The sequence below is a fragment of the Topomyia yanbarensis genome, chromosome 1 (genome assembly GCF_030247195.1).
Source record: "Topomyia yanbarensis strain Yona2022 chromosome 1, ASM3024719v1, whole genome shotgun sequence".
In the NCBI taxonomy this organism is placed as follows: Eukaryota; Metazoa; Arthropoda; class Insecta; order Diptera; family Culicidae; genus Topomyia; species Topomyia yanbarensis.
In genome coordinates, this window is record NC_080670.1 from 61,392,818 (window position 1) to 61,453,915 (window position 61,098).

Genomic DNA, 61,098 nt, shown 5'->3' on the forward strand with positions numbered 1-61,098 from the left:
TAACGATAATGTATCGTCAGATTCATCGTCATCGTCGATAATTCATCGGTGGTTATCGCGATACATTTTGCGTTACTTTCCCGTTTATTGGAGTTGAAGTTGATGCGGTTAACTTTCAATTGTTTAGAAATAAATAACTATTAAAGGACATGTTGTTGGTAGTTGAAAATCAATAGTATTGGACATTTTCTATGCACAGGGCTCGACGATGTGTCAAAATGGAATTTTTTGTCAATTTTTCGGGAGTGTTTTATATTGAAGGAAAGTTATTGGCAGTTGACAATCAATAGTTTTGGATATTTTCAATACACAGGGGGTTCGACGATGTGTCAAAATGGATTTTTTTCAACTTTTAGGGAAAGTTTATTATATTGAAGAATTATTAATAAGTGAAAATCAATAGTTTTGGGCATGTACCGTCGGTGCGTCAAAATAGAATTTTTTTCAACTTTTCGCAAACTTTTTATATTGAAAGGCAGGTTGTTGGCAGTTGAAAATCGATAGTTTTGGACATTTTCAATTCACAGGAGAATCCACCAGTGCACAGTGTTTCCAAAATGGCAAAAATGTGAAAGAAATTCTTCGAACCACGAAAAACATTTTTAGCTATAGTGTCTTCAGCTAAGTGTATTTATATTTTTTTGCATTTAAAAAGTATTAGTTGGGTGATTAATCCCTCTAAAGCTGAGAAGCAAGTTTTTGTTTGGTCATTTATGAAAATAAAAAAAACTTTTTTTGGCAAAGTTGTTGAGAATATCTTTAGTATTAACTTCGCTGAAGAGACTATGTGTCTATCTGTCGATTTAATTATACGTTTGTGAAGATTTCTTTGATATACCCCACAAAATTGCTTATTTCAAAATACTTTTCCTGGTAATTTTGTAGAATTTCAAAATGTTCCAAGATTTCGTTCAGCATAAGAAAATACAGAATTTTTGTAATGTTAGTTTATTTGTATCTCTTACAACTTAGAAGTTATCGAATGATTTAGTGTCCAAAAAGCAATGTTTTGGTATGGAAGCCACAAATTTCCGCAGGCATAGCTTCACCAAGACGAATCTGTAAAGCAAACACTATCAAAACCGTTTTGTGGTCTCTAGTCTACGTTCAAGTCAAATTCGAGTAAATTCCTTCTTTAGCATATGTTTCTTATCTGAGAGATGCAAAATATACAAAAATAATACTACTGTACTGTAAGACCTCCTAAGGGAAATTTTTACTAAATAATCAGAACGGGTTATGAGGCTTTGTCGAGGGACGAAAGAAGATTATTTTAACTAGTGCGGTTTATTAAAAAGAAAGAAAAAAATATATTAGTCTTGGTGTTTGCGTTTCGACATCGTCTCTTCAGAACCAGAAAAAATATGTGCCGATTTTGTCAATGTCAATTCACTAAGGGGCTAATAAAAACGGGTCTTCACTGTATTCAAAAACGACTGAAACTCTATTATGAGGCCGTTCATAAATTACACTACATATTTGAGGGTAAAAGAAGGAAGCATGAAGCATCTTATTACATAGTGGAGAGAAGAAACGGAGGAGGGGCTAAAAGCTTCCCAACTAGAAAAAATATACATTGGAAATATGTATTCTCCTTTCTAAAATTCAAAATCTTCTAGTTTAAATTAAAATTTTAAAAAAATCTGTTAATCACCACACCACTTAAATGTGTAGTATAATTTGTGAATGGCATAATAATAGTGGTTTAGTAGTTTTTTCAATATATGTCTTTGCGTGATAAAAATTACTAATTACACAATAGCTCAAAATTTGTTTTCTTCATGGTCAAAACAATTTTGATCACCTTTTTGCAGCACTGTGCACCTGGGACTCTTCTGTGCACCAACTTACTCGAAAAGTTAGAAAAATTCCATTTTGACACATCGTCGGACCCTTCTGCGTATTGAAAATGTCCAACTGCCAACAACTTTCCCTTCAGTATGACACACTTTCCCGAAAAGTTGAAAAAAAATTCTCCGCTGTGCATAGAAAATGTCCAAAACTATTGATTTTCAACTGCCAACAACATGTCCTTCAATAGGTATTTATTTCTAAACAACTGAAAGTTAACCGCATCAACTTCAACTCCAATAAACGGGAAAGTAACGCAAAATGTATCGCGATAACCGATGAACCGACAATGACGATGAATAGGACGATAGAATTATCGACGATGACGATGAAGGCGACGATACATTATCGTTAACGGAGTTTTCGATGACGATACATTATCATTAACGAGTAACGCCGATAACTTATCGCGAAAAATGTATCGTATTAACAACCCTGGTCTCGATTTAGTCAATGTCCTCATCTTGTCAGCCTAAAATACACTATGGGGTTGATAAAAACGGGTCTTCACTGTATTTATTATTCAAAGTGTCCCACATTAATAGGTACATCAAATTGTTTAAGGATATTTTTATCAGTTGCATCGAATTGGTGCAATTTTTGATAGTTTTCAAGGGGCTATTATATCGAATTCTTCCAAAATTTGACAAACCTGTTCCCATTCGTACGATAGTTTATATTGGAAGGGTATCGTAAAATAATTGGTATTCTTAAGAGTTTATATGTTGCAGATTGAGAAAATACAGAAATTTTCAGCTTTTCTCCTACACAATTTTACAAAAGCTTATTGAACAACTTTCCCTAGTAAGGTTGTGAAAATTATAAAGTATTTGAAAATTTTTAATAGTTTTATTTTTTAATAAACGTACAGTGACCGTCGCTCCACAACGCAGTTAATTCTTTTATGGCTTGCGGTGAGCACGGTCTCTCGAACTACTCAACTAAAAATTATGTAATTGTACTGAATGAGACCAGCTGGTGCTCTAAGACGATTTCGTTAGATCTTCAGAGCACCGTGCACCCAGTGTACTAACGTAAGTGACGGAGGGTTACCGAAAAGTTTCGTGAAAAAGAAAATTTCAGTAAATGATGATGATTTTCCCCAACGGGTTTCCAAAATTTTTTATTTGTTCTTTGGCATTAGGATTAGCGATAATAATTCAAATCAAAGATACTACTGGAAAGTCACTTTTAGAAAAAGTCGATATCGAAGTTCACTTTGAACTATGCACACATGCACTTCAGAGGTTGCGTGATATCAAGAGCTGCAATTCCAGTTCTTAGTTCTCAGTGGCGTTGGAAATTTGAGTAAACGCTATTGAGAGTATGAACTTCAAATGGATTAAAAAAATCGATTTTTTTGGCTCAGCACAACAAATATAAGCCCATTAGGAAAATTCAGTTTTCCCTACACAATGCATTGATTGAAGAATTTAGATATGTTAATAATAGAGCATTAGCAATAATTCGTTTGAATATCTATTTTATGGGCCATTTTTCCGCTTTTCCATTGATTTGGTTAAGCCTTTGAGATTTCTAGCCCTGATGTTGTCCTATGCTGATTTGAGCGATTCTTTGAGTCCTGCCACTATACTATTTAGTATGCGTTATCAAAAATTCGCGAAGCGAATTCAAAATATTTTGATTGATATAATATCCGAAGAACGTGATAAGAGTTATAAGAAATGTCTCAGTACACTGTTAGGTGGATTAAAAGCGTTTTTTTTAAATAATATTAAGAGGATCGTATCCCGTCGGGGTATTATTAGGCAATCCATGAGACGTTTCTGATCAACTGATTATATCTTGTTTATTTCTTCTAACGAACAAAAACAAAAACTCGTTGACAAAACCCACCGCAGAATTGTCAAACAAACGTCTTGTGAATTGCGTAATTGCCACTATGGACCCATCCTGTACGGGGAACAAACATACGAGGACTAGTTCATGAAAACAGTGTAAGAGGCGGTACAGAACCAGCTGAATCAAAGTGATTTAAAACAACCTTTTTAAATTAACTGATTTGACCTGGATTACGGATGGCAAGAAAAGCAACTCTACTACAACATTTGCCAAACTCCAATATTAATTTCGATTCTTGTATATTGGTGCCATGTATAATAACAATGTAATGACGTTTTCAAACTTATACTGAACGTAACTAACCATGGAATCCTGGTGTTTATATATGAGAAAGGCACCCGTGTATTTTATTGTTATCATTTAGGTATTTACAAAGCAGTAAGCATCGTGGATTCTTCACTCACGAATGGACCTACTATAAAGCCTTTTGCTATATTTTCATTTTATGAACAACATTTTCTCAAATTTTCATAGCGAAATACTGAAAATTGAGTGAGTGACAGTGAATAATTCTTTGAATGTCGTAGAGTGGGGAATGCGTACACTCTGTTTCAACAACAACTATTGGCAGTGACTGGAGGACGGCGGCTGCTGGTAAATGAATTTTTGATGCCTTCACTAGAGCAATTCGAGGTGACAACGAGAATAAAGGTTCTGAAACTATTATGTTGCTACATCTCGTTCATTCAAAATAGTCAAGATGATAGGATAGATGCGGATATTTTAGCCTTTAATATCCAAGAGACATTAGTTGTAAATTAATATAAACTAATTTCAAACAATGATAAAATGACAAATAAACGTATTTTACAAGAAAAAAAAATATAAAAAAATTCCTGAAAAAAATATTTGTTTTGTGGTGAACATCATAACTCAAATTATATTAGGCCAATCGTAATGGAATTTTACACAATATTTGTGTACATAATTCTACAGACATCTATAAGGTGAATGACCGATCGAGATTAAAGTTTAAATAAACAATGCAATACAAAAATACAACCGAGGGGTGGGCGTAGCGCAGTTGGTAAATCGATTTCCTTGTACGCAGCGCACCTGGGTTCGAGTCCCGACCCCGCACATATGGTTAGAAATTTTTCATAACCGATTTTTCTAACCCGACGAAGCGAATGACCTTTAGGTTAAAATCTCTATAATCGGAATAAAAAAAATACAATCTACAAGTACAGTGACACAATCTCATTTTCGTACATCGCTATGCGAAATGCTTATATGCATTTTACAATTAAAAAGCTAGTTTACGAGACATTTTATTTATGTAGAAATAGTGTACTAGATAGCATAGGGAAGATAGCATAATTATCTTTGTACTACAAATGCTCGTTTTTTAATAATAATCATAATTCTACAGATAGTCAAATATACATATTAATGCATATTAGAGTGGGACATGGTTATATGAAAAAAAATAAAATTTCGCTCCGAGTAACTTTTTGGGTCCCATTTAGGTCCCAGAACAACTCTGCAAATTTTTAGTTCGATCGGTGAAACTATATTTTTGCGCCCACGGTTTAAAGTTTACATGGGATTTCGTATGGGGAAAACGTCTTTTGCAAACCAATTCCAAGAGTCACCCATTACCTCCTAAAAATAAATACGCAACGCAACATAGTATGAAATAAGGATTTGTGCCCTCCTGTACAAAGACTGGTTTTTACCAACAAATTTTCACCCTAGTGAGAAATTTTGGTTTTTACCAAATTTTCCTCCTTAGGGTGAAATATAGCATAGTGCTTCCGCATAGGCCTGCTAAGCCAAGACAAGTTTCGGCTTCACTTGTGTCTCATCGGCATAAACAGAACTTCTGCTCGAACGGGACATCACGTTTGATCAGTCGTTTGATTGAAACACATAGTGTGTTTTAGTTTTAAGGGATTTGCGTCAAGCCGGCGCTAATCTATTCCGACAATGTGTTAGTGTCGGTTTCTGATGAGGCGAAGCCGAAACGCAACATAGTATGAAGCAAAAATATAGTTTCAGGGATCAAACTAAGAATTTGCACAGGTGTTCTAGGACCCAAATGGTACCCAAAAAGTTGCTCGGAGCTGGAATCTATTTTTTGTCCCACCCTAATATACACTCAATCTCATATTCGTACAGTACACATATTTTTTTAAAAATCAATCGAAATCTCTCTAATATATTCAATGTGGTAGCTTTTGTTTGTAATTACAGTTTTCAATCGTATTGGAATTCTGACCACTAGTTTTTGTGTGTATTCAACTTAAATTTTATCCCATTCTTCTATATAGTAGCTTCTAAAGTCATTCTTATTATAATCCGAATAGTTTCGCACTTTTTATCCAAATACTCCCATTCATTTATCCAATCAGTTAACAAAAGGGGTCCGCAGTGGAGAATCCATAACACTTAAACAATTATAAATTTACTCTAAACGTTTTTTGCATGCCTTATGCTTTAGGTTCTTCTCCTGATCGAATTTCCAATATCCACCATTTCTTAGTAAAAGTACCATTTTACGGAAGTTTTGCTTTAAAATTTATTTTAAGATATTCATATTAATGTGGTTTTCGTTTGAGGCGAAACTGAGTCAGTTCCTAACCCCAACTGCTGTCAAAATGTATGAACTGACAGCGGTTGGGGTTAGAACCTGACTCAGTTTCAGGTTCAAGCGAAATCGCCATAAAATTCACATTCTGATCCATCATTCCATCAATGAAGACCACATTTCTAGCACTTCTAGTGGACATATAATACCCCATACAATAACTCCACTGTCCCTGCGCTTAGCTGCTGTTACGTTCAGGTTTGATTTCGATTTTCTCCACTCGAAACAACAGCCATTTGAGTCAAAGGTGTTGAATTTGGACTCGTAGACAAAGTTTACAGTCTTTTCAATATTCCGATAAAATGTTTCAATGTTGTTTAGTAAATAAAAAATCAATTCTTTGTTCTTCTCATTGATGAACGGCTTCTTGATCAGAACACAGGCATTGGAATTGTCCGTTCTCCATACATTACGAACCGTACCAGAGCAGACTTATACTTAAATGCTACACACCAAAAAATATGAATTTTATTGTTGACGTAATTGCAAGCATGACAGAATTTAGCAAACCGTAATTCACGAAATGACGAAATATAACTGTGCTACGCTTAATTTTACATGAAACATATACATTACATGCGCAATGACATAAAATTACACTTACTGCCATTCAGAACAAAGGTGATTTACGAAATTCAACGTCATGTAAAATTAAAATCAAACGTAAAAATATGTCATTTTTGATGCTCACATATGTCAGGGTCAGCAGATGTAAATTTACATAATTTTTTTAGGTGCCCTGTCAAAAAAAAATGCGGACGAACATGGTCAGGCGATTTAAAAAGTTTGACGTTTGACTCAACATTCATTATCTACTCACATATACTTACCAGTATACTAGGTAATCACCACCAAATTATAGGAAGAATCAATGGTGAAATTGGTATTGCACTTCAAAACTTATCACAATCTGACGTTCATTAAGACTTTAGGTCAGAGATCTTGTTCTACTATACATGCACACGATTCCACAATTTCCCACATTCGTTGGCTAAATGAAGTGCACTAGGCAAAAAAGTACAAGTGAAAACACACCAATTGTTCGAAAAACAATTTTAAGCTTAAACCTAACATGAACCGCCATGTTTGAAAAACGCGAAAAACAACCAAGTCCATTTCCAGAAAATTTGTCTAAGTATTGAAATTACCTTTAAATCGCATTCGAATGGAATTTACGCACTGACCCAGTACACGTGCTTAATAGATTCCAAGCTACCACACGGAGTGTCGGGCTCCACCCTGACAAGGTAATACCGACTAAACTCAATTGGGCTCCGCCATTGTTCTCCCCAGGGACTACCTCTCGGTATTACTTCTGGGGGGATGGCTGTACTTGATGTACTCACTCACTCCCGCTTACGCGTTCATACATCCTGTATCAGACTTACTTGGGTGCTCGCTCTGTCGCACCCTGATTCACTCTCTAACACTCCATGCGAGGCTTACTTGTGTACTCACCTTTTTCGTACCTTGTGAGGCTTACTTTTGTGCTCACCCTTAACATACCGTGTGAGGCTGACTTGGATGCTCACGCTTTCGCTCCTCTGCCACGCCACGAGGCATCGATAGCTAAGTCCCAACATACTACGCTACGACCCTCCCATCTTGGCATGAGGCAGTCCACATATACGCCTATACACTCACTCTTCTGCCTTGCTTCAGGGTGGCTGGGTTTACCCCTTACGTGGTTGCCAGTCGCTGCGCCAAACCTGCCTCAGCATGAACAGACCATTCACTCACTTTTTCGCGCTCGGCCCTTTCCGCTCCAACTAACCAATCACTAGTTAGTCGTGCCCGTCGTCTGTTGCTCGGTGCGCCAGATTCTCTGTAGCCTGCAGGTAATCTGGGTGGTTGCAGTCGAAACTGCGTTCCACTTCTCCACCGCTTGAAATATCCGCTGAATAAGGGTATCAGGGGTTGTGTCCCAGCCACAGACGTCAAGCATTGCTCTCCTTTCGACGTCGAAGCGAGGGCATACGAACAGTATGTGCTCGGCAGTTTCGTCAACACCTGGGCAGTCAGGGCAGACGGGGACCTCCGCGTGCCCGAACCTGTGGAGGAACTGTCGAAAGCAGCCATGGCCTGACAAGAATTGTGTCAGATGGAAGTGAACTTCCCCATGGGGTCCATCCACCCAGCTCGATATGTTAGGTATCAGCCGGTGGGTCCACCTACCTTTCGAGAAGTTATCCCACTCACGCTGCCATCTGGCGACCGAAGTCACCCTGGTGCGCGGGCTCCTCTAGTGCCACGCAGCTCAAAGCACTCCTCATCTTCCCGGATGACCAGCCCGACTGGCATCATTCTCGCTATCACGCAGGATGCATCGTGTGATACCGTGCAGTAGGCAGATATCACTCTGAGGCACATCACGCGGTGCTCTCCAGTTTCTGTAGGTAACGCCTACCAGTAGCCGACGTCTACTGGCGCACACCTTTGAGCTGTTGGACATCATCCTCGATAATGCCGCAACAGCAGTCGAAGCTCTCTTGCACGTATAGTCGACATGGCTGCCGAAGGTCAGCTTATCGTCTATGATGACTCCGAGAGACTTCAGACTCCGCTGTGAAGTGATCGCGACATCTACCACATGGATAACTGCATATTGTGCCGACTTGCGGTTGTTGACGATAACCACCTCCGTCTTATGCTGAGCGAGCTCCAGGCCTCTCGCGCTCATCCATTGCGCCAACGTGTTGATCGCGTGTTCTGCGGTTAGTTCTACCTCGGGGATTGAGTCCCTGTAGACCTCCAAGGACACTAGAGGTGTACGAATATGAAATTGTGTCACTGTAACTATAAGAGCTTTTAATTTTTGCCTTTCTCATATAGAAAGGTTATGCAATTGCTACAAAAACCAACTTTCAATCCGAGGCCCGGAGGGCCGAGTGTCACATACCATTCGACTCAGTTCGTCGAGATCGAAAAATGTCTTATGTGCATGTATGTATGTATGTGTGTGTATGTGCGGATATATTAACAAAATGTCCACATCGGTTATTTGGAGATGGCTGAATCGATTTTTACAAACTTAGATTCAAACGAAAGGTATAATAGGTAGGTAGGTATAATATTGAATTTTCTGAACCGATTTACATAAACTTAGTTTTGCATGAATGGTACATTGTTCCCATCGGCTGCTATTGAATTTTGTATGAATCTGACTTCTATTTCTTGAATTACAGAATGATGTGTACGATGACGCAGAAAATCCCGACTTTAATGGATACTGCAATGAATGTATAAAGGTAAAAATATTTCAAAAATGTGACAACTGCTTGGATTTGTAGTTCTGAGTCACTAACAGTCTGGCGGAAGTATCCAAATTTTGAATAACAAGTACATCGGTTTCTCAGAGAAGGCTGAACCGACTGGATCGAACATAATATTAAATAAAACCTTCTAGAACTCCGTAATCTGTTATTAAATTTCTTTCCGATCTGACTTCTGGTTAATATAATACCATTTCATATATAGACCAAGCTTTCTAGTTGTATTTTGCCATGATCGTAACTTTCGTAAAGTAACGAATGCAGTAGTCTTAATTATATATCGAAACTATAAATATACAATAATCTAAAAAACCATTTTATATATGGACTTGGATGCGTTTTGCAACGGTTTTTTTTTGAGGGGTAGTGTATTCATTCATAAATAGGTTTTGTAGTATGTACCTATTAGCAGAATCAAAGTAGGATAGGCTGAGTGGAAATGGAACCAATGAATAAATAATAAACTTTCGTTGCACTTTCCATCGATTCGCGTAAATTCGTTGCTAAGAAAGTTTTCGTCTTTGCGCAACGAACGCACAGATTGCTATCATGAAAGCTACGCATGCAACCGCTAACAAATTAGATATACCTACCCACACATTCGCCTCAAACATTGAACCCAACCGAATGGTGTTCAGTTGTACAATGCTCGAATCAAACAGTTGTGTGTACTCACACACATGTCCATACCCCAATGGAAGATACGTACAAAGCAAAATGAATCAACGCTGATAATGATGGCTAGAGCGAAAGAGATAACTAGTACCACGAAGCTATGTTAACAGTGTTTGCACATGGAGCTTGACTGTACAAGCGATTTTATGTACGAATTAAGTACGATTCACACGATACATCAGGCTTCCGTCATCGGTACGGAATGTCAAGATTAGTTACATGCAGTTAAATGAAGGCATTAACACAATAAGCATTTTGCGCTAGGTACATATATCTGTCGTGCCAGACTTGGGAAGCGCTACCTTCTGTGTGCAAATGCCTACGACTATGCTATACATTATTTAAATTTTTAATGCCATGGTATCAAAATTCTTTGGGTTTATCTATTGAAATCTGTTTTTAGAAACATTTCGGGATGTACAAAAAAATTGAAAATTTATCCTAAGATGACTGAATTATAAGTGTTTAAAACATGACTACTTTTCGTTACATACCATTTTTGTTGAATGCAAAGTACACCCCCATATCGAAAACAAAAACGTAATCCTGCGCAAAAAAAAATAAAAGTTTTGTTTAGCATATTTAGGATCTCTAAGATAAGAAAAATATGCGCAAGAAAGAATTTACTCGAACTCAATTTGTTCCGTCTGCTAGAGCCCATCAAACTACCAATTATCAATTTTCATATGAGATCGGGTCAAAAAGCTGAAAAAATCGGGTGCTGATAAAATCGGATCTTCACTGTATATACATTGTTAAGTTTATAATGAACAAAACCAACCATGAAATCCTGTTCAAGGTTCATGTTCACCGCTAGGTGGATTAAAACAGGGTTTTTTTTATATTTGGATTGTTTGTTTGAGTTCTTTGAAGCCACAATTTTGATTTTCGCTGAAAAATGTATTATTGCAAAAATAATAGTAAATAAAATTTATTGGGAAATTATGTAAAGTGTAAAGAAGAAATATGCAAAATTTTAATACGATTGGTCCAGTAGACTTTGAAGTATGATCTGCACCGCATTTTTACGAGGTGCCTCCGAAGATTTACCGCCACTCTCCCAATTTTCAATATTTTGAAATATATAAAATATAACAAACTGTCGTTCAAATGTGGCATTATTGTATAGAAATGAACCGAATAGACCAACACTCTATATCGCCAAAATAATTCAATTATTTTCCCACTAAAATCACCTTACACACAACCGACCACCCCTGCCCCATTAACGGACCAATTGAAACTAATTTCCCTCTTCATTAAGCATACATAGTGTCATTCAACAAACTAATAACTGAATCAACAATGACATCGGTCTAAGTCTGTATACAGGCAGAATGTTTATAACACGAGATTTAAGGTCTGATACAGTTTGTTGTGGCGAGAATATGATCCTGACGGATTCATTCAGTGGAACCCTGCCCTACAAAATATTTGGACCTGAGCCATCAACTGGCAGGCTGACGAATAGTCAAGTTTTGTCCACATAATTTCTTATCGGTATTTACAGCTTTTATTGTGCTGGCTGACTTTCAGCGAAAATAAAGGGGCAAACGAGACCAGGGAGGCCTGGGACAGAAACGTGTTATCGCATACTAAGTTAGAGGGATTAATATTCAAGCCGCCACGTCCACATCCTCACACAGGAAACGTGCACATCGTCCAATGGCTGCTAATATTGTAGACGTGCCAAATAGTCGCCAGTGGCACTTGACAATCTCTCTTTCTTTTGTTCACCTGATAAGCAACGGATGTCTCAGGTGGAAGAAATGAGAAGAAGTCGCATGCTGTATACAAACAAATTACAGCTGATAGTAAAGTACACTACTTTAAAAGAATATACATAGGCAATGGTTTGAAGTTGTATAACTGTTTTATAATATGGTTGTGCAAATCAACCGTGAAACACATATAGGTCTAATATAATTCCAGTACGGTTGTATAACTTCCTAACCAGAAATTCGGATAATACCTAAAAAGCACACTTTAAACACAGAGAACAGACATTCATGATCGAACAAATATGTTAATTTAAATTAAACTTTTGAATAAGTATACGTTAAAACACTAGCGCCGCCACACCAAGTTATCCCAACTATCCGTTAAATCCATTCCGGAACCGGTTCGAAATCATGAATGGATTCCGTATGGAATCTGGCTCAAAGGAAACTACTGATTCCGACTCATTCGGTTGATACATTTGATCTAGAATCCATATACTGAATCCACTCAGAAGTCCGAACCGGTTCCGAAATGGTTTGACTGGGTAGAGATATAACCGCTAGCAATTCAGTCGAACTCAGCCACTAAAAACATTACAGTAGCGCACCTGGTCGGGATATCCCAAGTACCTTCAAAAACGTTAGAGACTTTTACACAAGTTGACTGCTGAAGGTGGACATCTGTTCTCTGTGCTTTAAAGTTCATGTAACGTTCCTAGCGAACTTTCGAGCTGCTTAAGCTTTAATGGAACTTGAAAGCTGCTTGAGCCACTATTAGAACATAAAACATATAGCAAAATTCTTAGAACGAGAAACTTGCGCACCTTATGCGAACTTTTGGTTGCTTGGGTTTGTATGTAGATAAATTCAGTAAAAGGGGTCATCACATCAAATTGCATCATGAAAAAACGCTGGGACACACTTAATTTAAATTACTGGGTACAGTAAAATTTTGCTGGGGTTTTGAACAGCAAACCGTTCGGTAATCAATTCAGTAAAACAATTTGGTACCGAACTCTGCACAATCCGTTCTATCCAAACGTCAAAAAACACTGGTCAGTCAGCAGTTTCCTCTGAAAATGGCGACTTGACAGATGATTTGCTGTACCTGTTTTGTAAATTTTTGACAGGGTTCGGTAACGTTGGTACAATTTTGCCGAACAACCAGTCAGTATTTTACTGGATAATGTTTATGTACCGAAAAAACAGAAGAGCTGATAAATTCAGTGAAAAATATTGCGGGTTTCAGTAAATTATTCAAAAAATTACTGAAAATCGCTAAAAAATGAAAACTATTCCGTAAATATTGAAAACAATTTGCTGACAGCTCCTTAAAAATATCACTTTACTAAGCAAGTCGTCAAAATAAATTACTGAACAAGTTTGGGCTGGGTTAGTGTGTTTCTACACCCTTAGGTATTTTATCTTGAAAATTTGGGTAAAAGTAGTTTAGAGTGTATTTTTTTATCGTTGCAAGTCTTTCGAGTATCTGAAGTTCGTTCTTTCCTTGGAGCCATCAATTTTTATGTCAAGCTCGTTCTAAATATGCGAGCACTTCGATACCCTCTGGATGAATTGCTGAAGTCAGAAGCCAACTTCAGTTGGACGACGGAGTTTCAGACTGCTTCTATTAAATTCAAGCAGATTCGCTGAGTCGGGTGTCACGGTAAAGATAGACACGTCTACCTTTATCAGGACACATGTTAGTGAACTCGGGTGATTCGTAGTTATTCTGCCTAAGCTCGACCCTCATTAACAGAAGACAAAGATTAAGCCTGTTCTAATTGTAGAAAGTGCGATATCTTTTCCTCGTATCTGTGTCTCGACGAGTTGCGAAGAAACGAGGCGAAAAGTGTATACCTATGAATTTCATGAACTTTGCTTTGTCATCATCAGTCCTAAAGTTACGCCCGTAAATAGAAGACGCAAAAAGTGTACGCTCTTTTGTTTTGCCATCGTTACACGCGGCATCCGAAAAGTCCCGGACCCGGTCGAAGTGTTACTTGTTCCGTCGGAGAATTGTCCACCTTGTATCCAGTCCGGGATCGTTGATTTACGCCCAATAGATTATGGGCCCAGACCGATGGTGAAAATCGAGTGTAGTGAATTTTACGTTTGGCAAAATTGTTGGCTCGAGTGCGATTTAAGCGAGGCCATTTTGTTCACAATTTTTAGGCTCACTGCTGCTAGGTAGTAGCGTAGCTCGAATTGCTGTCGGTGTATTGGTGTGATAGCATGTTCGTGAGCCCGGCCTGTGTGCGGTTGCACAAATAACGGTTTTTTTTTCTCGAGCTTCGAACGAAGCTGCAGCGAGGTGTGTGCGCGTATTCATTCGGTTGATTGTGTGGTTAGACGAGAGCTGTCGGCCAGTTTTCTCGCAGCCCGTTTCAAGAATAGGGAACGATGTCTGAGAAATATTTGTTTACCCGTTTGAATAATCAAAATTATTCGATATGGAAGACGCGAATGGAAATGCTTTTGAAGCGAGAAGACCGTTGGTATGTTGTTGCAAATGCGAAACCCGAGCCAGTCACGGACCTGTGGCAGAAAGATGATTCGAAGTGTCACGCGATAATAGTGTTATATGTGGAGGACAGTCAGCTTAATTTGGTAAAGGATGCTAAATCCGCAAAAGAAGTGTGGGATTGTTTGAAGCTATATCACGAAAAAACTACTGTGACGTCGCGTGTGTCTTTACTTAAGAAGATTTGCAGCTTAAATTTGGCTGACGGTGAAGATTTGGAGAAACATCTGTTTGATTTGGAGGAGCTCTTTAATCGTTTGGCGTGTGCGGGGCAAGCGCTCGAAGAATCACTGCAGATTGCCATGATATTGCGTAGTCTACCGGATTCGTACGGCGGTCTCGTTACAGCTTTAGAATCGCGACCAGAAGCAGATCTGACGATGACGCTCGTTAAGCAAAAGTTATTGGATGAATTTCAAAGGCGAAACGAGCGGGGTTCGGTATCGGGCGAAAAAGTTTTGAAGTTCCAGCAAAAAGAGCAGAAGAAACGACTGTGTTTTCACTGTCAGAAGCCTGGACATTTTCGGAAGGATTGCCGGCAGTGGTTGCAGCAGCAGACGAAAAGTTCGGGGGAATCAGTTAGTGCAAAAGCAGAAACACAAAAAGTGAAGAAAAGTGATGTGAAGGCCAAATTAACGGCTGAAAAAGACGTTCCAATATGTTTCACCATCGGAAATGGCCGTCGAAAGGGTTGTTGGTATATCGATAGTGGCTGTTCGAGCCACATGACCAACGATCGGGCGTTTTTTACCGATTTGGATGAAAGCAAACAGGTGCAAGTCGTACTTGCAGATGGCTCTGTGTCGAAGTCGCACGGAACCGGAGAAGGATTCGTGGAATGCGTCGTCGAAGGCGGTAAAGTGCTAGAGGTGAAATTGGTGGAAGTGCTTTTTATACCGGCGCTAGACAGTGGTTTGATTTCAGTACGAAAGCTGACGCAGAAAGGATTTCAAGTGAACTTTGTCGGGTCAGCATGTTCGGTAGTGAGCGCCACCGGTAAAATTGTCGCATTGGGAGACCTGAACGGAAATTTGTTTGTGCTGAAAACTGTGGAATATGCGAAGATTGGCAAGGAGTTGCATCATCTGCCGAACTGCCAACATATGTGGCACCGACGATTCGGGCACCGAGATCCGGCCGTACTGGAAAAGCTAAAAGCAGGTAACCTCAGTATCGGCTTCAAGATAGATGATTGCGGTTTGCGGCAGGTTTGCGAAGACTGCCTGAAAGGTAAGCTCCCACGCACTTGTTTCCCTAAAACTTCCGATAGCAGAGCCAGTAGAATACTCGACCTTGTTCATACCGACGTATGTGGACCTGTGGCTAACGTGACCCCAGGCGGCTGCAAGTATTTAATGACGCTCATCGATGATTTCAGTCGCTATACTGTTGTATGTTTGCTGCGACAAAAATCCGATGTAGCAGACTGCATTAAGCGATATGTAGCTCACGTTAAGACGCGTTTTGGAAGAGCCCCATGTGTCATCCGATCCGACGGGGGTGGAGAATACGTCAACCGCGTGTTGAAGGTGTTTTATGAGAAGGAAGGAATTCTACCTCAGTACACTACTGCATACAGCCCCCAGCAGAATGGTGTAGCTGAGCGGAAAAATCGTACGTTGCAGGAGATGGCAACGTGTATGTTGCTTGACGCAGGACTCGGGAAGCAATACTGGGGCGAAGCGGTTATGACCGCCGCTTACGTTCAAAACCGACTTCCTTCTCGTGTGGTTGACAAGACATCATTCGAGAAATGGTTCGGAAAGGCGCCGAAGTTGGGCCACTTTAGAGTGTTTGGCTGTCCGGCCTACGTACATATCCCAGACGTTAAGCGAACGAAATTTGCCAACAAAGCGCAAAAATTAACTTTCGTGGGATATTGTGAGGATCGTAAGGCATTTAGATTCTTAGATCCTGAAACGAATAATATCACGATCAGTCGTGATGCGCGCTTCATTGAGTAGCATGGTAATCCCCACATGATAAAGCGACAAGTTCACGAATTAGGAGAAATGAAGGCTGATCTAGAATGGCCAGAAGTTGATGCGGCTCAGGAGGAGATAGGTGCTCAGGAGGAACAGTGCGTTCAGGAAGAGCATAGCGCTACGGAGCAGACCGATCACGATTCAGATGAGGAATACTACGGCTGCGAGGAGCAAGACCTTGTTGGTGGAGCCGCGGGACCAGAAAGTTCGACTGCCGGTGAAAAACGGTCGACTAGAGGTATCTTTCTACGTAGGCTACAGGATTACATAGTTGATGTGGCTCTAGTGGTTGAAGGTGATCCAGCTGACTACGATGAAGCCATCCAAGGACCAGAGCAGGATTTATGGCATGCTGCGATGAAGGAGGAGTATGATACCTTGATGCAGAACGATACATGGACACTCGTTGAAATGCCAACTGGCCGAAAACCAATCGGCAGCAAGTGGGTATTCAAGAAAAAGGAGGACAGTGCAGGGAATATTACTAGGTACAAGGCTCGCTTAGTGGCGCAGGGCTACTCACAACAGTTTGGAGTGGATTACGATTCTGTTTTCGCGCCAGTTGCTACTCAGACTACATTGAAGGTTTTGCTAACTGTTGCTGGCCATCAGCAGATGGTGGTTCGTCATCTTGACGTTAAAAGTGCATATTTACACGGGCGTTTAAAGGAGGAGCTGTATATGCAGCAACCGAAAGGTTTCCAGCAAAGCGGTAAAGAGAACCTAGTGTGCAAACTTCAACGCAGTCTTTACGGACTGAAACAAGGTGCGCGAGTGTGGAATGAAACGATTTGTGGAATTCTTCAGGTGATGGGCTTCAGGCAATCACCAGCAGATCCCTGCTTATTTACAAAACGTACTCCAGAGAGTTTGATCTATATTCTAATATATGTGGACGATATTCTCGTTGCCTGTGTGTCGGAAGAAGCCATAACGAAAGTAGAGTATGAGCTGAAGAAAAAATTAACGCTGTCGTCGCTAGGGAACGTTAGTTGCTTCCTGGGAATTCGAATCACGAAAGATATAAATGGCTCCTATTCGATGGATCAACAAGGTTACATTTCAAAGATTGCAAACAGATTCAACCTTGATCACGCTAAAGGATCAAAAATTCGGCTAGATACAGGCTACTATCGCAGCAGGGACGGTAGCAAGCTGATGCCCGATAACAAGCAATACCAATGTTTAATTGGTGCGCTGCTTTACGTGGCTGTCAACACGCGACCGGATGTGTCTGCCAGTATTTCGATTCTCAGCCGAAGAGTGAGCGCTCCAACGGAAGTAGATTGGGTAAAACTGAAAAGGGTGGTTAGATATCTTGTTACTACAAAAGGCTATGTGCTGAAACTAATCAGTAAAAGAGAAGAGCGACTCAAACTAGTCGGCTACAGCGACGCCGATTGGAGTAGCGATACGGATGATCGCAAGTCTAACACCGGATACTTATTCCAGCTTGGACAAGCGACAATTGGATGGGTCAGTCGCAAGCAGACGTGCGTGTCTCTATCAAGTATGGAAGCCGAATACATAGCATTATCCGAAGCTTGCAGAGAAGTGCTGTGGCTGCGGATGCTACTTGAAGATTTCGAGAAGCAGAAGGGACCGACTACTGTGCTGGAGGATAACATCAGTTGTATTGATTTCATCGATATCGATCGTTCGTCCAGACGATCTAAACACATTGACACTCGTTTGCATTTTGCTAAAGATTTGTCAGAGAAAGGAATTGTGGTTATTGAGTACTGTCCGTCGGTATCTATGATCGCCGATATACTTACGAAACCATTGGGGTGTTTAAAACAGAAACAGTTTTCGGAAATGTTGGGTTTAACCGAGTTCAATAGTCGCTGACGATATCGAGGAGGAGTGTAGAAAGTGCGATATCTTTTCCTCGTATCTGTGTCTCGACGAGTTGCGAAGAAACGAGGCGAAAAGTGTATACCTATGAATTTCATGAACTTTGCTTTGTCATCATCAGTCTTAAAGTTACGCCCGTAAATAGAAGACGCAAAAAGTGTACGCTCTTTTGTTTTGCCATCGTTACACGCGGAATCCGAAAGGTCCCGGACCCGGTCGAAGTGTTACTTGTTCCGTCGGAGAATTGTCCACCTTGTATCCAGTCCGGGATCGTTGATTTACGCCCAATACTAATGACCCTGCCACTTCTAGTTTTCCGATCTGTTTACTTCACATCCATGCTCTCACTTGAGTACTATGGCTCTAATTTTCATAACTTTCCCTACCCAGTAATCTCTAGCTAATTGAATGTCGTTAAAATGTAAAAAAGAAAATGTGACTAACATAGTCGAAATAAAAAAGGAAAAAAGGTGTTCCCACTGTGCATCAGCTGGTAAATCACCAGCACACATGCTACCGTGAATACCAGCACACCAGCAGTTCTTTGTTGCCTAGGAGCTTTTCCCGTGTTAGAGGGGCACCCATGCGACTCAACCTGTACAATGGCATTTTTGCTTGACTCCGAAACTGAGTCAGGTTCTAACCCTAACTGCTATCAGTTCATACATTTTGACAGCAGATAAGGTTCAGGAATCAGAATATATGTGCTCAAATAGCACTTTACCGTATGTAGTCGGGGATTTGTGCCTTGCCGTGTTTTTTCATCATTTCCTGAAGGAAAGGAGAAGTAGGAGGGAGGAAGTAGAATTGTAAGGGTGGGAAAAAGAAAAAAAAACAAAACAACAAAAAGAAACAACAGGTAAGTTAAACTCACAAGTAGTTTAACTCGCGTGCGAGTAAGCCCAAAACTCTTCACCACAAATGATAAGAAACTTTAGTATGTCTCTAAGTTTCAGTCGTCTAAACATGGTGTCGTCTGTAAGGGTGACGTTCGAAATTTCTAAATCGCAATTGCGCTACTGCTGGACAGTTGCATATCAGATGATATGAGGTTCCGTAGTCAATTTCACAAAGATCACATGAAAAAGACTCAGTGCGCTGAATAGTTGCCATGTGATAATTGAGTTTGTAGTGGCTGGTTAAAGACCTGGTAAGCATGCCGCAGTGGAACTTAGAAAAAGGAGGAGATTTTCCGAATTCAATGGGCACGGTTATTCTAAAAACACCTTTGTTTGACGACACATTTATATTTTTCTACAACAATTGCTGTGCTCAGACGAAGCCCAGGACCGTATTTTTTTCCCTTATTCAACTTGTCGAAATTTGCGGGGCGGGCTCAGGACCAACGAAGTTAGTTGCTGAAACTGCTCTGGCCAATTCGTCAGCCCATTAATTTCCAGTAACACCGGAATATCCGGACACCCAGACAAGGTGTATAGTGTTGACAATGCTTAGTTGATCGCTTTGGGTTCGGTACGCGATCACTAGCTTGGATCATGCAGCGCTGCAAGATTTCAAAATCTGTTACCTATTTCTGCTTGAATTTACCAAAACCAACAATCAGTTTCACCGCCTCCCTCGTTCATTAACTTTCCAACTGACTGAAATTTCATGCAGAATCGAATGCTTGAATGCAGAGGAAATATAAATTCCTCCACCAACCAAAGCATTCGTTTGTTATTATGTGGACGGTTTGAAGGCAGAAGTTGGTATCTTTTACACTTTAGACCATTAGTGAAATGCGTATTCTATATCTGGTGCACTTTTGGTCAATATTCCCTCTCAGAGCTACCACGGAAACAAAATTCAGTTTTCTTCTGAAACCGAGCATGTCCGAATCTGAATGCACTGCGTCGGGAGAACGAATGACGAGGGAAACGAACTAAAAATTTCATTCATCGCAGCGGGCTTGAATTGAATTTCGTTTCCTTTCAAGTTCACGCAGGAATGTCAATTTTTAAAGCTCTGGGACCGTGATTTGTCGGAACTAAGGGCCTTAATTGTAGCCTAACTATCGGAGCAGAAGTTTATAACTTTGCCGGACAAGCTCTGTTGAAGGGCCGATTGTACCCCGCGAAGGGCCGCTGGTGTAATCGCGAAGATTTCTGCTTGCTACAGTACAATATCTACAACGTTGGTATCTAGTGAGCGGGATTCTTCCAATCTCATTTCACGACAGTAGACACCAGCACCAGAACGGCCCTTCATCAGAGAATCGTCAGTTCTACAGATCACGTGCAAAGAATGCAGTTACTAAGCATTGCATTTTTCCAACCCGAGATACATGCAGATATCCCATGACCGCGCGTCAATTCCAGAATTGACTGGAAGGACACATGTCAAAAGTACCTTCAGTATCTAGGAATACACCCAAGCTAGATTGCTTGAGCGAAAAGACCTTTTCAATGTTGTAAACAACACCGTGAAGCAGAACGGTCGTGAATTTCCCACACTGATATGCATGTTACATTTTATGCAGTGGATATTCAACTAAACTAACGCTCCTGATGTGATGATCGATTATCCGCTCCAAAGCTTTCAGAAGAAAAGAACTGGTAGGCCTAAAACTCTTGGCCTCTGCATACCCACTGAGACGTCCAAAAATTTGTTTCAAAATCATTCAACACGGGTCCAACGATGGACGTTTGTTGAACGGTTATTTGGACGTTGTCCAAATTGGTCCAACGAACGTCCTTCATTGGACGATTTTGAAACCAACCGTTCTTAGAGGGTAGCTTGAGGGCCCTCCTTTGCATATAAATTTAGCAATTATTTCTCGTCATGCTTTCGGGATATAGCCGGTAGCATGACTGGAAAGCATTATCTTTTTCAAGACATGTTTGAGAATATTTTGTCCCTTTTGTATTCCATTTTTTCCGGGTGATTTGGAGCATAGACCATAGCTATCAACTGCCCACTTGACCGATTCAGTGGTAACCAGGCATTGTAATTCGCTCACGCGAAAACAAGCTTATCCGATATCCAACTTTTCCGAGATAAGATGAGTCGCAAAATTCTCCGTCTCCACAAATAGCGTGAGAATAATGTACCGGACAAAATATATTTGATTGTTTCCTTCTCACCGGAAATTTCGCAATTTCGTGGAAAACAATAAAAGCGTAATAAAATACACTTAATTTCAAAGAAAAGCGGCAAAGAAGTACAACAGACATGTTTTTTCTTGTTTTGGAATAGTGACAACAAGGCAGCGATCGCAACAAGGATACCGTGATCATTCGTAACCGAACGCTCTTTCGATACAGTTGAGTTTGTTGTTGTAACATTACCTTGAGTTAGGCGATATCGGTGAAGGTGTTCATAACAGCAAGGGCTGGAGTACATTAAGTACCGCAAATATTAAAAAAAATACGTGCCAAGTTCATTGTACTTTAATTACAGGCAAGATTTTAAGTACAGCGCCTTCGTACTTTTAATGCACAAAATATTTTAATTACCGCCAATATGTATTTTAAATACTTTAAATACTCACACATCGACATTAATTACATTAAGTACCTTATTAAGTACAACATAAATAGTTTTAAATACTTTCATTATTTACCTTAATTATATTCAAAATACGTGGGTATTTTCAATACGATGCACTCAAACATTCTAGTGCTTGCCCCTCGGCTGGAGTATAAACATTAGGTCTGTTCCAGTACCAGAAGAAACTGGAAGTACTCCGGAGAAAATCGTTCCTGTACTCTCTTCTTCTCTTTTTTCTACTTCTGGTAGCAAACCGGAGTAAAAAGGAGCAAAGATTTTTTGCTCCTGTTTACTCCGGAGTGACTTCCGTGTACTGGAACAAACCTATTATAAACGTTAAATTGTGTCAGGTTGTGCAGTGTAGTGAGTTTCTAAACAGTTTTCTTACCTGAAAGACGGCTTTGTTTAGACGAGCTATACTAGCTCTCTACCCCAGTTAAGCTCAGCCGAAAATGAACTGGAATTCCGGCTAGTTCCAGTTCGCATTCCGGCTCCATTACACAACCGATTCTACTTAGAATCGGTTGTGTCACTGGAGCCGGAATACGAACTGGAATCAGCCAGAATTCCAGTTCAGTTCCGGCTGAACTTTACTGGGACTATGTGAAGGTCACTCGGGTGACGGATAAAAGAAACGAAGGATCAATTCACCTACCAGCTCGTCAGGAACCAACTGGTGAAGTGTTCCGTTTTTTACTTTTCTTATCGATATTTTTTTTTTTATTCTTTTTATCGTTTTTTTTAAATAAGTTAAAAAGTGCGGTCGAGCATGTTGCTCCCGCAACAAAATGGAACAAATAGAAGGATCACCCTCCGAAGACGAATCTTATGGGGAAGAGGAACGTGTATCTGATTCGGAGACAGATGATGTTATAGTCGATCCACTTCCCTCACTTTTCCCCAATGTCTCACACAACCCCCCCCCCCCCCGAGTCAAGGTTTACCAGGATGGATTCGCTAGTCCTTGGGTGGTATACTTTCGGCCCAAAAATAAACCGTTAAACAACATAACTGTTGCACGGGACTTGACAAAACGTTACTCGGCCGTAACCGAGATTAAAAAGGTTCAGTCAGATAAACTGCGCATAGTCGTTACTGACTTGAAACAGGCCAATGGTATCGTTAGCAATATCCTCTTTACGCTGGAGTATCGCGTCTACATTCCTTCTCGTGATATGGAGATCGACGGTGTGGTAAGTGATGCAGGTCTAACTGTCGATGATCTGATGAATGATGGGGTTGGCCGCTTTAAGGACCCTAACCTTCAATCAGTTAAGATTTTGGAGTGCAAGCAATTGCACTCAAAATCCATCGAAGATGAAAATTACTATCCATCAGACTCGTTTCGCGTAACCTTCGCCGGATCTGCATTTCCGAGCTACGTTGAAGTGGGAGGAGCTCGTCTACCTGTGCGTCTGTTTGTACAGCGGGTCATGAATTGTTCCAATTGCAAGCAGATAGGTCACACGGCCACCTACTGTAGCAATAAGTAACGGTGCGGTAAATGTGGGGAACGCCATGCGGATGATATTTGCAGTAGGCCCGCTGAGAAGTGTGTTTACTGTGGGGAGAATCCGCATGAACTTTTGACATGCCCAACGTACAAACTTCGCGCGGATAAACTGAAGCGATCCGCCAAAGATCGCTTCAGACGCTCTTACGCAGAAATGCTTAAAAGAGCTGTTCCACTTATCTCCGAAAACCCATTCGTTCTCTTGCCAACTGACGACAACGCCTCTAACGACCCTTGCGAGGGGCATTCTTTGGCTCTACTTGGAAACTCTAGGAAAAGACCTAATCAAAACTCACCTGAACTTCCTCGTAAGGATCCTAGGTTGTCCCAAACAAGGGTAGGTACAAAATAAAAATAATTCATCAACTGGAAGAGCTGCCACAAATCCCAATATAATACCTTTTGGGAAATTGAGATACAACCAGGAGTTCCCAGCACTCCCCGGGGCACCAAAAATCCCAAGTGCTCCCATTTTACAGTCAGAAACTCCATCTAAAACGGGATTCCTTAAATTCTCTGACATTGTGAACTGGATATTCACAGCTTTTAACATTACCGATCCTCTGGAAAGCTTGCTGGTTGCTATTCTACCAACAGTAAGAACATTTTTAAAACAGTTGACTGAACAATGGCCCCTCCGTGCAGCGATCGTATCCTGTGGATCAATGGACATCTGGGACGGTGGATATATTCTATTATACCGAAGGTATCAACGAATGCTTGGTTTAAGGGTATGGATGTGAACCGGGACTTTATTCGTACGATGTCAAGGCTCATGTCCAACTATTACACGTTTGATGCGTATCTCCGTCGTATAGGGCTTGCTGACAGTAATCATTGTGTTTGTGAGAACGGCTATCACGAAATCGAGAATGTTGTTTGGCTGTACGCAGAGTACCGTGTTGCCAGGTCCCAACTAATAGATTCCCTTCGGGCCCGAGGTAGATCACCCTATGTGCCAGTCCGGAACGTCCTGGCAAGCCGTAACCACCCCTACATTTTTCTTATCTACACCTTTTTGAAAACTATTGATGTCCAAGTTTAATGTATTTTCCCCTCTCATCCACAGTAGAACCTCGCAAACCTCTCCTTGTATTATCAATATCACTCAAAAAAAAGTAAACGTTATGCCTATTGATTTTACACATAGATTTTTGCAATTAACGGAGGCATATAGACACTATTTGCTGGTACATAAACCCAATGTGTGTATTTATAAGAAATATTAATCTTACATGCACATTTCATAACTATTAGGTACATAAACCCCATTCTATAACAATATGCACATATAACTTATGTGTGTGCATACATAGTTTATACAGTTGACACATAGAAGGTATGTGTGCGCGAGATAACAATAGCATTTCTTCTTCATATGAATTTTAAGCGGTTTGAAGCAAATAGAATTAACGTTTGGATTTTTTTCAGTGATGGCATTGCTTCTACGATGCATACCTTTCTTGATAACCGTCCATCCAGAACATCAAAACACGTCACAAGAACATCATGACAGCATCGGAGTGCCAATAATCATTCGAAATATCGACCCTCCTCTCGCCCCTGCGATTACAGGATAAAGTGTGCATATCCCCGAAGACTCCATATCAAGAAGACTGGCAACTCTGTCCAGAATCCGGAGACAGTAACAGCAACGCCACTTGCGGGTAAAGGTGGTACTTTCCATAGTGATGCGCACACACATATACATTTTTACATAAAGCTTCCTCCCTTCTTCCAATAGAGGCGCTGTAACCTCTGTCGCTTCTCGTTTGTATGGGGGAAGGAAAGAGATATCAGTCTTCTTGATATGGAGTCTTCGATATCCCCCACAATCATCAACCAGCCAACGAGAATGTCAAATTCACAAAATTTTACAATATGTATCCCACTTCCTACCTTTATCCTTTACTAACATAAGAGCCGCCCCTAAATACGGCTTTCTCTTCCCCCACTTACACGTGCGATGTATAAACACTCATAGTAATAGACTCGCGGATGTAAAAACCGCAAAACTGGCAACTAGAAAAACAAGCATGTTAAACTGGCATCACCCAAAAATGTGCAAGCTCGAACGTGCTCGACTGTATTCGATCATCTGTTTTTATGAAAATATTTTTTCGAGTGGCTCAATATATGAATCAAAAGAGAAGTTATATGTTTGATACTGAGCAACAAGAAATTGAGAAAAGAATGAAAAAAATCCAATTTCTTCAGAAACACAAAGTTGATGAAAAAGAGCATAAGTAAAATACGTTTTGTGTAGTTATATTGAACAAAATAAATATCTTTCTAAATAAAATTGTGAAATACTAATACGAACACGAAAAATGAAGCCTACTGTGAATAACAAAATATATTTTTTTAAATAAAATCGCAATACTTGTTCTACTTGTTTGCATTGAATGACGTCATGCTCGTTTGGCTCCGGATTTTGACAGTTCGTTTGGCTCGATAAAAGTACCTTCGCTGGTCTATTACTATGAGTGTCTATAGTGCGATGTACCTTAAAAAATGAATTATCAGCCTCGTTAAGCTACCGTATTTGGGCCTAAATAAACTTAGTTATATAAAAAAATCGGCTGGACCGGACCAAATTATCACGGTTAAACAGCAATAAATAATACCTTTTGCAAATATATCAATGACTAGCACACGAGACATGCGAAACCGTTTACCCCATATTCTCCTTTTGGGGTGGAGTAACCAAAAAACGGGGACCAAAGTGCTGGATCGAGGGGAGATGTTGGGTACATTTGACAACCACAGCCTACCCCTGTGTAGGGTACGCTTAATGGCGATTTCGCTTGAACCTGAAACTGAGTCTGGTTCTAACCTCAACCGCTGTCAGTTCATACATTTTGACAGCAGTTGGGGTTAGGAACTGACTCAGTTTCGCCGTTTTTTTTTGTGTTTCGAATTCATCTCGTCAGTAACTAGCACCATCTGGGTGTCTAGTTAGACGATGTATCCAGACTAGTACCCAAATTAGCACTAGTTAGACACAAAAAATTCCAAACAGTTCACACGACATATGTGAACGCCTAAAGCCACATGTCCCGAGTGATGTCCCGGGAAGCAAATATAGCTCTGGTTTGCTGACGAGAAAGCGAAGACGAACTCTTGTCTTTTGTTTCAAGAAACCAAAAGCCTGGTATTATGCAATAAAAATTGGACTAAACCGTTTTTTTTAATTTTTTTTTGCTTTTTTGTATCCTGCTGACTAATTGATGACAGTTGACTGTATGCGGCTAGCGATCGTGGCAGTGCAGCCAATTTCTTTTTCATATTTATGTGTGTTGCTATAAAACACAATGACCGTTGTATTAGCAAACATTTGCCAAAACTTATCCGGTACTAATTAATTCAACATTCTGTCATAATACAACATGTTTCTAGCAAATTTAGCCAGAATAAAATTATTTCAGAGTAGGTAAAATTAAAAGCCTTAGTATAAACACAGACATAACACTATGAGGGAATTCCCTCAAAAAACATTGATCCGACAATTTTTCCAGAACGCTAGCTCCACCTTTTATTCAGGGTCCCAAACACTCATTTACTGGTGGGTTACCCCTCAGGTTTGGAAGCAATTTTTCACTAGTGGTCTATCCCCCATATACTTGTTCATATGTCAGTGGCGCCATAATTTCAAATGTGGCCACAGTCCCAACACCAAATATATTTAAAATGACCGTTAAAGCGGGCGTTTTTAAGTGTTATATCTGTTAGTCTGTGGTATAAAGGTACGCAAAGAGTGTGCAGAAAGGGAAGCTGAAAAAAGTCTACCTATCGAGCAAAATTAGAATCCAACTTTGGTGCAGAGGTATCATAGATGGATTCCAAATATGCTCGATAGGTAGGCTTTTTTGACTTCACTCTATGCGCTACTATTCTCGATAGACTGTGGGTATAAACGCCAAATATTTCATAACCGAAAAAATTAAATCACCTGTTTTGTCATTTTCTTTGAGTATGTTGACTATTTCACTAGCGGGATTGAATAAATTAGAATACGGATAGTGTTGTGACATAACTAACATTCATAAATCCATTCGATTCACCCATCCGTCGTCTTGCCATGTGAACGACTCGTTACAGATCAGTCTGCATATACACATTATTTATTTAACAGGTTAACATAAAAACGTAGAATCACTGGATTACTCGACATCTCTATACTTTGTTTTCTTTTTCTACATAGGTCAGTGACATTCCAACTATACACGAGAATAGTCAATGTTATACTCCAAATAGAATTCGAAGAGATTTTGATTGATATGAATGCTATTGACAGATCGGAAGGAAACTAATATATAAACGGCAAGAAATCATTGATATGTCGAGTTTTTATTCAAATATTCAACGTTATTTAATGAATTGAATTTTCAATATCCATAATTGATGAATTTAAATTATTTTATTATGCAACTTGCTCTGATCATGATGCCAACACTGCGAAATGAGCCCTGTGATAACGAAAACAGTATCCCATTAGTCAAATTCGAAGACTTCAAATTGGCTCCACATTGGTTCCAGAAATCGCTTACTAATTGTCTTCTCTTGTCTTACCTATTGCGCACTTCCCACCAACCTGGACTCCGCACTTTCAAAGTGCGAGTGAGATCAAATTGCTAATGAAAACTGCGAGCTATCAAAACACATGTATTTCATGTGATAGAGATGGTATACATTCATAGACAGACCAGTCGAACTAACCAGAAGAATTTAATAGAAGAATAAGAGATTATAACTACTAGAGGGAGCAAAGCGCTACTGTCTCCATGTATTCACGGACTGAAACATGGGGTCTCGCTCTAGCATATTAAGCCGTATGAATAAAAACTAGCATTTGCTCAAGACAAGTTTGCTCTGCTCGATTATTAGCAAAGTAAACTCTCGAAGCATTTACTCAACTTGGTATGAATAAAAGCTAACTTTACTCAACCTGGACTGAAGCAAGTTCGAAATTCGAACATAGCTTTTACTCAGTCATTCATCTGTCAAAACCGCCGAAGAAAATACAATCGTGGTGCAGTTGAAAATATATTTACGTGAACTCTAACTGTTTTAACCTTTAACATATATTTTAAGGTCGGTATTACTAATAATAACGTCTAACCTATGCAGAGTTTTCTGTGGTGACACAATCGGTCGTAGTGTAGTGATAGCCGTTCTAATATTTCGCTGTCGAAATTTTAACTTTCCGACGCTCTAGTAGTAGTGATTATTTCTACAAACCACGGCTGGGGTGTATAAAACTACTTGATCTAGTAGTAACCGTTCTTTTTGCCAGTGAATCCGCTATATTTTGCCTTACGGTGGTTCTATCCGTATTGATTCTTTCACATCGAGAAGATGGATACAACTTGAGACGATACAACTGCTCTGCATGTTAATGTTGCATAAGGAAAATATAACCATCGAGGGCCCAAGACAGTTCTGTAGAAAAAGTAACAAGAATGATAGGACAGGATTGTAAACTAGGAAATGTCGAAGAACAAAGAAAAGGTATGTACCACTATAAAGATATCAACGGAGGAAATTGCTTTGATTTTTTTTCTGTTTTAAATTGCACCCCAAGTGTTGGAATAACCTGCACACTAAGCCAAATTTCGAAGGATGAAGACGTCCCCGCAAACCGCTAATCGTACTCAGTCTTATCGTCAGTGAAACAACGAGAAAATGATGTAACAGTAATCCCTCTATGAACATACAATAACTATTAATAACTTCGACGCCGAGTACATCGGAATTCAGTCCATCTGTAGACCATATCGCCGATAAGAAATGAACAATGTGCTGGTCCAAACCAGAATTATAATGCACCCGAACAAGACACCGATTGATAGTAACCGACATTTCTTGTGACATTCTGGATGATCAATATAAATATGTACTGGTAACCTTTGCTATTTTTTTCCAATTTGTAGACCTAGACTAATAATCTCATTTCAGGATCCTGCATATGTGCGTTCATATGTCATATGTCTGATTTTTCTACAATCAATGAATTTACTCGGAACGGATTAAACAAGCCACTACTGCTACTCCCCTCTTCACCTATTGGAAGCGGGTCGTGAGGACATGATAAAAATCAAATGCAGGAAAATCAGTAATCATATGAACTTTCAGCTTTAGGAGGTTACCCAAAAACATCGTGGGACCGATACGTGCTCTACAAAGTTAGTAACTCGTCGCGAGATACCTACCGCAATTGTTTACACAGCTTCTGTATAATCATAATCATGTATATCCAAATGATACTGTGGAAATTGATTGCATGTATTTGCTTTTTGCGGATTAGTTGTTATGTACCACCGCGATACGCATAACAGTCCCATTTGCACTGGATTTTTTATGCATATGGAACTGTTATGCGTATCACTGTAGTATATCAAAACCAAACGTGTATACTTGAATTCGCAAAACAAGTGCGATAAAATTCTGATGAGTTTCAATATGTTTAGAAGACTATCAAGAAACGATAAAATTCTAATGGGATGTGACGTGTTAGGTGAAAACGAAAATTTGAAATGTAACAGTATCAATATAGTTGAACTAATAGGTTATGCACTTATTTTCAGTGCTAACCGCTATGGAATATTTCAAAATCAATTAATTCAACTACAAAAGTTTTGATTTTCAATTGGGCTCAATCAATAATTGAAACAATTTCCTTTTTATCGTGAACCTATATTAATTGTACTATACCAACTATATGGAATGATAACTAAACTGGTGCATGTGCAATTCTGCACCTAGAGTGAGTCAATTAAAAAAAAACAAGTTTAGAGCTATTTAATGTGGAAACTGGCCTAAAATATTTTTACTGAGATATATCAATAACTTATAGATGTTTTCATCAAGGTTGTCAAACCCAACAATATTATTAAAGGCTACCTTTAATGAATTGTCATTTTGAAATTAAAAGGCACATTAAAACGTTTTTGTTTAAGTAGTTTTTTGGCTATTTAGAATGTATGGACGACTTGTAGACAGCTGAAATAAATGTAATAAGAAAATTACCAATTTTTAAACTAACCATTTTTTGTTCTGACTGTAGATATTTTAATATACCGCATTTTTAGGATCGAACTCAAATCGACGGGGTACAAGGCGGCCGTCTTACCAACTAAGCTATGTCGTCCCAATGAAGACACCGATATTGAAATGTGTCAATCCCACACGCAGAAAAATAATTTACATGTGTAATCAAATTATTGATTAAATTTATTAAAAAATAGTGATCGGGAGAAAACATAATTATTTATCGAGTTCAACAAAATTCATTGTGTCAACAAGTATTGTCGTTCCCTCCTTTTATAATTATTGAAATTAAAACAATGAATAACAAATATTTTAAGACCAATGTTATTGTCGTTTGAAGCAATAAACAGTGAATAATTTAATTCAATAATACATATTTTAAATTCAAATATACTACATTTTTGTACATGGTGAATGGGCAATTGGGAGTCTAGCGGTCTAATTATGCTGCGCTGGATCGTCGGTGCTTTTGGTGCAAGGCTGTAAGTAATGTGCCGTCTGATCTCAGAGCTGGCACCTATTATTTTTTTGTCAATGATGCATACAAAGAGTTATCTGTGTAATAGTACTACCGCATTGTGTTTTATACAGCCGGATCAGGTACAGGCCAGACTCGATTACCGGCAGTACTCAGAACAATTGCACTCCGGATAATCGAATCAAAAAACAGTTTTTTTGTGCAATCCGCTTGTTGTACATTTGAAAAATACTATTTAAGGTACATTAGTCAATGTTTGGCTTATGGAACTTCTTTTTGGTCAACCGTTTCACAGTGGTTTTTTGCCCAAAACCTGCGATGAATTATTCACGCGAAAACGGTAAAGTGTACGACAATAATATCTTCTAAGGTGTTTCAGACCTTCGTTTTGGTGAAATAGTTGCAGTGATGAAATGAAAAGATATTGCAATTTTTTTTAAGAAAAGCAAGGTAAAGTCTTAAGAAATGTTGAGATTGTTTTTGCGAATATCTTTACTTTAGACTGAAAATCTATTCGCAGTGGTGACTCGTGAACATTTTCTTCACCTGTGCACTGTTCAAAATTGCTCCCAGTATTAAACATTCAGATTACGGTCTACGAAACAAGATAGTATATATTTTTTTCAAAATCCAAACATTTTTTATTTGTTCGTTTAATTAATATGTCTATTAGCTTGTACTACAAAAAGATCGATCACGTTTATTTGGTAAGGCACGTTTGCGTTAGCTCAAAGGTGCCATTTTTTTTCTTTGTTTTACATTTTGAATTTCTTAAAACTAGGGGGTTACACATTTCAACATTATTTTGTTTTTATATAATGGAACTAAAAAAAAATTACAGCTAACTTATACATATACAAGAGGGGGTAATATAATATTCGTAATAGTAGGGGACAGGTCATTTTGTGTGTTCTTTGTATAGTAATGCACTTTATGATTTTTAGAAGGGAGATTGTTGGGACAATTAATTATTAACTAAGTGGAACATTTTTTTTTTCGAGTGTTGTCCTACTGGAGCTGTAGAGCTAGTTTCTCGGAAGGGCTCCCCGTCAGAATCACATACTACAATTTGCAGACGAGACAGGCAATGTCCCCTACTAAAACACTGCATTAGGCCAATTGTTGTGGGCCGTGACTCTAAATGTGATACTCATTGTACGGTTCAGGTATGTGCGGGCGTAGGGATTCGCAATCGCGTGTATCATCACGAAGAGCTGGAGCATTTGTAGTTAACGTGTTCGATCGCGTGTGCGTTTGTATGTCGCGTGTGTTAACGTGTATGTAACTTCGCGTGTATGAACTCTATTTTATAACCGTGTGCCTTTCGCATATTCGCGTGTGTTCTTGGATAATCGCCCGCGGACTGTGAGTCTAATACTTTATTTTTTGGTGTACTGCTAAGATGCTAAAAGAGTGTGAGATCTTCCATATCACTAAAGTGCCCAGTGATGTCGCCATGGAACGTGTTGTCTAGTGGATATGCGCTTTATTTTTTGTGGTCCTACTGAATGTATGGACCTAAGTTATTAGGACAGAGAGTAATGGTTTCCGGACGTGACCGATTCATGAGCGCGCGAAAACGGACGTTTGTAGGTAAGAAACAGCGTTTGAAACTTCGTAAGTGCTAAAACGATTTCCTTATTACCGGGGTGTTATTAAGTTTGCGCGATCGTGAACATAGGTGTGCGTTGTTAATCGCGAAGGGCTTAAGCGTTCGTACGTTAACGTGTTTGTCACGTGTGCTCGCGTTCATGTGACTTCGCGTGTACAAGACTGGATGTTGTTACCGTGTGGCATTTCCTATATACGCGTGCGTTCTTGGATGGTCACGCGGACCTTCATTCTGATAGTTAGTTTTTGGTGAACAATTCACATTCTGACAGGGAGTAAGTTACCCCATAACACTAGAGTCCTCGGTCATGTCGCCATGTAATGTGGATATGAGAGCTATCTTTTTTTAATTGATCCAATTGAAGGCATGGACCTAGTCTGCTGATATCAAGGATGGAAACATCCGGAAGTGACCGATTCATGATCGTGCGAGTGCGGGAGTTTTTAGGTTCACGCTTGAGACCGCGTTTGAAAATTTATAGCAGCTGAACCATACACTTTATCATTGGGATGCCATCATGTTTACTAGATCGCGGGTGTAGATGCCGGGGATGATCGCGAAGGGCTCAAGCATTCATATATTAACGTGTTTGTCACGTGTATGTGACTTCGCGAGTATAACTTCGATTTTATAATGACGTAGTGTGTATTTTTGTTTGATCGCGCGCGGACCGTGAATCTGATGCTTAATGTTTAGTGTATGGTACAGATGGTAGTCCGTTCCCTATAGGAAAACTCGAGTTGCAGGTCATGTCACCATGGAACGTGTTATTTAGTGAATATGAGCGTCACTTTTTTGATTGGTTCAACTGAAGGCATTAGTCCAGACTGGTAAAACTTTCGGACGTGACCGTTTCATGATCGCGCGAGGGGTGGGTTAATGTTTGAAACCGCGTTTGGAAGTTTAAAGATATCACGTTTACTTAACTACCGGGGTGTTTTCATGTAATCGAAATCGCGGGCGTAAGTATATGTGGATTATTGCAATTGCATGGTCGCGTTTGTGGCCAGGTTTGTGTTATCGCGAATGCCACGAGCGTTTGTATCTATTTGAGTATAGATAGCGTATAGTAGAGATATACTAATAAAAGGAATCATAACATGCCGAATAAAGAAAAAAGATGCAAAGAGCTTGACTAGAAGTGTATAAATTGAACAATGCTATTTTGGTATACATAAATAATGGAAAAGCAAACTAATAGATGTACAAATAAAAACAGATTAATGAGGTAGAATAGAAAAACATATGTAACATATAATCAAACTCGTATATTTATCATTAACGCAGCAAATGTTGTATATTTATCATTAACGACAATTGCATGCTGTTAGACTCTCATCATGCTATGCTGGCCGGGAATGGATGATTCGCGTGCGTCGGAAAATTTATTTTACCCTAATTTATCCAACCCGATTTTTCCGAATGAATAGAACCAAATGCTCAGATTGCTCACCAGAAGTATTAGCCACTATTCTATCATACACGCCAGTTCTGCATCCATTCCCTGACCCAACTGTCACGAATACTCAGACGAATACATACATAGATAGACATACGACTAGCACATAACAGTTGTACACTAGTACGAAAAACTACGATTATCACAAAGCTACAACTAATAGGTTTCTACTTATTCTACTTTATTAAATGAATTTAATTATTAAATTAAGTTAATTAGTATATGCATGATGACGAAGTCGACCGATAAATGGACACACAATGACTCCCTCCGTGAGCCCCGTCCACGAATACCACCAATAGAACAATATTTGCAAACATGGCACACAGCAAAAGTCAATCTACGTCGATCCGCCAGTCGGCCACGACACCGCGCATAGACCAGTGGTTTAGCGTTGGTATGCGCAGGTGCAGAGTATGAAGAAACATATAACATAAAAAGGCGCATAAGCCCTCTCTGTCTCCTCGATGCACCACTATCGAGGCGTAATGCAATATCCATCTTAAAGCAATTGATGCTTGATGATGATTGCAATACCCTCAAACCCCTAAACCTTGGGGAGGGAATTATTAACTAAGTGGAACATTTTACAAGCTTAGTAACTAGAAATAACTAGAGGAAGTGGTTAAATTTTATTAAGATTAGGAGGGATTAATTAGGGCTATTTTAATTAGTGGAAGAATGGGGGAGTGAAGTCCTACATCTGTGTATCAGAGACATGGGAGAGAGGGTGGACACAGCTGACAAGGGGGAGGGGTGGGGGGTAGGTATAAACTTTCAGTTTCCGGCATCGGGAATCAACAGTAAGGATTACAGATTCGGACGGATGCATCATGTATTGAGACACCGGGCGGTCTTCCTCGAGCCGGCAGGGGTTCCTCCAGACGATTTCGCAGTACGGATCAGATGCGGATCCGCAACACACCGTTGCGCGTGTGATGTTGTGCTGCAGGTCTCGTGTTTGCTGGGTCCTTCGACAGAGATGTTTTGTGTCGTCTTGGAGTCGCATCAGACCATCGTTGGGGTACGGTAGGCGGAAGAGGGCACTTCTCGGAATGATAAGAGAAATGATAGCGGCAGTTAAATTTGGATATTGATGGTTTTTAGGAACGTGTATACGAGGGACATGTAGAGGAGATCGTGGCTTGCCAGTACATCTCGAACAGGGACATTGAGTCATCTTCCTCGGGCCCGAAGCTTGGTCATCAAATACATACATACGATCAATTTATTGCGCACTTGGATACGCTTTTAGCTGTTGTCATGACGGTACCAGTTCAAAAGGAAAATTGCTATGTTATCGTACTAAACGTCCTGTAACTCTGGAACTACAAGTCAGATTGGAATGCAATTCAATAATTTGTGATGTCGGTTAAATAATTCATTGAGAAATCGGGTTATTAGCTCAAGAAGTTGCAAGTTCTCCAGGTGCATCAAGAACCATCATAGATGACCAATTGTTTAAAGTAACTTTGGTTGACCATCAGCCATCCAGACCATGCAAATCCAAGCACTTTGATTAAGTTTTGCATCATACTGATATCGTAGGAGATATAAGAATTTACTGGGTGATAGCACTTTTTAACCCGTAACTCCATAACAGGAACTCCAATAAAATAATGGTTATGCTCTCTCACTGACAACAAGCAGAAGGCCGAAGATTCTTCACATTTCCTTCGACCATGCACATATGAACCTGTCTAGCTCTAGCTTTTCAATCTAAATTTATAGTTAATTCGCATTGGAATACTTATCCGTTTTTCAAGTTTTATATCGTTACTCTTAGTCAACGTAGCTCCGAAACTTTCAATAACAGTCTATAGAGCTTCCAGTATTAAAGGATTTCAAGTCGTGAAGCCCAGTAGATGTTGTTTGATCTGTTGCATGATATGGTTCGCGTTTTGAGAAATTTCAGTTCTTGGTGCCACAATCCGGAATCACCGGAGAACCGTTCCAGTGTTCCCATGGTCTCAAAACGATTTGTTTGGGTTCTAAGATAAAGTTATTTGCGGCTTGCACTGACTTTGTTAGTTCTAGGGTCAATTTTCAATGCCTAACGAGCATTCATTGTATGTCTCTTTAGAACGGTTCACATACCCACCGTAAAATTTTGCCAGATCTCAAATTGTTTCAGAATGTGTTTTAACCAACCTTACAAGTTGTGGAACAATTTAAGCTTAGCTTTATACAGAGTGTTTTACTTAAATACACAATCCGGAACAATACCGGTGTATTTGGGCCAAGGCAAAACCAGATTCGTGAATATGAACCAGAAAAATATGTAGTTATTTTGACTTCAAAATATTCCAAATGAGAAATCTTTCAAGAGTTAAAACCAAAAACGAATAAAAATACCAAATCGTTCACCTTTAACAAATAAAAAAAAATGTATATTTATTCTAGCATGCCACCGAGCATGCTCAGAACAATCAATCTTTTGCTTAGCATTCTCTGAGCATTTACTCAAGATTTATCACTTTATTCATACGGAATCAGATGTTCGAAAAGCAAACGCTCAAATTGAGAAAGCAACTGTCAAAGCAAAGTTTTATTCATACCAACCTGAGCAAACACTCAACGCAGCTGCTCGACTGCTCGAATCTTAAAAAGCTGAGCAAATGCTAGTTTTTATTCATACAGCTTGTTGTTGTATCCCATTACTTTGATATGTATGTACCCGGGGCAATATGTGTCAAACTAATGGGCCTAGCATATGTAAGAGCGAGATAATAAATTATCAGTGTTAGCAGCGACATGCGACCTCTAGTAGTTAGAAGAATAATAAGTGCGCAGTGCAGTAAGAATCCAGTTTTAGTGTCACGAGCAATATCGATTACATGTCGTTTTCGATTGAGAACCTAGAAACTAACCCAGGTTAGTTGCTTCAAACATACGTTTTGAGTGGAACTGAGTTGGTTTCTCGCCGCTGGGTGGTGCGAGCGAACCCGAAATATTTTTCAGGTTAGAGCCTAACCCGGTTTTCAGTTCAGTGGCGCATAACCTAGGTTCGAAACTGGCTTCAAACAAACGGTTTGACAGCAGTTAGGTCCGAAACTGAGTTAGTTTCTGCTCAAGCGAAAACGACATGAATAAAGTTCTCCGTGCATTTCTGACTTAATCTTTCACATACAGAGGGCTATTAGCAAATACCACATTATGGCAACTCTGGAAACACATGTCAAACATACGTGCGGGTCCTTTTAGCAAAAGACGAAGACAACACCGAGGCTGTAGGCCCAGGCAGAAATTTTCAATTTTATCGCTTCTAATATTTTTCTGCCTTATTGTAGTAAACTTTACACATTCGCCAGCGTTGTCTGCCTTCATCGTCAGGTAAGTAGTCATTCATAAATTTCCGTTGATACTATTTTTCGATACTTATTACCAATTATGTAACTTTTCTACTTCGGGGAAGTTTAAGAACCTACAAGTTTTTTTCCAATTCCAGCAATGGGCAACACCGTGTCAGCAGCTGAGTTCATGGCATCCAATATTGTACATGCCGAAGCGGGAGCACTCCCTAAAGGACATCCTCCTATCAGTAGCAGCGAGAGTAAATTAGCAGAAAATGCAATTCCCCCACCAGAGTGTCCAATGCATCAGAAACAACAGGCACCTAAGGAAAAGTCGGTGCTCGTGTCAGAGTGTCCCGTCAAGCATGATAACTCCGATATAAATCCACTAAATATGGTACTTTCTAATATCGTCCAACTAACATATCAATTTGTAATGGAATGATATATTTTCAGATGCCACCGATGAATCAAAACCCAGCCCCAGACCAACCTTTTCCTCTGCCTAAAGATCGTCAGGTATCGACTATCCCAAAGGTTACAGAAGATGGTCGTCAGGAATTCTGGGTTTACCCCAGTCAACAAATGTTCTGGAACGCCATGCTTCGCAAAGGCTGGCGCTGGCAAAAAGATGATATCCAACCGAAGGACATGGATGACATCATTAAAATTCACAATGCCAACAATGAACAGGCGTGGAAGGAGGTACTGAAATGGGAAGCGCTACATGCGCGTGAATGTGGTAATCCCAAACTGAAGAGTTTCGGTGGAAAAGCGACAGAGTACAGCCCTCGGGCGCGGATTCGACACTGGATGGGTTATGAACTGCCCTTCGACAGACATGACTGGATTGTCGATCGATGCGGAAAGGATGTCCGCTATATTATTGACTACTATGACGGCGGAATGGTTGACGATAAATACAAATTCGCCCTGCTCGATGTGAGACCTGCCATGGATTCTGCCGGAAATATCTGGGACCGGATGACGGTTGCTTATATGCGGTGGAAGTATGCATTCGAAGGTAAGATCAAGGAATTATCCAGTTAAAAACGCGCCGCAGTTGTAGAGGCATAATGTATCTCGGTACCAAATATTGACCGGTTATCCGCACACAAGTGGCATAATTACTCGACAAATTGAACCTAAATAAAAATGTTCAACATTTACTTTCGCAGTTGAAGTACAACAAATAAATAGATTCTTTTAGCCGTAGTTTATCACGAACACCAGTATCACATTGAAGCATTCAAAATAATGTTTGTGTGTCTTATGCAGAGAGTTTTTCGTGAACTTTAGAATGAACCGAATTTTTATTCTATTTTGCGTCTTTCGTTTGATAGTTAATGTTTTGAAATAGAGCTTAAATGCGTTCTTTCAATAGATGAACTAGCAACACAGTTATTTATTGCTGTTTATTAAGTTTGGCAATTTACACAAAGAGGCCTAAATATACTTACCAATTACATCTAGCTCATCATACTGCTTTCCGTCGCCTAAAGTTTATCCATAATTGTAAATCTTACAAACTAGTCCTCTTGCTTAAAACCCCTAGGATCCTGCGCTCACGTTGCTACACAATTTAAAAAATATATATATTTTAGGGTTGAGAATATCCGCACTGTATTCTTAAGCTTAGTTTTTCTTCCATTGTTTTCGTACCATCTGTCATCTTGCTTCTATTCATTAGTCGAATGAAGAACTACGTGGGGGCGTATAATTTCCTCAATGTCCATCGGCATATCATCCTTGCCCACGTCGTCATCAACGACTACGCCACCCACGACTGCCGCATGGTGTACATCAGCGTCCACAACAGTTGTCACCAGTTGATCACTACCGCTGCTATTCTGTTGGACAAAGTCTACAATCTCTGCCGTGGACAAATGGTCTAGCGACGAGCTGTGACTAACCGCGGTGCTCGAGACAGCGTCGAGATTCCCTATCGCGTTACTGGTACCAACGGAAGATGAAGCACCGCCACCAGTTACAGTCGCCGTAGCTGAATTGCCTAGTGCCGGACCAACTACCGAGTGCGTATTGATACTGTTGCTGCTGCTGCCGCCTGAAAAATGTAATTACAAATATATTACGAATAACACATTTTCAAAAAAGTACTGTAATAAGCTTACCGACTGCAGCTGTAAGTGTGATTTGTTGCAGTTCTGTGCCTGCATGTAAACTTTCCTCGCCATCGGAACACATGAGGACGCCGTCGCTGCCGTTGGTTGGCTTGCCCGATATCATTCGATCGCGCAACGATGGTTCATGATTGTGCGGGTTACCGACTTCTTTTACCTTTTGGTAATCCTCGGTAATGTGCAAGATTGCCTGGCATCCTTTGCGCCCATTCCAGGCACATTTCCACGATGCAATACCGTTACGAATCTTCTGCTGTGTGCGGAAGCGATACCCATTGAAAATCAGGAACGTCTGGTAGCCATCTTTTGTTACGAGCTGATAGTGATGGCGTTTCTGGCTTTCAACATCGACCAACCAACCGTCGCCAACAAGGATGTCGTTGGAAATTTTCCTCTTGCTAGGTTGATCCTTTGTTTTGCGCTTCTTGCTTGCACCACCGGTTGTGGCGCTTGTGCCAGATGTTCCGGGAGTCTTCGTTGGCTGAGAAACAACTGTTTGTTGTTGTTGCTGTTGTTGCATCTGAGGCTGCTGCTGCGTTTGTTGTTGCGGTGGTGTGGGCATTGGCGGTTTAGTATCTTGCGGTGGATTATCCGTTACCGACACTGGAAGTCCATGGTTGTGCTGTCCAATTTCAGCTACGACCTGCAGAATAAATAGGAATACATACAATTAAATTTACGAAACGTTTGTCATTAGATGCTTCACTACGAACCTGAACGTTTTCGTCAACTTGGATCATTGCCGGGCACTGAATGTCACTACCGGATGCAACGCAAATCCAGATGCCAAGTTGATCGGGTGAAGCAGTGAAGAGTTGCTTCTTAAATTCGATAATGTTACCATTGAGCGGTGGTCCGCCCTCTATACTGATACGATGTTCGAGTGTCATCTGTTGATCGTCAATAGTGGCCAGGTCCTGGGAAGCCCCGTTACTGCCGTTACTGTTGGATACCTCTTCCTCCGGTTGCATATTGACCACATTGTAGATTGCGGTCTGCTCGACCGCTTTTCGCTTCTCGCGGAGAAGTGCGTCGTTTTCCTTGCATTTCTCTTTGTAATCGTAAAACTCCTCCACGGATGTGACGCACTTGGCGCATATGTACGAGTTGTAGTCGTCGTCGAACGTTATCTAGGTAATTAAAACATGAATACGATACAGTCAAGTACTTGTCACGAAGAAACAATATCATTTCCCACACAAAAAAACGGAACGGTTATTTTTGTTACGAGACTACTCTTTAACTATATATATTGACTTAATCGATTCTTGGAATATGTTACGTATAATAGTTTTTATATTTTGGCGAACAGTCCGCTCTAGACGGATCTCTTGAATGTCATTTTACCGCAAGGGGCCCGGCGGGCACAATTACATTTAGATATGGTGGATTCGGTGGCTGATAATAGCCTATTATCAAACTATTGTTCATTTCTGTCTGGCTTAACATTCGTTCGATTTGCAATAACACCAGATAGCTCTAAGCGATTCTGCAACTTTTCTCCGGAAAACGTTCTTCAGAATATGATGTCGAAGTTTTATCCCTAGAACGCACCAATTTCCAGAAATCACAGAACGAAGTCCCAAAGATTTTCTTCCTTGACAAACATATTATTCCAAGAGCACCTGCAATAGAATAAAAATCAAATTGACCACGTTTTAATGAACGAAAAAGTGTTTCCCAACTTCACAAACGTTCATATCTACCGCAGCGCGAACTTTGTTTCGGACTGCTAGCTGCTAGCGGACTGGATATACTCAAAACTATCGACGGAACACAACAGTCGCCAATAGGGTCGCCGCCCCTTCGGGTTTGACGCGGAGGCTCCGATTTTTGGGAGCGATCTCCAGGCCTCTGGGATCTATTTCAATTTTTCCGGGTCTGGTGAGATGTTGTACAATTTTCTGTTTATAGCAATGAATTTGTTTTTGCGCAATATATTTAAAAAGCATAATTAGTGCATAAGTTTTATTCCCGACAGACCCTTTGTTTCAAGGCTGCCAAGATGCATCTACCAAGTATTTCGGATCTACTACGAAAAACAAGGAAAATAAATACAAAATATACGTAGTTCATCCACGTAGTTACAACTACAACTATTCCACTATTGAATGATATTACACCAAATGGTTTCAAATAGTTTAAAAAGCTGAAATTCCTTCAATTTCACCAAATCACATGCATTTCACTGTATCTGATTCTTTACATGCAAAAGTGACCGGTGCTATTGAGTTTTTGCGGTTAGCAGGGGATGTGAAACTCTACTCCTAAAAAAACCGAGTACACTGTACACAAATAATAGTACAAAGCACTGTACGGTGAATATGAGTCTAATTTAATCATTTGGAAGGTTCCAAATGAAACTGAACCGTCTCTATCCAATCGTAAATAGATATTTTTCGATCATCTTGATGTCACCCTCAATGTGGTAGCATATTTTTAGCAATTTACAAATTGGGACATCTTTTCCGAAAACTTGGCGACTGAATTTCTTGGATATTTTCCAACAATTAGTCAACTAGACCACGTCGTGGGTACGACAAACTCACTCTTAGTAGCATCCTACGAAGAAGCTTGTCCACTTCGTACCGTTGAATCGACTAGGGAACTTAGGGACTTCTTAGTGGAGGGCAAAGCTTGAAAGAATGGAGAAGGATGTGAGAAGAGCTTGGAATAGGCGTCAGCTTGATGACTCCAGGGCGTTAAGGTCAGCTCGTAGTGCATATAAGAAATGTCTTAGATATGCAGAGCGGGCTGACAGGCAAAACCTATTCGCTAATGTCTTTAGTCTGAGCGACGCCAGCAGGTTAAATAAAATTCTCGCAAAATCGAAAGATTTTCAAGTGAACTCCTTAAAAACCAGAGATGGTGTTTATGTGACGGACGAGCGATGTTCTTAATTATCTCTTCGAAGCACACACTTTCCAGGTTGTATCGATCCGGAGCTGAACAAAGTTCACAGATCCCATTCTAGTGATTCACACTCGTGGACGTTAGCACGCACATTGGTTACCGCTGAATTGGTCAAGTGGGAAGTTAACTACTTTGCTCCATACAAATTGTGATGTAGATTGTGATGACCCGACAGAAAACAAAAATTAATTGATCGAGAAGCGTCTCACTCTCCTCATGTCCTATGTCCATCGTATGTCCATATAACCCATGCCAGGTGTCCATCTTTCCCATCCCAGTTGTTAAATGTCGATTTTGTGCCTCTTTTTCACAACCATTGTAAACATCTACATGTTTCAAATTTTATTGGTATAAGTTACTATATTGATGGAACTGGATCTCAAATTACGGTTTGAGTGCAGTTTGCGAGCAATACATCAATCGATGAGCCGAATTTGCTATTTAACATTGACGTGTCTGTCTTGGGCACAGTTCCCCTATGATCGAATATTGACAAACTTAACATATTATTCCAATCGGAAAAGTTACTTAGGTTCTTTTTTTAACATTTCTACCTGAATGGCATTGATAAATATCTTTCCAACTCATGAATGCCAATACAAGCGGTAAATAATGGCATGGTTTATGCCATTGAGAAACAGATTTTCAAAAGAGTAAGTAGTAAGTAATATTTGAATATGTTTGCACTCACTCTGGCTGTAAATTCTGTTGAAATATATGCACCAGGCAATTTCCATTACAATATTATACATACAGCGTATCGCTATATACACACTCAGTCATAGGTATTGAGTAGGGCAGACGATCAATCGCTAGTGCAACAGAACGCTCAGTTGTTAGGACAGTAAGGAGAAACCAATATTGTCATCAACTATTTCTGCGTTAATACAAAGTACATATTAAAAGAGATATAGTGTTTATTTCGTGAATTCTTATCACAAGGTTGTGGGAGAGTATTTTGAGTGAGTTTTCACTAGAATACGTTTCCCTTCGCTTCGTTGGTTATCTTCACTTCGGTGTTTCTGGTAAGTTGGTCGTAGAGGTCTAAGAGGGAATTCCTCTAGGTTGTTCGACATTCTCCTACCATTCTACTTTCAACAGGTTATGGGCCCAGGAGGCATTATGGAGAATAGAGCTCGACGTTCATTGGCATCATTGTTCAATGGTGAAGAGAAGTCGTTTCCCTTCTGGAAGGTTCGGATGGAGCAACACCTTAAACATGGCGGTTTGTTGCACACATTGGAAAGAACGGTTGCGGAGGAAGATTTTGCGGAACCGGTGGCAGGCGCCACGGCGGCATATGAGAATGCTCGCAAGAAGAAGCTTGATTTGCGCATCCAGCAGGAAGATGCTGCTTTAAACGAGTTGTGGACGGCGCTGAATGACGACTCAATGAATCACGTGCTTCAATGCCAATCTGTTAAGCAGGTCATGGAAAAGCTGCAGGAAGTTTACCAACCACAGGGGGCGATTTCTATGACCGGATTACGGTCAAAATTATATTTGTTGAGCAACCAACGATTCCAGACTGAGAGATCTGTTTGCTGCTCATCACGACATTGTGCGTCAGCTTGAGAGCATGGGAGAGGCAGTGGATCATATGGAGCAAATCCGTACACTCCTTGTTGCCATCCCCGAGCAGTTCAAGCATTTGCTGGGCGCGTTGTCGGTGATAGGTAAGCAGGATCTAGAGACAATGTCACTGGAACAAATTAAACGTATATTTTTGGATGCTGATGAGACTGTACCAAAAGAAACCGGGTTGCCGTCGTAGACAGCCTTCATTGGAAAGAAGGTTGGGCAGAATTAAAATACGAAGCGCGATGTTCCTGATCTGAAAACGCAGATTACTTGCTTCGAATGTGGCAAAGCTAGCCACAAACGTCGAAATTGTTTCCAGCTGAGAAAGAAATTACGCAAGGAGAAGCAGTCAATCAACAATCTTGCCGGTGAAATTTCAAATGTGGCATTGATGGCTCAAGTTGGTGTTCCTCCTATGGTCAGCATTCCTATCCATCAGGATAGTTCTACTGTTCCCGATGTTAATTCTATTCAAACTTCTCGCGAAGGTTGCTGGAGTAAGTGATAGGGTAACAGCGGTAGATCGCCTGAACGGTTTTAAAGTGAGGATTCCCCTAGAACGCATAAATATGGTTCGCGTGAAGCAGATTGAGGAGGATAGGATGAGGGACAAAAGAATTCAGGAAACGTTGTTTAATGAGTTGCCTGTAACATGGCCTTTTTATATTGATGAGTACGAAGCGATTGTTACTGCTCAATTTCATTCGAGAATTTCCATGTTGAGGTCAAATGGTCGGTGTTAAGTCAGACCGGACTAAGTCACAAAACATCAAAAAATGAGATACAGGTCGGACTCGATTATCCGGGGATTTGAAAAAAATCTCACCCCGGATAATCGAATCACCCGGATAATCGAATCAAACTTTTTTTTGCGTTATTTCATGAATTTAAGCTTCATTCGTGGAGAAATTGGAAATAAAATGACTAGGGCAAACTTTCCTATTATGGTAAATGTAAATGTACCTATTTTGGCCCTAGTCGATTTTTCAGACTTTCAGGGTGTGATTTGTATTTTCAGTTGGTTTTCATTTATTATTCATATTGGTAACGAGTTAACGATATGTATCAGTTGTTTATAGCTATTTGTACAAGAATTCTAAGATAAACTTTTTAATAAGGTGTGTCTTTTGCAATACAAATCAAACTCGATTACCCAGGGCTTAGATTTTACGAGGTAACTGATTCGATTACTCGAATACCAGAATACCAGGTCGTCTGTTTCTTGGCTCCAGTTTAATTTACGTGGAGTGTCACATATCACAGCTAACATGTCTAGTCATTCTAATTAGAAGAGTGCGTGTTGCGCACCCACAAAGAGATCCTTGTCCTTGTAGCATCATTTAGTTGACCAATACTAGATTGTCAGGTAATAACTACGCGTGTAGTCTTCGCAAACTGTCCCACTCATACTTGTCACTAGCGAAGGACTACCAGGTTCCCGGGCGCCTCAGCGAGAAGTACTGCTGGCGCCCTCTTTACATAGCCTATCATCCATCTTTGCTTGAGCTACCCAAGAATTGAAATCACCTCCAGTGACGGCCGGGTCTCTTTTCATAATCTCGTTAACCATTTCTTGGCCGACTTTTTTCTACCGCGTATAGGGTCCCAAAAATATTTTTCCTTAAAACTGTTGGCGTCACGAAACACGAAAAAACTGGTTTAAGAAAGATAGGTGCTTCTTTTGCAGCTGCTCAATATTTACCTTCCGATCTAGTCCAATTGCACGAAAAAGGTAATTGAGGGCAATCTAAATTAGAAAATTTTAGCAGTTTTCAATAATATTCCCAGGCTACGAAAATATTCTAAAATTTCATTTTCGCCATTAACAGAAACTACCCCTGGCAGCACTGCTTCAGCGGAACCCAATCAGATTAATTGTAATAACTTCTGTTCTAATGCTATTATAATAAATATTATGACTTTTCGTGCTCAAATGAAAGATCTTAGTCACAGTTATTAGCCTTACTTGACGTTGTGTAAACCAAAAGTTATAGTCATATAGAAACATGGTTGTTCATCAACCAGAAGGGCACGAACGGGTTAAAGATGCTATTGGAATTCTGAGCAGGAATCACTTATTGAAGGGGATAATGGGAGAAGAGCAATATTGTTTGTATCAAAGTCCACTGGAACTCAAAGCAGGATATTCATCAGAACATTACACCGGATTCCAACGATAATAGGACCATGATTCTATCAGTATCTGGAATACAGCATAATCTTCAGCGGAATTCTATCTTAAGAAAAATTCTACTAGACATTTAAGAAGCTTTTCTTTAGAATCCTGCATCAAAATTCAGAGAAAAAACCGTAGAAATACGGATAAATATTGAATCGAAGTTCTGAAATAGACTCCTTTGGGATGCTAAGAAAACTTCAATCAGAATCTTGAAAAGTATCCAAACAGAATCCTGAGAAGCATGTCATCATTATCCCAAGAGATGCCAGAAATCGACCGAGCAATGTAGGTATAATGACGTTTTATGTGGCCTACTGTAACCAATTTATTACGAGTAAAATGTACTTTTAGTGTAAAATTAAAAAGTTACATATTTGGCAATATTGGCATTAAAAACTTTTCATTTTTTTGGAATCCCTAAACAAATCTTTAAAAAAAATATCTCACTGATTGATTCTAGTGCAAACAGAAGCAGAGATATAATCCGAAGAAAAACATTTTTTAAACAATTTGTTAAAATTAACCGTTATGTGTCCAACAAAAAACACCTATAACAGGCCAACGAGGGTACCCAGGTACCCACAAATTAAAATGCTCATTATAACTATAGCTTCCTTTATCCGATTTTGACACTTTTAGATATTTTAGATTCAGAAACTCGTCCACTTTTGGATTCTGTAACATTGAACCGGATGAATGGATCTGGTTCTTGGTAATCCGGATTTTCCGGAGTAATGTTCCAGTACTAGGGTATGATGTGTAAATTTAAATAATGCCCTAGCAAAATGAGTGTCAAAACTCTTCAAATTGTCTCGGAAGTCTGTTATTTATTGTTACGGGACCCTATGGTAATATGAAAAATGGAATTGGAATGGAATGGCCATTCACGGCCCTACGGGAACCTGCTCCGGAATGTCCGTTCCGGGGTGAAATCACCAAATGGTTCCAATACCACGAGCTACAGCCTATTGATGCTATGCCAAGAATTTTAATACCCATTTTGCAAGTATTCCATTGAAATTCACAAATAGTATCTAAGCACTGGAACATGCTTCCAAAAATCCAGATTCCCGGGAACCGGTTGGAATAACCCGAATCATTTTTACCAAGACTAAAAGTGGATGAGTTCTTGAATCCAAAACACCCAAAAGCATCAAAATCGGTTGGAAATTACCTCAGTTATTGGCATTTCAGTTTTGGGGGTACCCGGGTATCCACGTCGGCCTGTGACGTAGTAAAAAATTCAGGGGCCCCTCCTCACTCCCTTCTTACTACATCAAAAACATTATTATCCCAAAAGCTTGACTTAGTGAAGTTCTAAGATGTCACAAAGTTTCAATTTCCAGCTACGGATAAAACATCGAAATTTCATTATTTGTAACCTAAAAAGGTATCCGGGTACCGCGTCGGACACATAACGGTTAAGAGTGTTCCGAGTGTTTAAACGACACAACAATTTAGGTTATTATATATTGGCTCTTAATGAACAATTTCTTCAAAACTGGTTCCAATCCATGAAGGTCGATTCCAAGTTTTGTTTTTTAAGTCACTTTGCGCGGAATAACCCATATATAAGCTATTTTTGAGGTAGGTTAAAATTTGAGAGGAGGTTAACCCTAGACCCCCCAATTGCCCGAAAAAATGTTCTATTGACTGCAATGATCGAATTAGCACTATAATAAGACATTATAGTTGAAATTTGATTTTTTTTCAAAACACCCGGATAATCGAATCATTTTCCCCGGATAATCGAATCACGGATAATCGAATCCCCGGATAATCGAATCCCCGGATAATCGAGTCCGACCTGTAATGATAACACTGGATAAAGAATTTCGTCAGTTACATTCGACTTTTGCCAGATTTGAAATATGTAACAATAAACAAGAATTATGGCAAAAATTAGTTTCCATTCATAATGTAAAGGATGCTGCGATTCAAACTTTAAACTCGTTTTTCTCGAAATCAATGTTTTGTCACTTAGTCCGGTCTGACTTAACACCGACCAAATAATGGTGGCGAGTATTTTGGTAAAGAATTCATGGCGTTTTGAATTGGCAAAGGGATTCAGATGATACCTACCGCACCATATACTCCTCAACAAAACGGAGTGAGCGAGCATATGAATCGCAATCTGATGGAAAAAGCTATAACTATACTACATGAAAGTGGGATGCCGAATGCCTTGTGGGGAGAGGCGGTTTATGTCTCTGCTTATTTGACAAGCCGAAGCCCCACAAATGCATTACCTAAATGCAAAACGCGCATATAAACAAGGTGCATCGCAGAAAACTGGACGAAAAGAGTAGGATTTTGGTTATGGTCGGGTACAGTCCGAATGGTTTTCGTTTGTGGGATGATAATAAGAATAAAATTTTCGTTCCAAGAGACGTCATTTTTGATGAAGGAAAATTTTACTTTGATAAGAAAAAAAATAGGTCGAACGAAAACGTAAAGGAGAATAAAAGTGCAGAAAGAAGTGATGAGATGCTTGAGCAAGTTTTAACGAAATCGCTAGAGGTATCTGAGAGTCAAAATGAAGAAGTAAATAATGATGAAGATGAGGTTTTCTTAGAAGCGGAGGACGAATCTGAAAATGAATTTGAACATAGTTTCGAAAATGATTCTGTGGATGAAATAGAACCTGAAGTGTTACGTCGAAATCAAAGATCTCGAAGAGCACCTAGTTGGCATCGAGACTATGCTATTAATTTTGAAAGCAGTTTCTTTGTTGCAAATTTTTAAGAAGTTCCACAAAATATTGAAAATTTAATGAAACGTGATGATTGGCCAAAAAGCTGCTATCGATGAAGAAATTGCTTCTTTATTGAAAAATCAGACATGGACCTTGGTGAGTGTCATTCCAAAGAGAAGGCGACATATCAATTCCATGTGGATATTCACAATAAAGGACGAATCTAATCGATACAAAGCTAGGCTTGTTGCAAAGGGCTGTTCGCAACGCCCAGGATTGGACAATGGCGAAATCTTTGCTCCAGTGGCCAAAATGTGTACAATACGAACAATGAAATTGAAAGCAATGGCTGTTAGAAATAATTTATTAATTCATCAAATGGACGTTAAGACGGCTTTTCTTAATGGGTCATTAAAAGAAAAGATGTTTTTATGAGATTACTCCTGATATGGATGGAAATATAAAGATGTGTAAATTAAACAAGTGTATCTACGGGCTTAAACATTCCAGTAGAACATAGAATTTAAGGTTCAATGAAATTGTTACTCAGTTGGGTTTTAAAAGGCTTGAGTCTGATACCTGTCTTTACATTAGTGTACATCATGGTTCGTATATCATAATATATGTTAATGACGTACTTATTATTGGTAAAGATTATAAAATGGTCTAAAGACAATCTTTCCAAACGATTCAAAATGAAGGATTTAGGGGATGTTCATAACTTTCTTGGCTTCTTTCGACGTGATTTTGAATCGGGATGGATGATTTTGTCTCAAGAGATATATTTTGAAGATTCTAAATAAATTTGGGATGGCTGATTGTAAGCCGGTCTCCACTCCAGTGGATTCTAGCATGAAATGAGGGAAAACTATTGGACAACAGACAAGCGCACCATTCAAGGTCTTGCTGGGTTGTTTACAATATTTAACATTAATAACATTACGTTTGCGGTCAGTCTTTTTAGTCAATTTCAGAATAACCCGGACGATTCCCACTGGAATGGACTTAAGCGGATTTTGAGATATTTACAAGGCACTCGTAGTCTATGCTTGGTCTATCGGAGGATGATCCCGTATACATCGAGAACGGCGCAGTAGAAGTTCGTGTCCATGATTTGGCTACGCGTACCCCTGACAGCGTGATTAAAAAATCCTTGCAAAAATACGGAGAAGTAGACTCCGTTACACATGATACATGGAGGAATTTTTTCCCGGGCATCCCTAACGGTGTTCATGTGGTGAGAATGCGTGTGACCAAGCCAATTCCCTCATACATAAGCTTCACAGTGTTAGGAAGGGACGATGCTCTCATTCAACAGACATCACTAGTCACGTACCCAGGGCAAATTCCTACGTGCCAGTTTTGCACGAAGAAGCTGCACCTCGGAAAACCTTGCGTAGAAACTGTAAAGGGAAACTTAACCAATCCAACTGAAATCAGCCCAGAACCATCTTACACTAAACCCCTAACAGCTGAAAAACCAACATCTCCGGATCAAGCACCAACAACCAGCAACAACAACAACGAAACGAATGCCGAAAAATACGAACATACAATAACGACCGATAAGAGTAAGACACAAACTGGAACATCTGACCGCGAGCAGCAGGAAAGTAGTACGGATGAGGACATGGACATGAACGACAACGCGAAAGAAGACAAACGGATCGAACCTCAAATTGCAGTGGACAACACTGGCAATATTTCGCCCCCTAGAAAAAGGATCTCAACACGCAGCAGAAAGCTGCGTCCGAATGAGACAAAAAATGTAACTTAGTTTTTTATTTATTGTAAAAAATGAACAATCGGCCTCGTCGAGCTACCGCATTTGGGCCTAAATAAATTTAATAATTATAAAAAAAGGAGACACTTTTGGGATACGCTGATGCGGATTTCGCCAATGACGAGGAAGATAGGCGGTCGATATCTGGAAGCGCATTCATGGTATTCGGAAATCTGGTGTCATGGGGAACGAAGCGGAAACAACTCGTCTGCTTATCGTCAACGTAGGCAGAGCTGGTTTCTCTTTGTGTAGCGTCGAAGGAAGGAATTTGATTGTCGAAAATATTGTGTGAGATTGGTACCAACGTTGTTGGTACTTTCACAGCACCATTCACAATATTTGAGGATAACATACCGTGCATAAAAATTGCAGAAGAGCCACGTGTCCACCAGCGAACTAAACATATTCACGTAAAGTATGTTTCTACGTGAATAAATTCGTAATGAATTTGAAGTCGATAATTTTAAAATCCGTGCCTTCAGAAAATCAACTAGCAGATGCACTTACAAAAACAAAGTTTTCAAACATGATTAAAATGTTAGGAATGAAAATTGAGGGGAAGTGTTGAAATATATGCACCAGGCAATTTCCATTACAATATTATACATACAGCGTATCGCTATATACACACTCAGTCATAGGTAGTGAGTAGGGCAGACGATTAATCGCTAGTGCAACAGAATGCTCAGTCGTTAGGACAGTAAGGAGAAACCAGTATTGTCATCAACTATTTCTGCGTTAATACAAAGTGCATATTAAAAGAGATATAGTGTTTATTTCGTGAATTCATATCACACGGTTGTGGGAGAGTATTTTGAGTGAGTTTTCACTAGAATACGTTTCCCTTCGCTTCGTTGGTTATCTTCACTTCGGTGTTTCTGGTAAGTTGGTCGTAGAGGTCTGAGAGGGAATTCCTCTAGGCTGTTCGACATTCTTCTACCATTCTACTCTCAACAAATTCTAGTATCGAGTTCTCCAAGAAGAAATAAAAGCTGGTTTTCAATGAAGTGTTATCCAGCTCAACTTCAGCTTCTAAACATTAAGCGTATGAAGACTGTTTCTTCTCTAACTGTACTGGAAGAGGATACATCAGCTATCGGAAGACTGAAAGCCAATAATCGATTAATTTTTTGAGACTTTGTAGGCCCTATGTTGATCGTACCATTGTGCTGATCGTGTGTTTACCACTGAAATACAATTTTTAATTTTTCACTGTAAAACCCCGTTGTTTCACTAAAATTGTGTGTCATCCTTATAAATTGATTATCAAGAAGTGCCTAGTGTTTGGAGTTCACCTTGATTTATCACACTACTTGCAATTAAGAGCGATTAAAAGTCGAATTTGGTAAACAGCAATCGCAATTCGCATTGTTCTACTGGCTTGTTTTTGGCACCGACAGTACCAGTTAGCAGCTTCCCCCTCTGCTCTGTTTTCATCAGCCGCGAATCTGAGCAAAGCAAGGATGAAGAAAAAACTGTGTGGAGAATGTAATTTGCCAATAAACGAGCTGGAGCCTGTACGATGTGGCTTTTCTGACGCGTTCTTCCACATTAGTCAGCAATGCTGTGGATTCAACAACCGTTCGAACAGGGATCTGTTTGCGCAGGGAAAGGCAATTTTCGTTTGCTGCAAATGCAAGGATAAGTTGAATGGTCGAAGTGTTTTTTCCTACATCAACGATGCAATAGAATCGCAGCAGTCTCAACCGTCAGACTTAAATACTCTCTCTGCTCAAGTTCGTCAACTTTTCAACCTGATTGAAACGCTTAGTAAACAGGTTCAAAATATCGCAGTTGAGCGCGCTGTTAGTGGACCACCAAGCGATTCCAACTGGCCTAAATTAGGTGTTAAACGGCGCCGCGGTAATAATGGACAACCCGTGCAAGCCTCTGCCGAGCGTGGAACGAAGTCCATTGACTTAAGCGATTTGTCAGTTCCGGTCGTTGTTACTTCACCACTACCACCGAAATTCTGGCTTTACTTGTCCGGTTTCTAACCAATGGTAACAGTCGACGATGTTTAAAAAATTGTGGCTCGCTGCTTGGATGTGACCGATGCTGTTGACGTGGTGCGTCTAGTTGCCAAAGGAGCGGACGTTTCAAAAATGTCGTTCATATCGTTCAAAATTGGACTGGATCCTATCTGGAAGGAACAATCGCTCGATGCTTCAACTTGGCCAAGTGGACTTCTGTTCAGGGAATTCGAGGAACAGCCTAAAAACGCGTTTAAGATGGAATGTTTACCCCTTTTATCAACGCAGCAGTGGGGAACCAGCAATCATAACTGCAGCTTCGAATTCACGAGAAACAATAACAAGCATTGAGGAAGCCCCTGCGCCTCCCGACCCATATGCGCACTCCGCTAACATCCTTCTATATAATCATTCTGTTCCTGAGGTCGGTGATGGCAGAGGGGGCTTCCAGCCTGTTATCCCAGGCAACAACGCTGCTTCAAGTAGTCTCCGGATATACTACCAAAACGTACGCGGATTAAGGACCAAAATAGATTCATTCTTTCTGGTGATTTCGGAATCCGAGTACGACATAATCGTCCTAACGGAAACCTGGTTGAATGATCAAATCTATTCCGCACAGCTGTTTGGTCATCAATACGCCGTTTTTAGAAATGATCGGTCCCCTTTGAACAGCCGTAAGACTCGCGGCGGAGGCGTTTTGATAGCAGTGTCGTTAAAACTTAACGCTTATATTGATCCCGCAACCATCTCCAATACGCTCAAACAGTTGTGGGTCGTTGTTGATATACCACAAAACGCACTCAGTATCGGTGTTATATACTTTCCCCCCGACCGAAGATTTGACGCAGTGAGTATCAATGAACACGTAATATCTTTGGGTTCGATATCATCACGATTTAACCCCCACACTCCTGCTATTCTATTTGGCGACTGTAACCAGTCAAATCTTCACTGGTGTATCTCGGAGGGAGACACACCGTATATTGACTCACCCAAATTAATTCATTATTGAATCGAAACGAACGCCTGTTGGATCTCGTTCTCGCAAATGATATCGCTCTTCCGGTCACTGCAGTATCGGCACACATTGAGCCCCTGATTGATCTTGATGCTGATCACCCTGCTCTTAGTGTTGCATTCAATGCCCTACTCAAATTGTCTATGAAGAGCCTTCCATCTCGAATTCCCTGGACTTTCGTCGAGCCGACTATGCCGCATTGAAAGATACGCTCTTAATCACCAATTGGGATTTTATTGAATCGGCCACCACTATTGATGAAGCAGTGGAATACTTCAGCGCCGCCTAAACTGCCTCCGCAAAAACCACCGTGGTCGAATCCAAGATTACGCTCTTTCAAGCGAGCGCGATCTGCTGCTCTTCGAAAGTATTGCAGTTCCAGGTCGCCATATTTTAAACGACAATTGAACATCACAAGCAACAGGTATCGTCACTACAACCATTTTCTGTACAATCGTCATGTTAAGCGCACCGGTGAAAATCTTCGTCGAAATCCAAAACTTTTTTGGTCGTTTGTCAACTCAAAAAGAAACGAAACTGGATTACCATGCTCCATGTTTTTAGAAAATTCAACTGCCTGCACTGAAAGCGAGAAGTGTAATTTGTTTGCGATGCACTTTAAGCAAGCATTCCTCGATTGTTCCGCCACTTCGATCCAGATAGAAGAAGCAACGTGAGAGATGCCTCGTGATGTATTTGATTGCAATATTCCAGATATAACAGAAGACATGGTAGCGTCTGTTATGCACAAATTGAATCTATCGTTTGCTGCTGGTCCTGATGGTATTCCATCGTCGGTGCTAAAGCGCTCTGCAGTCGCTCTTTGTAATCCACTGGCTAGGCTGTTCAATCTCTCTGTTCAGTAAAGTGAGTTCCCTACACACTGTAAGTTTTTCCACTTGTTCCCAGTTTTCAAAAAAGGCGACAAGCGTAATATTTCCAATTACCGAGGAATCACTTCTCTGCGCGCCTGCTCAAAACTGTTCGAAATAATTGTGAACGACACTCTGTTCGTTCGCTGTAAGAGTTATATAGAAAGTGAACAGCATGACTTTTTTTCAAAACGCTCAGTATCTACTAATCTTATGCAGTTTACCTTGAACTGCCTACGGACTGGATTCAGGATGGCAAATCGATGCGATGTACATGGATCTGAAGGCGGCATTTGATCGAGTGGATCATGGGATTCTCCTTAAAAAACTGGAACTGCTCGGTATATCAGTGATGGCTGTGGCTTGGTTCAGGTCATACTTGACGAACCGTTCTGTACAAGTTCAAATTGGATCGACAACATCAGAATCTTTCTCAAACCGATCCGGAGTTCCACAAGGTAGTAACCTCGGTCCGTTTGCTGTTCTCGCTTTTTATAAACGACGTATCCACGCTGCTTTCACCGGGCTGTCGCTTCTTTTATGCGAATGACACGAAAATTTTCAAAATCATCAAGTGCCTTTCAGACTGCTTGGAGCTACAGAATATGCTGCATATGTTCGAGGTATGGTGCAAAAAGAACTTTATGTGTTTAAGTATCGCAAAATGCAGCATTATTTCTTTCCATCGGAAAAGTTCGCCAATCGTGTACAATTATGAAGTTGGCGGAAGCCCTCTTACACAAGTAGAGCACATTAAAGATCTTGGCGTCACTCTGGACCGTGAAATGACTTTTAGACTTCACTACGACGATATCCTGTCAAAAGCAAACCGACAATTGGGGTTTATCTTCAAAATTGCAGCACAATTTCGAGACCCTTTATGCTTACGATCATTGTACTGTTCACTTGTACGCTCATTGCTGGAATATAACGCTGTTGTATGGTGTCCTTACCATGCTAATTGGATCGCGAGGTTTCAGAGTGTTCAACGTAAATTTATAAGGTACGCTCTGCGGTTTCTGTCGTGGAGTGACCCAATCAATTTACCGCCATACGAGGACCGCTGTCGGTTGCTAAGAATCGAGCCACTGCACATAAGACGGATCACTTCAAAAGCATCATTTGTCGCAAAACTACTCACGGGCGACATCGACTGCTCTGCTTTGTTGACTCAGCTGAATGTGTACGCTCCTGAGAGACCTCTTCGTCGCCGTAATCTGCTGTTCCTGGAACCACGCAACACGCAATATGGTCAGCATGATCCGCTTCGATTTGCTTGCACGAGGTTCAACGAACTTGCAGAACTATTCGATTTTAATGTGTCGTCCAAGGTCTTTCATCAGCGACTACTTGACCTTTTTAATGTTGTTCGTGACAATTAGTTTTAAGTTTTTTATTCATTAAGACAATATATGTCAGATGAATGCTTCATATACAAATAAACAAATAAACAAATAACTTGGTAATTCCAGTGAAAAGAGGAAAACTGATTCATGTTCCAAATACAGAACTTGAATTATTTGCTGATGCGAAATTGAAAAAAATTAAGTGAAGTTGCCGAAAAACGCCCCAAAGCACGATTCAGCTCTTTATAAACACGAGAAAGTGAAACAAATTCCAGGATAGCAAATTGCTACAGCAATTAAGAGCAAATATAAAAATTTAAAATTCAGATGGAAAAAAATATTAAATATTTTCGGATTCTCGTGGAATAAACTCAAATTCACTCAAACACGTTCTTTGTATTGATTATTATTATCTAAGTTACTGAGAATTATACGTAATTAGCGTTATTCTGCATTAGGACGGATTGATTTTTTGAACGAATGTTATTTGTATTCTCAATAACAACAGCAAAATCAAACGGGCATCGAATTCGCGCTATTTGGGTTTTTCTTAAGAATTTCCAAAGCATTTTTATATGAAAAAGTTATTTTAAAATATGTTCATTCAGTGTACAAAAAATGTTTCGAGCAAACGATCGTTGATCAACTTAAACAGTATTCAGTGAATAAGTGCCGAAATAGAAACTGTCATTGTTAAAAAAATGCGCCTTGGGTCATTTTAAGAAAAAACTGCTTAATTTTCAGTAATAACCTACAAAACTATCATAAAGAAAAAGAAAAAAAAAATTCATGGTCGCGTCAGATATATAATAAACTCCTCACGATACCTAACACTGGCCAGTGCCCAATTTATATGTTCAAAGTATACGAACAAGCGTTCTACAGCAACTATTTGTCCTCACCAAAACCATAATCAATAACACCATTGTGCTTACTTAGAAATAAAGATTTTGAATCTTTTTGAAGCGAGTAGTAGTTACGGAAAACATGGAAGAAAAGCAACAATTTCCTAGGATTTTAGTAACAGTTTGTAATATTAATTATTGTTTTAAAAAGAACACTAGATGCGCTTTACATATTAAAGAACATGATGGCAGCATAACCTAATCTAATCTATAATTTTTCAGGATCTGAGACATACTTATTCTACATTACGACGGATTGATTTTTCGAACTAATGTGATCAAATCCGACCTATATTTGATTTTGCTGTCGTTATTAAACATACAAATCACATTCGTTTGAAAAAGCGATCCGCCTTAATGCAGAATAAGCCTGATTATAAGAAACATCTGTATGCTCAGTAACGAAATTTCCGAAACCAGAATTGGTCTACATAAAAACAAGGTCTATACCTATCCTATGTATCCTTTCTGGTATTTACTGTTTGTTTAGGCGGTGATGCCACTTGCAAAATAAATTAATCATTTGCATGATACTGTAAATTCGCCTTCTCCCCAACTATCATTGAACGCATACTGCTAGTATAGTTATAGTAAATAATCCCAATGTTGACCAACAGATACTATTCCCAGCAAGGTTTATCAGAAATATAGTTCAAACTTCAATTAGAAAATATCAAATAATCTGATAATTGGACATAATACTAAACAATCCTCCCTCCCAAATACGGTACCAACGATCGTTTACCGGTATCAAGAAAAAAACAATACATCTACTCACGGCCACGGTAAGACAGTCCATAATCTTGATGAGCAGAGATTCGTTGTCATTTCCAGCTCCGGGAAAGATTTCGTACAGCTCGATGCCTTGGGTGAAGCACAGTCGACAGAACGGCAATTCCGTCGTTTGTAGTTGCAGCTGCTCCATTGTGATGCCTGGTTGGTTTAAGTACTGTGCGCTGCTGGACAGGGGACTCCAGGGCGGTGCGCCGTACCCATTCAATAGATCGTCGTCGTCGGTCGATGCCCTTTTGCTGAATTCACTAGCCTAAGTGAATACGCCACCTATGTGTGCCAGCAAGTTCACAGCGCGTCTGCTCTGACGAAGAAGGGATATGAGGGAACACAAAACCTCGAGGCTTTTAAGGTTTTTCTTCTCCTCCTCCAGAAACTCCAGCACAGAATCACGATGCTAGCGGTGGTGGCCTCGAGAAAACGAAGCTTCTTTCGAGAAACAAAAAAAATGTCACATCTAGTCGCTGCACACTATTTTCGTGGCCCACACACTCTTCCTTTTCTAGCAAAACTAGCTAAAGAAATATTTCACCAATTTGTTGCAGATCGGGCAAGTTCTTTTTTTCGAAAAACTTATTGATTTTTGATGTGTTTACAAACACAAAACAATTCTGTCAAAAATAAACGGTTCCTGTTCAATGCTTCGCTTCCCGTTTTTTATTGGTCTGGCTACAAATCGGAATGGAAGGTTCTTTCATTCACTCTTTTTGGCTTGTGTTGGCAGCAGCTTGGGCGCAGATCGTGAAGCCATTCGTGGTTTGGTAATTTGACAAACGAACATTGACAGTGCAATTTTGAGCTATTATTTCCAAGGGGCTGCAAAATGTGTATGGCATTTTCAAACTCATGTAATGAATATTTCTAGCCAAACATGTCAAATGGTCCTAAGTACAAATGACTTTCGCTAATAACTTGGCCGTTTATACGTTTGTTACTCAACTCTTAGCAGAATAAGCTAGTCGACATCAGAGTTTTTCGATATATCCTGAAACAATATTGAAAAGTTTTAAGATGACGCCGTAATAATCGAAAGCGAAAGTAAACAAAGAAAAGGCTCTCATTTGCACTTAGGACCATTTGACATGTTTGTCGAGATTTCACATATCCTACACAGGAAAGTTTTACGCAGATAAAAATATGGATTAAATTTAATAAATACAATAATTGGTCGGGAGACAATAAATTTATTTATTGAATTCAATAAAAAAAATTTGTTCCAATAAAAAAATGTTATTGTTCCATTTTTTAATATATATTGCTCGCGTATTTTTTGAAAAGGGCCAATAAGCATACTGTCAAAATTCACTTTGCGAGGAAATTCTGGCCAAACCATCACCGATTATAAATGACAGCAGTAAACGAAAGAGAAAGCTTTTCTCTTTCATAAAATGCTAACGTCCACTCTTGGCGAGTTACGGTTTGTTCGTAATTTTCTCTCAAGCGAACCCAACACGAGCAGAAATATTGGCAATAAACCAATTATTGATCAATATATTGATCGTGTAAAGCCAATTTAAAAATATTGATCCTGTAGAATTCAAATGGGATTGACGTATTGATGCTATCTTGTCAATATTTTTATTGACAATATTCTGGTCTCGTGTAGGGTCCGCTTAAAGTGAATTTTGACAGTATCCCGAATAGAAATGTACAGTAACACAACCATGATTTTCACTGTGACAATACAGTAATTTTACAATAATTTACAGTAAGTTTTACTGTTATGCTACAATACAAAAACAATAAACTTTAACGTTTTCACAGTAAATTTCAATGTAAAATAGACTTTTACAGTGAAAAAGGGGGGTGGTTATGTATCTTAACATTAAAAAAAAATCAATTTTTCTCCATACATTTTTTTCTCGAAAACGGTAAAATTTAATGTGAATGCACTGTATCAGTTTTTTGCTGAACAGTGAAATTTATGGTTGTATGAAATTTTATTGTAAATCTACTGTGAGAACATGGCATCGAACAATGTTGAAACAGTAATAACTATAATATTTATTGTTTTATGATTGTTTGTAGGGTAAATGCTATTGTAAAATTCTATCCGAGATGCTTATTGGCCGTTTACAAAAAAACACGCGAGATTTTATTGAAATTAAAACAAAATTACTGAAATTAAAATTTTTTTTGTTGGAAGCAAAAATTGATTGTTATTGCAATAAAGAATTTTTTTCAGACCAATAAGTTTGTTGTTTGAAGTAATAAACCATAAATGATAGGAATTAATAGCTCATATTTTTTGCTTAAATATGCTCAATTTTTCTGCGCATTGTGCTAAAAAAATCAAAATAAAATTGGATTTAATACAGTTAAAAATCAAAATATTGAATTTGTGCTTTTAGTTTTGACGTAGGACTACGTTTTGGTTTTTCAGTGTAAGCAACCGAGGTGCTGCTGCTGTACATTACCCTGTCAAAAAAAATGCGGACGAACATGGCCAGGCGATTTAAAAAATTTGACGTTTGACTCAACTCGCCTGTGCTAATTGTCCCTCGGAACAAATGCAATTTGCGAATGCGATTTAAAGGCAATTTCAATACTTATACAAATTTTCTGGCGGCTGAAATGGACTTGGTTTTTTTTTGTTTTTCAAACAAGGCGGTTCATGTTTGGTTTAAGCTTAAAATTGTTTGTTGAGCAATTGGTGTGTTTTCACTTGTACTTTGTTGGTCTAGTGCACTTCATTTAGCCAACGAATGTGGAAAATTGTGGAATAGTGTGTATGTATAGTAGAACAATATCTCTGAGCTAAAGTCTTGATGAACGTCAGATTGTGATAAGTTTTGAAATGCAATACCAATTTCACCATTGATTCTTCCTATAATTTGGTGGTGATTACCTAGTATATTGGTAAGTATATGTGAGTAGATAATAAATCCGAAAAAAGCATTATTTTAAATTTTCATATTGGGCAATTAAGGGCGATTAAATGGCGCATTCCGTGGGCGATTTGGAGGCAATTTAAGGGCGGGTTGGGCGGCAAAAAAATGCCGGCGTTAAATCGCCGAAATGTTGCATTTGAAATAGCCCCCTAATTGCCAGCAAATTGAAGCGCAATTAGCGCATCCGAGTTGGCAAATAGCCCCCCTTTAGCCAGCAACTTGCCCTTTTTGACTGGGATTCACATAATGATGCCCTTCGCTGCCCAGTAAGCGACGAGGAGGGTTAAACTAGATGCTGGCGATCGGTAGGCTAATGAAACTTTGTTCTACGCTACCCGACGTTACTTGCCGTTTACTGTAAAAGTAGTGTGGGTGTACTCAAGATCTACACACTGAAAAAAAAACAAAAGGTGCAAGTAGATTATTTCGATTTTCAACTGCAACCTGAATATTGGTCGAGAGACAATAAATGTATTAACTGAAATAAATAAAAGAATAAAATTTATTTATTTTTTTCACCAAAATGTCACTGCTTGTATCGCCCGAATAAAAAAAGTGTTGAAGTATTAAGATTTCTGACAACTGATTTAAAACCACAGATGCAATGTATCGCCAAAGGATTTTGGTTTGTTCGCCTCACGAAGTACCTAACCTCAACCGGTTTTTGCAGTGCAAAATGTTTTGTTTTCCTCACGAAATGATTCGGCACCGTTTCTTTTTTAACGAGAATAGCAAGGCTTATGATTAAATTCAAAGTTAAACAGGAACAGAAGG

General features: G+C 39.7%; 2 protein-coding genes across 2 annotated transcripts; one reads left to right on the plus strand and one right to left on the minus strand.

The window, feature by feature from the left end:
• Positions 1-37,119: 37,119 nt before the first annotated feature.
• On the plus strand, positions 37,120-38,429 carry LOC131677746 (holocytochrome c-type synthase). Its single transcript, XM_058957767.1, has 4 exons — positions 37,120-37,169; positions 37,230-37,272; positions 37,388-37,629; positions 37,689-38,429. Exons 3-4 carry the CDS (start codon positions 37,390-37,392, stop codon positions 38,280-38,282), a joined length of 834 nt encoding a protein of 277 aa, XP_058813750.1. The 5' UTR covers positions 37,120-37,169; positions 37,230-37,272; positions 37,388-37,389; the 3' UTR covers positions 38,283-38,429.
• A 217-nt stretch (positions 38,430-38,646) lies between these two features.
• On the minus strand, positions 38,647-58,194 carry LOC131677747 (uncharacterized). Its single transcript, XM_058957768.1, has 4 exons — positions 57,420-58,194; positions 40,087-40,503; positions 39,365-40,016; positions 38,647-39,297 (listed from the first exon to the last, which is right to left on the minus strand). Exons 1-4 carry the CDS (start codon positions 57,564-57,566, stop codon positions 38,912-38,914), a joined length of 1,602 nt encoding a protein of 533 aa, XP_058813751.1. The 5' UTR covers positions 57,567-58,194; the 3' UTR covers positions 38,647-38,911.
• Between the last annotated feature and the right edge of the window lie 2,904 nt (positions 58,195-61,098).

What these genes read in the sequence shown, in the direction of transcription:
- LOC131677746 (XM_058957767.1), top strand. Translation starts at nt 37,390, where the DNA reads ATGGGCAACACCGTGTCAGCAGCTGAGTTCATGGCATCCAATATTGTA. An exon ending in ATATAAATCCACTAAATATG is followed by an intron (nt 37,630 to 37,688) that starts GTACTTTCTAAT and finishes ATATATTTTCAG; the next exon opens with ATGCCACCGATGAATCAAAA.
- LOC131677747 (XM_058957768.1), bottom strand. Translation starts at nt 57,566, where the DNA reads ATGGAGCAGCTGCAACTACAAACGACGGAATTGCCGTTCTGTCGACTG. An exon ending in TGGACTGTCTTACCGTGGCC is followed by an intron (nt 40,504 to 57,419) that starts GTGAGTAGATGT and finishes TTAATTACCTAG; the next exon opens with ATAACGTTCGACGACGACTA. An exon ending in CACACTTACAGCTGCAGTCG is followed by an intron (nt 39,298 to 39,364) that starts GTAAGCTTATTA and finishes TACATTTTTCAG; the next exon opens with GCGGCAGCAGCAGCAACAGT.